Source organism: Alligator mississippiensis, chromosome 6 (genome assembly GCF_030867095.1).
Source record: "Alligator mississippiensis isolate rAllMis1 chromosome 6, rAllMis1, whole genome shotgun sequence".
Lineage (NCBI taxonomy): Eukaryota > Metazoa > Chordata > Crocodylia > Alligatoridae > Alligator > Alligator mississippiensis.
Window position 1 is genome coordinate 67069964 of NC_081829.1, and position 72089 is coordinate 67142052.

Consider the following 72089-nt stretch of genomic DNA (forward strand, 5'->3'; position numbering starts at 1 on the left):
TGCTGTCTCCCCGTCGGTGGTGCAGACTGTTGTGGTGCAGCTGTGGTAGAGCTCTCGCACCAGGTCGATGACGCTGTCCGGCAGGCCCAGCTCACGGAGGATGCTGAAGATGTGGCAGTGGGGCATGGAACCGAAGGCGTTGGAGATGTCCAGCCATGCCACCGCACACTGCTTCCTGGTCCTCTGGGCATTGTCCAGGGCCATCTGGAGGGTGAAGTTGTGCTCGTAGCAGCCCTCTGTCGACATGAACCCCTTCTGGCTCCGGCTGACGGCCCCGCCAGTCACCGCCCAGTCGGTGATGCGGCCCGCCAGGCAGCTGGCGTAGAGCTTGGCAACAGTGGAGCACAGGACGATGGGTCTCCAGGTGCCTGGGTCGGTCGGGTTTCCCTGCTTGTGGATGAGGAACGTCATAGCAAGGGCAAAAAACACAGGGAAGACTGCTGAGACAGATGTAAAAGATGGCTGGAGCAGTGGAGGGGCTTTGTTTGTGGAAGATCTGTCCAGAAGCCCCTCAGGCCTCCAGCCCATCACTCAGCAGTAGAACAGCAGGCAGGAAGACAAATCAGGATCAGATGCAGTGAGGTAGCTGTGGGGGAGGGTAGGAGCAGTCAGTCAATTAGGAAGTAATCCAGTGCAGGTGTGGTGTCAGGTGGTGCAGCAGGCAATCTCCCTCTCTACTGAGAGGGGTCAGCAGCAGAAACAACGGCAGCAGCAGAAACAACAGCATTGATGATAGGAGCCATCCAGTTCAGCCACTCAGGATGTGCTTCTGGTGAAAGTGGAGGTGAAGTTCGGACTGGCCTGCCAAGGCAGCTGGGGCAGGGAAGGTTCATTTAGGCTCTGGCAGTGATGGTGGAGGAGGGACCCACAGGCAGCACAGGCTCCCTCCCCAAGCTGTCCCCCGATAGCAGCTTGGCGGCGGGCTGGGCAGCAGGCTGGAACAGAGGTGCAGAAGTTGGAGCAGGGTGCAGCGCAGTGGGCACCTCCCGGAGGGGGGTCAGCAGTGTGCAGTAAAGGACCCCCCAACTTGGAAGGGGACGCAGCAGCAGCAGCAACCCAAGGAAGGAAGGGGTGCGGCCAACTTACTTCAAAAGTTATGAGACCAAACCAGCAGCTGATCATAGCCAGAGGCAGGAAAGGGCCTGGCCATCTTCTCCCCAGAAGCCGGTGAGACCAAGCTTGCAGCAGCAGCAGCCTTGGACAGGAAGGGGTGTGGCCAACTTTCTCCCAGAGGCTCCTCCCCCAGAAGGTCCTGAGGACAAGTAATCCTGAGCTGCTGGCCAGGGCAGGTTTTTATACTACTGGGACCAGGACAGGGCAGCTTTTTATACTGCTGGGTGCAGCACAGGTGCTGGCCCCAGGCTCTAGCTCCCCCTGGCTGCAGATTTGGGAGCAGCCAGGCAGGGTTATTTTGCCCCATCTAGCACAATTTGGTCCACAACAAAGTGCATGTCTGAGCACGTGCGCTGAGGCAAAAAGCCCAAGCTTAAATTTGTACCACTTCTATTTGAGCTACTACAAGCTCATGTGCTTGCATGTGTGGACGTGCCCATAGTAGGAAAATTAAAAATGGTTACAGAAAAGAGCTAAAAGAAATGATGTCTGAAAATAAGAAACTTTTATAAGAAGAAATTAAAAGAGTGTTATCTATTTACTGTATCCAAGAGGTAACTTAACGATAGCCTATTAAGTACCTATATGGAAAGATATAATAGTAAATGGCCTTTTAACCTAGTAGACAAAGGAATAACAGTGCCAGAACCTGAAGATAGACATATTTACACTAAAAACATTGTGATTTCTTTTTTTAATATCCTTAATCATTGACAATCCTTACATTAGGTTGTGGTATACTGCCTGTCATTTCAGCTTTAAAATCAAGATTGGAGAGCTTTCCAGAAGATAAGCTTTGAGCCAAGCAGAAATTACAAACTTGCAGGAATTGCAGGACAAAATTCTGTGCTGTTACACAGGAAGTACAATCAGGTAACCAGAATGATCCCTTCTGACTTTGTATTTATTAATTAGCTGTAGACAATGAATTATGGAATGTTCAGAAAAAATATTTCCTTTTCTACTTTAATCATTTCTGAATTGGAAAAATTATCAGTAACTCCTGGAATACAAATTAAATAGAAATCAAGCATGGTTGTTTGGGCTTGAAGAGGACTTAAGGGCCTTTTTACATAATTATTTCAAACTTTTAATTACTAGGGGAAACTGTGGATGTTTCCAAACTGAGTTTATGGCAGCTAGGTTGTCTTCAGAAGTCCTGTTGCAACCACCAGTCTGTGGACTCATATCTAGTCCTTTAGCAAACTATGCCATTAAGAAGCTGGATACCACCCCCTAGTGTGCAGTTTATGAGCAAAACAGGATATTTCTCACTTTAAAAAGAATTGGTGCACTTCTCAAGGACCATATATGTATTTGGTAGTGTGTGTGGAAAGGTTACATGATTCACTGAGCTGGTATGGCATATTAAAGGATTCAAGAGTCCATTATATAATGTTGATGTTGATAAGCTATCAGTTTTCAATTATAAAGGCTTAATTAATTGTCTGTATATTGATGGGTGAAGTTTCAAATTGCTGAAGCCTGATTTCTCTTTTGAATATGCAATGTATACTTTCAAATTTAGTACTTCTGGTTAATGTTGCCTGAATTATGCTCTTAAGCAGGAAATTACAGGGACAGGTATTTTGCATTCTGGGTACAAAAAGGTATGCTCACAAAAAGAGGAATGTGTTTTTTAACTGTGTCCCCTTTGTTATTTAAAGATTTGGAAAATCTTTTGAAAAAAGAAACGAAAAATTTGAAAAAAACGAAAATTTTCACATGCATACACATCAGGACATCTTGCAAAAATTAATCATTTGGCTACTATTCCTCGCACATCTCTGCAAAAATCTTATTTGTTAATTTTGGATCCTATCCCATTCCCATTGAAGTCAATGGGAGAAGGCTTGAAAATCTAAATTATCTTGCCGTTTCAGTATATTGTTATTAATAGAGTTGGTCAAATATAATGAAATCTTATAGTCAGTTTATTTTGTAATACTTACTGAAAATACTCTTGACCTCATAATTTTTGCTGCATTATTTGCCTTCCTATACAGCTAGTTCAATATCATTCATCAAATAATTTAGCTGGCAATATTGCTAGAAGAGATTGAATACATTATTTGATTAATAATTTTGTGTATTATCCAACCAGTTTAAATATAAAATTGCACTAATAGAGTGCCTTCCATCCAAGTACTTATACTGTTGGATAGCTGTATACCTTGTATTTTAGCCAAACCTTTACTATCTTGGTTTGAGCGACAGGGAAAAGTCTGCCATTTTACTGACTCCTCTCACTGTCAGCAACACAAACGAGCATGGACACCTGTTAGAATTGTAAAATATTGGGCTATGATCTGTGATAGTCAGAGATACTGTTTTGCTCATTCTTCTGCACTGTCCAATTAATGCATTCATCTCAATAAAATACCAGGTTCTGTGCAAAAATTCTTGAAGGCAAAATTAACATGGAATCAATCTTTCTTAATATCGAAAATAAGAAGTTATAAAGAAAATTAAATGAGGGGACACGGTCATAAAGACATGACAGTCTATAAATATACTTCTGTAGTTCAGAAACACCAGTAGCTTTTCATATTTATGTTCAGAGCCATCACTAGGGTATGGCAAATCAGGGCAAAGACAGGTGGAGCAGCTGTGGCCCCTCCTGCAGGGCCCGCCTGGAGCTGGCAGCTCAGCCCCGTGCCACGGAAAAGCATGGAGACCCCCCCCCCCCCCTTTTCGGGGGTACCACGGCTCGATGCAGTGTTAAAGGGGTCCTGCACAGGCTGATTTGCCCCAAGCCCCGCACCCCACCTAGGGTCAGCTCTGATTATGATATCCACTAAGGCTGTGTGAAGCTTCGGTCACTGATTCAATTCAGCAAAGATTTGGCCCGATTTGGTGGCTGAATCTCTGAATCGAATTAGGAGACCCTTTAATCTCTCCGAAATGAAGCAGAACCCTTCAAATTGATTCAGAAAGATTCGGAAAGATTCAGCAATTGGGACATAGACACAGCTTTAAATGTTTTTTTCTGCATACCTCAAGGTACCAGACGGCTCATGAATGCTGAGATGATGGGGTGGATGAAGCATCCCACAGGAGCGCAGGGCCCCCCCCCAGCATGCTCGGCAGAATACCTGGAAGTGGACCGGAAGCACTTCCAGTCCACTTCTGGGTCCACCAGACAGCACGTAGAGGGCCCCCCCATGTCTCCCCAGCTCGGAGATTGGTGCCTCCTGGGTTTGGGGGGAAGCACCTGGGGTCCCTCTGTGGCTGATTGCTGAGCCGGGTGGGGGGTGCAGGGCGGACCCTGAAGTGAACCAGAAGTGCTTCCGGTCCACTTCTGAGTTCGTCGCTGAGCATGCGGGGGGGCCCCCCCGTGGGACACTCCATCCAGCCCAGTATTGAAGCATTCACAAGCTGTGCCTGGTACCTCAAGGTATGTACAAAAAACATTTAAAGCTGTGTCTATAGCCGAATTGATGATTCTCCAAATCAGCACTGAATCTTCCAATTCGGATTTGGCCAACTCGAATCGGGACAGTTATCCGAATCAATGAATCAAATCAGTGTCCCCAAATCGGGCCGCATCTGAATCCAAATCAAATAGGGCCTGTTTCGTGCACCCCTAACATCCACAGCTGAAACGGTAGAATATCCTGGAAACAGTCATAAATAAATGGAGTATTAAAGTACCTGTTTAACAAAGGAAGTTGAATATATGTATGTCTTATGTATATATATTACTTAACTGCAATTATGTGCTGTAATGTACCAGTCATCAGCTTAATCCTGCATGTGTGTAAAAATATATATGTATATTTAGCTGCTCTTCATCTCCTTTTGTATCTGCACTCTGTTTTGACCCACGTTTCATGTGTGTGAATGATCCCAAAGTAATGTCCTGTGAGTAAACTTGCACAGGTAAATGTTTAAAACATTGGACCCTTACATTTTAATTAGCTATGTAGTAATGACTGATAAATAATGTAGCTCCATTTAAACATTTACAAGAGTATATTTATTTATTTATTAAATATACAATATTCCACCCTGTTCACCTCAGGGAAGTGTGCAATAAAACCTACAAGATATGAAACAAAAAGAGACACCCCAGCAACTCCCCATAAGGATGTCTGTCCCATACCCCAAAATGTTGGTGCTACTTTTTTAAGATCAGGACACTTCTAAAAATGTATCCACACTTTTTTTATAGACTGTCCAGAATCCCTCCTATAATAATGGTCAACTTTAGATGCATCTCTTAATCTACTATTAGCGTAGAAGACAGTGAATTTTCCAGACAATATATAGCTATTATCATGCACCATGATCTGGCCAAGCAGATCCTAAAAATGAAGCTTTAATTGGTTCCTGTTTGGGCATTCAAAAACTAGTGTACAGAAGCAGCACCCCTATTTGACACTAGTTTGCCTACTGGATGTTTTTGTCTATAAATTCCATAATTATGTGATAAATTTACTTCTTTCCATCATTTTTCAGGCTATGAAATCTGATGTAAGGTCAGTAAAGATAAAAGAGATAGCTTGATTATATTAACATGCTCAGGTAGTTACATAATATGCACCTCGGAAAATACCAGTTCTTCATTGTCAATCTCTTTTTTTTTTTACTACAGAAATGTAATAGCGCAAGTCTTTGCTGCAATGACCGCAGAAAGACCCCGGCGGATCGGAACATGGAGCAGCGGATGCCATGCTGCCGGCGCCCCCGCGGCGGGCCCTGCCACCTGGGAAGCATCTCAAGGCACCCGGCTGAAAATCACTGCTTTGGACAAACTCTTGCCTAACTGAATTAGCACAGGAGGACTGGGCAGGCACACAAGTACAGGGCCTCTTGCAGCAAGCCCTGCCTGCCCCCCACGGACCAGAGCTTTCCACCTTGTCCTGAAAACATTGCCGAGTGTGAAAAACTTTGCACAGGGGCTGTTAGCGTTTGCAACCGCTCTCACTTACGTGTGTTACACGTGGGGGGGGGGGAGCGTGTGTAGGTTCAGGGCCACAGTGATCCACAGCCAGGCGCCTCGGCCTGCGCCAGGTGGAGACGAGGTGTCAGGCAGGGCCCGGCGGCGGCCGCTCCGCTCCGGCTTCGCCGCGCACCAGCGCCCGGGGGTGCTGCAGGGCAGCGCTGCCACCCTGCTCGGCCGCGCGCGCGAGGGGTGGGAGCGCCGCTGCGGGGCCTGCGGGCAGGTGCCGGAGGCGGCGCCGGGCTCCCCCCGGGCGGGCGGGCCCAGCGCGCTGCGGGCGGAGCCGGCGGGAGGCAGCGAGGGGGCGGCCGCGCTCAGCTCAACCCAGCCCGGCCCTGTGCGGTAAGGAGCGGCTGCGCCTCCCTCCCTCGCCCGCCGCGATCCCGACGGTGAGCCGGCTCCGGCCCTGCGGCAGCGGCAGCGCCGAGCCGGGCGCGCGCGGAGCGGCGCCCGCAGGTACCGCGTTTGCGGGCGGGAGGCGGCGGGACCTGGGCTGGGGCAGCGGGAAGGTGCTGGCGGCACACGCGCCGGGCCGGGCCGGGTTGTGCAGCGGGGCCGGCGGGGCAGAGAGGCTTTCCCGGGGTGCACGCGGCGCTGCCCGGCCCGGCCCGGCCCGGCCCGGCCCGCTGTGACGCGCGCCATGAGTTTAGGGCGCCCCCGGCCCTGGCAGGTGGATGGCGCCGGAGGCCCGGAGCAGCGAAGTAGGGACGGGGTCATCCCGCTCCACCCCATCCTGTACAGTGGTACCCTGAGCTCTGCTGAAGACTAGCATCATTATAAAAACAACTGTGGAGCTATAAAAATGAAGCCCCCCTGTGCCAAAGCCAGCGCTTGACAATGCCAGACAGCCGGTTTCTTTCTGTCCAGCCCTAGTCTGTATGTGTGGCAGGGCCCTGTGTCAGGGAGGCAAGAAACTGGCCTGGCCTAGAAAGGGTGACGGTGGGTGTTGCCCCCATCATGGCTGCGGGAGTTCATCCTGCTCTCTTGGGTTGGCCCCTGAGAAAGTTGATGTCCACTGGGATGAGCTTTGTCCTTATGTCCGAGGAGCAGCCTTGGTGTTCGCCAGGCTCCTTAGATGCCCAGGCCAGTGAGGACTTTGAAGACAAAGATGAAGACCTTGAACGTGATTCAGTTGTCTGTGGGGAAAGCAGCATAGAGAACAAAAGGCAGATTTCATGCATGGATGGTAGTTAGGGTTGCTGAGGTGATGCACTGCATCTTTCTGTACCTGTCAGGAGTTTCTTACTTGCTGAAGTCTGTCTGCCAGCATCTTGCACTACAGAGGTCTAACTGAGGGGTAATGAATCCATGAGTATCTGAGGCCAGTTAACTGTCTGCCAGATGGAAATGGCATCTCCTAGCCAACTGAAGATGGTAGAAAGAATTGCTCACAAGTGGTATGTAATTGCATATGCACAGCTTGGTGCAAATGTGTATGCAGTTTTATGTCTAATATTTAGAAGAGATATAAACATGACTTTTATTTTAGAGTACTGTAATAATAAAAAATACAAGTCAGGTGAAATATAACTTTGCTCAGGAGAAGTGTGTAAACAGATTTCATAAATCAGTGAGCTTGCATCCATCCTAGTTGGGTAGGATCAGGTCTTCAGGCATTTTATGGAAGCTAATAATTGAGAAAGTTGATAGCCCAAGGTGAAAGGTGTTTTGAAATACTGGGAAGTTTAAGGAGTGGCAAGGTACATTCTGAATTAAAAACCCCCCATAAATGGCTGCCATTTTTTAGAGCATGAATATTCCCCGGTTTCTATGTACTTGTCTAGCACTAGGCAGTTTCCTATTTCTGTATCAGATACTATGTTGAACTTGTAACCAAGTTAATGTGCTCATTTATAATAAAAGTATTTGTCTTTCTTTTCAAGAAATAAAATAAATATCTAGATTTTAGTGACAGAACTTTTTTTCTAATGACCGTTTCCATTGTAAGTGAAACTATCATTTCATTTCTTCTAAACAGATGTGCTTTGGCAGGATAGGTTCTCAGTCACTGTACCTAATTTCCCAATTACAAATGTGGTGAAACAGATACAACCTTTATGGTAGGTAGTCCTAAATAATACTTTTATCAATAGGGTAATTGTGTCTTGATTGAAAATATTTTGCTTGGACAATCTGAAATAATCTTGTCAGTTATTTTAATATGTCTGATTGCTCATTGAATAATATCAACATGTTTACAAATAAAATGAATTTTGATCTGCTGACCAAATCTCTTAGCTTTGTATTCAACTTGTATACAACTCTGCTGTAATTAGACTAGCAAAATGCAGTTCTGAATATGTAGGTATGGGTTTTCAGTTGAAAATGCATTTTTTTCTTTACTTGGACACAGCTTTCTTAAATATCTTCACACTAATATTACAGTCAGAAAACAGTAAAGCCTTTCAACATTATATTCCTTTGCCACTGTGGAAAAAATAATTTTCTGATAAACAGTGGGTTGACACAGGTTTCAGTTGGTATAATAAAGCATGCCTCTGCATTTGTTTTACATCAAAATTTCCACTTTGATTAGCAGGTAGGCGGTTACAAAGCATGCTGAACCAATGGGATGTTGTGAATAGTTATTATTTGCATGGCTTCCATAGTGACATTGCTAAAAGCCCCAAGACACCAGACCCCATGGGAACAGTCAAGTTTCCTTTAAAGTAAATATAATGAGCAGGGATCCTAGTTTTCTAGAGAGAAAAGGGGGGAAATCTCAGGAAAAAAACACAAAAGCCTGTGTTTTTCTGTGGGTAAAATGAAATTCGTAGGGACTTACTGAAACTGTGGCAGAAATGTGAAGCATGAAAGGTGGCAGCTCCTTTATTCTTGCTTTTCTTGCTGCCCCCCCTCCCTCCACTGATTGGTAGCAGGGCCCCAATGGCCCCACACCTTGCTGCTCATCCATGAGAGACGAAACCGGGGCAAAAACATGGTTTTTGCCTCTTGCCCATCCAAGGCAAGGCATGGGGCCCCAGAGCCAATTAGCAGCGGGAGGGGGAAGGGGCACGATGGACAACACATGCAAAAAAGCAAATTTTGCTTTTTTTTCTGTGGTTTTGCTCAGGAAATGGATTTCAAGCATCCCTGATGAGTCAGTAATCTTTCTGTATTTTAGTGGCAGTTAGATTGGGTTCTAGAAGTGCTAAGGTGTCTCGTGAAGCTTATGAAAACTTTAAAAAATATATTAATTCTTCACCCATATGCTGGAGAATTAGGAAGGCACGTCCTTTAAACTCTAGCTCACCACTTGTAAATCTCCAGGCGTAGATGGTGAGGTAGAAGGAAGATCACTCCATCCCAACTGTGCTTATTTTTCTTTGTTGCTGGGCGAGAAGAATGAAGATGAGGACGATGTGTTGTATATGACTGCAGCATGGTACAGGCTAACAACTTGCCCTTTTGAGCAGTTAAATTATTATTTTTTTGAGCATAGATCCACACAGGAGACTATATTTTGGTGAGTGTCACTCCCACAATGCACTGCATAAAGCAGCTGACTTCAGGCTTGCACCACACTTATCACATAAGAGTGAATTTACCTCACATACAACAAATTTTTGGTATAAAAAGAGTCATCGCATAAGAGCAAATTTGCACATACAGAACCTACATAAAGTGAGGGAAACCTGTAGTTCAGGGGCCTGCCATCAACTGAAGGGACTATTTGTGTACGTAAAATTAAGCATGTATGAGTTTGCAGCATTAAGGTCACTTAGAACGGTGTTTCCCAACCCTTTTCGCGTCACAGCACACTTACCTAAATAAAAAAGTACCACAGCACAGTGGACGCATAGCGGGGGAGTGGCGTGCGGCCAGCTAGACACTGATCGGGGGGGTGGTGTGCAGCCAGCAGATGGCATTTTGGGTTGGAGCCATGCCCCCTGTCTGTCTGTGTCCGCAGCAGCAGTAGGCGGGGGGTACGGCTCCAGCCCAAAATGCTGCAGCACACCAACTGGGAAACGCTGACTTAGGAAATGTTTCACTGTATAAAGGAACATGTTTTTAAGTATCAGGATTTTGGAGGGTTGGTTATTTTTTTTAATAGGAAAATTGTACTGAAGCCTTAATTTTTTGTCTGCATTCTGACTCATGTAGGGTAAATGTAGTACGTTGTATATTGCAGCATCAGATCCTTGTTTGGAGCATATCCTGGGACTGGCCAGAAAATATGCCATTAATATCATTAGTTCCATGTGAAATCCAGGATATGCAGTGTCTTGGTGTTAAATGTGGCTGTCCTGCACTAATTCAAAGCACCACACCCTTCGGATTATCAGCATTCTGTGTACACTGCATTCACCCACCTTTGTCCTCATTTTATGCTGAAATTAATTCACTGAACAAGTTCTGAGGTGACCTTATTTTCTCCAGACTATAGACTGCAAGGCCAGAGTGACTGCCTCGTGGGGGAAATTATTATTGTTATTAGTTGCTAAACTGATATTTCTAAAATAAAAGTTAACAGTGTTCTTCCTTCTCCCTCCGTATGCTCATAAGCCTGTAATGGGTATGACAAGTTAGGAGATTCTTGCCCAGTAGAAGAATGAATATGGAAATATTGCAATTGCTCAGTCACCCTTTTATCAAGTGCAAACTAAATCCAGGTACCTGAAGGGGTTAAAAATAAAGTATAAAATAATATGGGGCAAATGATCCCATCTCCTAAGAAGAACAGTAGTCATCCTCAGAGGAGACCTGTAGTGTTCTCCCTAAAGAAGGAAGAAACCAGTCTTGAAACCATCTGGCAAGTAATAAGCAAGTAATATGTTTGCCAACCCTGTCTATCCCAGAGGATCTACATAATGCAGCTGTTTTCCCTCATTTTTCCTATAACAACACAGCTCCCTCTCACAGAGTGTAAAAAATATTGTGAGTGCAATCTAGACTACATCACCTATTTGGAAGGGTGTCCTGGTGCATGGCATTCACCGGTGATGTTGTCTAGATCACAGGAAGCAGAGAACAGATAGTGACTTGGACAGATGAAGGCGCATCCTGGAAGCACATCTGGAATGGTATGATCTGTGCATCAGCAGGAAAAACAGACTTACATGTCATACTCACTTTCAAGTGATGGTCAGGGAAACATACCTGTGGCATTAGATGACCAGCATGTACCATCTGTGCAAAAATCTGGAGCCCACTGTGCAAGAAAATAGAAGGCCAGATGAGGAAATAAAGAGCAGAATAAATAAGGCACATTCAAGATGAAGGGCGGTAAGTAGAATGGTTTGCATAAGAAAATGTCAGTTCACTTTAGGGGAAAATTCTACAAGACGGTGATAAGGTTGGTGCTGCTGTATGGTTGAACAATGAAGAAACAATAGGTGTGGAGGGTGACAAGGTAGATTTGTGGAGTCAACCAAATCACATAAGGAAGGAGGAGGTGTGGTAACAGACCAAAGAGATATCAATAGGGCAAAGGGTGAGTGAAAGCAGATGGATGGTTTGGGCATCTAACTAGAAGGCCTGAAGAATGTGTTACTCTGAGAGTCAAGGGCAGGATAGAAAGGGGAAGATTCAAGAGGATGCCATGCTTGAAGAAAGAAGAAGAAACAAAAGTTCAATCTCATTAGTGCTAGTGTTACTATTTCAGACATTTCAGTTGGGTAGTTGTATGCTTTGAGGCCTGCTTGTTTCTGAAGGGAAGGTAATGACTCTATTTCCCTGGCCAGTTCCCAGGAATTGGTGGTCTTGCCTGACTCATGCTTCTTTTCCTCCCTAAATTTTCTACTTCAAAAGAAATGAAAAAATAGGTGAGGTTTAGTCCTGGTTTACACTAGAGCTACACAGAATACTAGCGCATTCTAAATTCACTTTACAATGGCTGAGAGAGGTTTTTTTTTTCCCTTGGTGGTGGCAGTTTATTCCAAACTATTAAGCCAGTTCCCATAACAGCTATGCTGAATTGTAAACATATATCCAGAATTTTTCCATTTTAGCTGCTTGTCTTTGTTGAATTTAGTTGCTTAGTCTAGTGATCTTTCAGCTGAATGTGTAGGTACCACAATGCAGGGAAAAACTGAAACAAAATGGGCCTATGGCAAAGATGCTGAATTAGAACTAGAATGAGGAGTGGAATAAACCAGGGGATATAACTATAACTTTACTATGTTGTTGCTAATGCTCAGTATAGACAATTAATTTTAAGGCACACACATTTTATTTTGTGCAGGTACAGGTGAAAAATAAGGAGAGGCATATACATCTAATGATGATGATCTACTGTTTTTACCAGCAACACAAACTCGAACTAGATAAAATCATGTTGTTAACTCCTGAGTGCTCATAGGTTGATTTCTGTTCGCTGCAGTATTGAAGCTGATATCAAAGTCCCCAGATATACTGTAACAAACTTTTCTCATTTTATTGTACAAGTGTACTTAAAGCAGCAACTTAAGTAAGTAAACAGTACATTCTTGCAAAGCATTTCTACTTGGAACAAAAACTAGTAAATGAAATGAATGCACACTAAAAAAACCACATACTGAATTTATTAATTGTAACAGCACTCTTTTTCTGAAAAATTGCAGAATAGCTCTATGCTCCCTCTTTTTTTTTTAGAAAAAATATACTTCTGTATTCCCATTTTCTTACTGTAAAATAACAGAGTATGTGACTGTAAGGCAAAGCATAGAGGAGTTTGATGGCTCAGATTTACTGTGCACCCTAGAAGCGGACAACAGGTCATGTCTACTCTGTCAAAGGGCTTTGTAGAACCCAGAAGAGAAGCACAGCATCAGCAGTCTGTGCACGTTATATGCAAAAGGATGTAATGTATTTGGCGGGGTGGGAGTGGGTGCTCACTAGCATGGTCCTTGTTGATGCGGGCAGAACCAGAAGGTCCCCTAGGTGCAGGATTTCCTTCTTGTATGTAAGGGTGGGAAGTTTCAATTGCACAGCACTGATGCCTGGCTTTGCAGAGACCCCTCTCTTTACGTCTGCACAGGGGAGGTGGTGAAATGTAGGCAAATAGGAGTGGAGACTGGGATAGTGTCCTTTGTCTCCCTTCTGGCTGGTGGAGATTTACTGAAAAAAAATTTAGCTTTGACCAGTCTTCTGTTTTTTGTACAGCTCCTCCGATGGAAAGACCCTGCTACTGCAGTTCAGATGATGTTCTGCTGCATTGGATGTTGAGCAAGTGTAGAGGCACAGATTGTCTCCTGAGGGTGGGCCAGCATTGTGGACAGATACTACAGCACTTTCTACAGCTCCTTCAGCTGGAAGGTGTGGGGTCCTGTGGAAGAGGCTTCTGATAGAGATTCTCTCCCCACTTCCTCTCATCTGCAGAATTTTCCTTAAGGAGGGATGATCTAGACCTAGCGCTCTGTGCTTTATTCTGCTGAAAGAAGCTATTGTTTGGCAAATCTTTCGTTCTGATGGCAAAGAGTTAGCCTGACAGCCATGTTGATTTATAGACAGATGTCTTTTGTTCAGGGAGAGCTTATGGAAGGCAAAGTTACTGTTTTGATTAACTTCAAGTGACCCATAACAGAGACACAGTTTCTTTATTATGAATTAACTTTCTGAAAGAGCCTGAGTGAATACATGCTAAATCCTATTGAAATGCATTGGGAGATGGACACCTAACTTTTTCAGCTCTTTTAAGCATCTAGACTATATATTTTGTACAATATGCAAAATTATTAATATTCCTTCTGTTTTATATTTAGTGAATTGGAAAGGTGGAGGGCCATCTGATGCCAATGATTTAAAAAACCTCAGTTAAATCTATATAAGTTCTGTGTAAGCTTAGTGGGAGAACTTTACATCTGAGATTTGGAAGAATATTTTTGTTTTTGCTTTCTGACTAATTATTTGAATTCTTCTTGTGGTTTGAGAGAGATTTTTGCATGATTATTATACCACTTTCTAATGGCTAAAAGGCTTTCTACCCCATTCAGCCTTTCTTATTAAATTAAATCCTTTTGTCAGGGAATAAATCACAGAACAGTAATTACTAGCATTATTCTAAGATATGGAAGTATGCTATACTGTAATTTTTAATACCTAGACACCAAAATATATCTGTTATGGATTTTTTCATATACCACATACACTACTTCTTTGAATTTATTAGCAAAAATCCTGTTGGTTTAAAATAAAACAGCAGTTGGAGTCTGTGACTCACCAAAGTATCATACAGATATTTACAGGCAAGGGAGAGAAATTTCCAGAAGTGCGTAAATCACAGTGATTATTTTTTGAGACTTACATTACATAGGTACCTTGAAAAAATACTTTCTTTTTAAATGCAATTTTTTCATGAAAGTGTTATACAAAATAGTAACAAAAACATTAACGGTATTAAAGTTAAAGTTATAAAATATGTAATAAACTCATTATACAAAGTAGTCATTCATAATGTTATAAACATTTGCAATATTGTAATTGCATGTTGAAGTAGTAGTCATGGTATCTTCTGGTTAAAAAAAGCTATTATTTTGTATACTTTAATCCTTGGGTGTTAAAAATTATACAAGGAGTAAAGGTGGAAGCTACTGAAGTGATTAATACTATTTAAATAAGTTCAAGTTACTCCCTGGTTTTGAATGCTGAATTAATACCCCCTACCTTGGGACATTGACTTCATTTGGAGCACCTGCTTCACATTATTAATTTTGGGATAAAATCTAAACCTCTTTTTTTTCTTCACTTGGATAATTGTTTTACAATCCTGTGCTTTTAGTCTCTGCTGCTACCATAATTACTTTTAATGGTCTTGTCTGCCCTACAAAGTTCTGCAGGCATATTGCTCTTGACAGTTTTCTTGGCAGAGTACTGCCCTTGGTGGTGCAGTATCCTGACAGTATCATCTCATCTGCAAAGGACATGCAGCTTCATGCACTGGAATCCCACAATTCTATGTGGCATGCTGTGTTAGGGAGAAATTTTGCAATGTATTGTGGGACACCACCACTCTGCTTATGGAATTAAGGGTTTTCGCTCAAATTTGCCGCAAATCGCTCAGTTACATCTCATATCTTTGTCAATCTGTAAGGCAACGTCTGATCCTTTCTATGACGCTCTGATACCCCTGAACTTCCGTCTTCATCCCCTTGGTCTGCTTCTTGTACTGATACCCCTTTATCTTCCTTGAAGATAAGCATCTTCTCTTGAAGTTTAATTTCATAGCATCATAATAGTGTACGACAAGGTGAAAGAGGACAAAAGTTTAAGAAGGTCTGTGACTAGAATTTTGTTTATTTGTTTATGATGAATCCTTTGTGTAGTTACCAATGAAACTTGAAGAATTTACTTAATTGTTGTCTGAATATTAAGAAATAACCATGCAGTGATTATGTAAATCTCTATATTCTGTTTTGCTCAGGGTTGTTGTTAGGTAGTCATTACCAGGATTTTTATGCTGCTCGTTAATTAAGAAATAACCGTGCACTCATTATGGAAAAGATTTTTCTCAGCCTATTACAGGGCACAGTTTTGGAAAATTGAGAAATGTGTTTATCAGTTAGAATTTAAGGCCCTGCTGGCAGACAGCAGTGGAGTCAAGGAACCTACCAGTATGTACTCCAGGGGCAGGCAAAATATAGCCCACCAGGACATTCTATCCGGCACGTAGGACCCCCTAAAAATGTAGAAAATTAATATTTATTTGCTTCTGGCTGCCTGACAGAGATGACAGGAGCCCTGGGCAGTAGGACGCAGGGGAAGCCAGCAGCTGGACCCAGGGGAAGCCAGCAGCAGGACCCAGCAGCAAGGCCCACCCAGCCCTGCCCCCCCAACCAGAAGTCACTGCTTAGCAGAGGCTTCTGGCCTGGGACCATGGGAGTGTTCCTGCTTCTCTGCTCCAGAGAAGGAGACACGGCCCTCAACAGCTTGCCAAAATTCAGTAAGTGGCCCTCTGCCCAAAACAATTACCTGCCCCTATGTATGCTAATTTCTCGTAACTCCTGGCAGTTTCTGCAGGATCAGTGCAGGTCCGCTTCATCAGCTCTGCTGTCAGCACATGTACCCTTTGCAATACACAGCTACCAAAGAGACCGTGTCAGCTAGCAGAAGGGATAGGCAAGACCATGCATGTCTTCTGTCAGCTTTTGTGTGGCTGCAGCAGATTCCTTTTGCATAAAGGGGTCACATTAGTCGACCAGCAGAAAGAAGGGTTTCTTTCTTCACAGAACAGCTGTGTGTGTGGATACACTCAGAGCTTTGCTGGCAGTATTATATCATCATCAATACCATCCTGTCATCCCTATACTTCAATTGGTTGAGATAGTTTTAGATTTGTATAACGTGTTTGGGGGTGGATTACAGTTGAGCATATTAATATAAGTGTTTTCTGTATCTAAAAAATGAACAAAGCTGTATCCAGTTCCACTCAAAGCGACTTCCTATTTAAATATCTCTTTGCTATTGTAATTTGTTGCTTTTATTATTAACTCATATTTCAATATCATATGGAGGCAACAATCAGACTGGATTATCTTTTTTTGGTGTGTGGTGTACAAATTTAGGAGAAATACATCTGCAGCTCTTTAAGGTGTTGCTAATACCATTCTAACCAACATACCTAGGTGTAAGAGATGAAATATTATATTGATTTTATTGTGAAACCTGTGGCCTGTTTTGTAGCCACCTTTTTGTATTTCTTGCCATTTATGTTTTTGGTAGCATTAGAAAAATGTCAAGTTTGTCTTGGTACCACATTTTCACGTGTATATTAGAATTTGTTCTATGAGCTAAATGGCCTCCTACATTAAAATCCACTAGAGATTTTATTTATTTTTGGATATTTGGAATGGCTTTTCTGCTAACCTTCTTCATTGTGGCTTGACCTAGAGTGTACCTAGATGGAAGCTGCCTTTCCTAGGCTGTTATGCGCTGCTAGAAGTTCAAGGAAGTGTTGAGTTTCTGCTGCTTCCAGATATCGTCTGAATTTCTGATTGGCTTTCTTTTCTGTTAATACTACTTAAAGGTTGCAATTACCTCAGTAAATTTAATCTCCTTAATTTACACACTTTAGGTGCAGGGGACACTGGGAAAGGGGATGCTACACCAAAAGAAAGTTGCATGGAAGGTTCTTGCATCATCCTAGAAATGGATTTTTTGTGGAGCTACAGGCTGCCCAAATAGTGACCTTTCTGGGGTGATGCTGGGAAACAGGCCCACTGCTTGTGGCCTTTCTGCTCTGTAGTCCAACATGCTTTGTTTTGGGAGTGGATTGGACATGGGCCTAATATATGGTCTCCTAGAAGAGGCTGTGTTTTATTGGATGTGGGGAACTGAGCATCACAGATTGACTTTTTAGGTGTGGTTGGTATTCTTGTTGGCTGCCAGTTCAAGCAGTAGGAGTGGAAGAATAGGAAAACAGATACAGAAAGGGGGGAAGAGTTTGTGGAACCCATTTGTTTCAGCCTGGCTAGTAGTTAGTGCTGGGGGAAAAATAATAATGATTCAAACCAGTGATTTAGGTAGGAAGAGATTCTTGAACTGCCAGCCTCTCCTAAACTTTCTGCTTCTGCAGTGAACTTTTTTTTTCATAGTAGAAAAAGTTGTTTAAAAAGGAAGTTGTTTTTATTAATTTTCTCACTTGAAAAGTATTGCTTGGAATAGAGTTCAATAAAAACATGCTTGCTCATAGCTTAGTTTTGAACAAATTTGTTGTATGTCATTTTACTTGTTAGAAGTTGCTTGTGTGGTGGGTGAGTTTTGTGTAGGCTTTTGACAGCTCTTTTGTAGCAAAACTTTTTCTTACTTCCCCAGTTCCTTAAAGAGTGAACAATAGTGCTTTTTGAAAAATAAATCAGTAAATCACTTGAAATGAAAACTTAGTTTGTGCCAATTGGGCCATCTCCTGAAATCTTTATTTGGGCAGAAAGCATGTTTTCTTCAATAGCAACTGTTGAATTTTTGGATTTGGTCCTGTGTCAGAAATTCAATCTGTATTTATGTGGGGAGCAGCGGGAGAGGAAGAGAGAGGGGGAAAACACCTTGGTTTGAGACCTGAGAGGTAAGTGAAAGAGGGTGTGGCTTGCACACCTCTTATTCTAAAATGTGCAGATCTCATCCAGTTTTTGAGCTTGGAAAAATGTTTGCTTTATTTTAGATACAAAAACCCCAAAAGGCTCTGAAAGCTGGGTCTTCTGCTTAAGCCCAAATATGCTTTGTTATCTCTATCTTGGTATTTGTGAAGCTTCAAGGAACAGAAACCATATAAAATGAGCTCTTTGCCATCCACAGTTTAGTCCTTATTCTTGATAAAGTCTACAGTAATTACTGTGGTCCAGCTAAACTTGTGGTACAAATGTTGCACAGCAGAGGTTACTTTGCACTTTGGTGTTAGTTAAAGCAAGCCTCCAGCAACCCATACCTACTGTGATCCCAAATGAGCCATTCCACAAACTACAAATAGGTAGTGCTCTAATTGTCCTATACTGGATGCTGGATAACACGAAGGGACTTCATACATACAGAACTAAGCAGTTTCTTTGCAAAAGGGTATTGGCAGAGGTGCTTCTCTCTCCAAGTTTCATTCATGGCACTGCCTAGTATTTCTCTTTTTCCCATGATAAAGCTCCTGGCATCAGGTTGTGAGGAGCAGAAGCAAAGAGCAATTGTGTTAACCCAGCACATACAAAGACTCCCCTTACAGTGGGGAAATTTCCTCTGAGTCACTTAAGAAAGTGTTATGATTCCTTTATGTTGGAAACGCAATAATAAAGGATCATAATGAGCCTTATGCACTGGTACAGTTCCAAGAGCTATACCAGTGGTTTTCAAAATGTGTTGTGCAGAACCCTGGGGCTAGGGACAGACATTACACATATCTGGTTTAAGTGATCAGAAACTGGTTTAACCCTGTAATAGAACAGATGTTCAGTGCACATAAACCAGTTTGAAAATGGCTGAAACTGGTTTGAAATTAACCTGGTTGAATGTAGTACCAGACTTAACTGATTTGGCTCAAACCGGTTTATGCAATGTCTGTCCCAGACCCCTTGCTGGTTTAAGATAAACCAGACACCTCCAGCATCCCAACATGCTCTCTGCTGGGCTCGGCGGGGCTCTCTGCTCCACTGCAGGGCTGGCCCCTCCGCTCTGCTCCCCAGCCTGAGCAGAGACAGAGGTCTGGCCAGAGAGAAGTTTAATTCCCCACTCCCTGTGCCACCAGCAGAGACCTATCTAGATGCAAGCAGTTTGAGGGACCACCCTAACATATCAAGGTCTGCATCTGAATCCAGAGAGTTGGCAGCTGAGAGCACATTGCTGCTGCTTTTGATTTGCATGCTGCTCAAGACTAGCCTTTTTGGGTTTTATGATATTCATTTCCTATATCACATGATGACTTTTGACATTCACAGCCAGTCTTCTGTTATAAATTCTCAAGAGTTGGGAATTAGAACATCCACTACTAGCTTCAAGGCTTCTTATTCATATGTGGCTTAAACAAATCATTTCCTTGACAAAAACAGTTTTTGATGATGACCACAGCATGTCTAAATAGTTGCCTTTACTTGTTGAGAGCTGCACAGGGGACCTTTTTTTATCAGTTAGCTCATACTTCTGTTATATTTTGAGTGCAGTTTATAATCATTTCTTGAAAACAGCCAGTGGTGCAGGTGGAACAAGTGGTGCTTGAAATGTTTCCGCCGTACTCTGTTACTGATCATACTTTACGTTCGAGCTGAGAGAGTTATCTGGCCTATTTTTAATCATAGAATCAGCAGAGAATTGCTTAAATTTGCACTCCATGTACATATGTCTATCACAATATATACCAATATTTTTGTGTCTGACTTTTATTTTGCTATTAGTACTTAAAAGGTGCTAATTTTCAGTCCAGATAATGTTTAAAAAATATATTGCTGATATATTTGCTTAAAAACTTATTACTGTAATATGATTTACTGATTTCCAGATGAAGTCAGTGGAGCCGTGCAAATGCTTTGAAAGTAAAGTGTGCGTTTGATTTTTGATTTTTTTTCAGTAGTACGATACTCCAGGTGCTAATACCATAAACATGACCTAAGAGCCTAGATGGATGTTTGAATTTTCTTACAAACTGAATGATTTCTTTGTCATATTTCATGTTACCACATGACAACAATCAGTATATTTGTATTCAAGTTCCTCTTTGGATAACAAGCTGGGACAGAGGAGGCAGTTTGCTTTAGCTTGCTGAATTGATTTTTTCCCATTTTGTTCTTTGTGGGCAGATGGAAAGAATGGAAAGAAACAGAGATCTTAGTTTGCAGACACAGGGCAACATGGAGCAGTCATTCACTGTTACTTCATTGGTAGGTATTATAATATGATGCTCAAATAAATTATTACCTTCTATTTCAGAACAGCAGAGTAAATTATACCATTGAGTGTAGTTCAGGTGTATTGCCTGCCAGTTGAAATGTTTTTCCACTGTTTTGTATCCTGTCCATTTGTTCTTTACCCATTTGCTCCCTAGTCCGGGGCATTTTAAATTTACATGAAAATAAAAAGTATACTTGATTTGTTAGGTTGCTCTCTAACCTGTTTTAACTATTATCTCCCTCCATTTTTAAATCTACAAAGACTGAAGCCTTTAAATAAAAGAAGAAATTGTTTCTCAGCATAGTAATTCCTTTCAGAATAGCATGAGAGAAAATTAATTGCATTTTGAAATGTGGCTTCATTGTCTATTGCTTTGTTTATTAATATTTATGTTCATTGTTTAAATATATAAGATTAATACTGAAATGAGGTATTGATTTGATTTTGCAATCAAGCTGAGCCCAAGAGTAAGCACCACAATCATTAGGAAGAGTTTCTAGCATCAGGACCTAAATATAATATGTTCAGTTCCTATAGATAGGACCCCTTGTGGGGGATTCATATCTTAGGAAATCTAGGAGGCTGCCCTGGCAGGATTGTTCTTGCATTTCTTTGAATCCTTATCTTTATTTCTTTATTTGTTTTTTCACAATATTTAAATGTTGAGGGGTTTTTAAATACAGTTATTTTATCATTTATAAAGTAACCGAAGAAGTGTGTTAGAAGCTTTTCATTATTGCCAATACTTGGGGTACTGGAGTTTTTTTGTTGTTTTCTGTTGTTTTTAAAAGGTTAAAAGTTTTCCCCAGGTATCTTGAAAAAAGAAATTTGTGAATGAGGTGGCCCCAGCCAGACTGAAGTGTAATCTCTGATGTCTTGACTGTTTTGCAGAAGAAGCTAACTGCCATTCCTGACCACACAGATGTTTCTGTGACCCCAGAGGAGCGAGTTCGTGCCTTAACCAAGCTTGGCTGTAATATCACAATAAATGAGGATATTACTCCACGTCGCTACTTCAGATCTGGAGTAGAGATGGAACGAATGGCATCTGTATATCTTAAGGAAGGAAACCTGGAGAATGCTTTTGTATTTTATAATAAGTTTATAACGTAAGACAGTCTCTTATGTTTATAGTTAATGATTGTGATGGATAGATGGATATAATGAATTGCTACAATGAAAATGTGGCTCAGGAGTCCACCTATCTAAAATTTGGAAAAACTATTAATAGTTTTCTTACAGAATATCTTTGTCCTTCTGAGATCTTTATGCTAATCAGTTCCTCTGTCAGGCCTCTTGCTAATACCTAGTGTAGCTGTCCCATCTGCCTATTCACTACTAGTCCTGGTTTATATCTAAAGTGCTACATTTGTTTTTTATTCTACCAAGCTAAGATGTGAACTCTACTGGCTGTCTTATTTTCTGTTTATATGCACATGATGAAAAGAGACCACCAGAGGCTTCACAAGCTCACTTAGCTCAATTTGTAAGCTTTCCCTGATGAACACCCTTAGCATCAGTGCAGTCAAAAGACTGTTTTTTTTCTTGCACTCAGGCAAACCATACAAAGGGGCTTATTGCCTCTTTTCCTGCTGCTTTTCCACAAAAAGGTTAGATAGAATTTATCCCATAATTTTAAAAAACTGCAAAATGTACTGTACATGCCCAACATGTGATGTTTTTTCTTTTCTTTCTCCCAAAGATTTAAAAACAAATTACACTATAGCAATCGAGAGACTTCTTAATTGAGAGCTGTTTCCATAACAGATTAAAGCTTTCTAATCAGCCATTTTGTTTCTAGAGCTTTTCAAGTTAATATATTAGAAATCTGATGGGACTTTTTTCCCTTCATTCTGTTCATACTCTAAAAATATTATAGCTGAACCCTTTTTGTTTAAACCTTCTAAAAAATTTGGGGATGATAGAGGAACTAAAGATTTCTAGCCTGGAAGGTGAACTTTTCATAATACTATGGTTGAATGTAAACAGGGGTCGTGTAATGCATTCTACATATACAATAGTGTTTGGTGGTGTTGGTGTTTTAATAATTTAGATGTCTAGACAAGCTGCCCATTGTTATAACTCACAGCACAACTTACTCTGATCAGAAGGTTGCATTAATATGTCAGTGTAGAATGCCTGATCTCATGAAATTATGCCTTTTACTTAAGAAAAAGGAAGTGAAAATGAGGGTGGTCATCAGATTTTGTTACAGAGATGAGCTGTTGTACAGCCTGGAGACTTCTGGTGCCATGTATAGTCCTTTTCTTATATATCACTAATGAAAAACAACAAAAAGCCTTTGTCTATCAAAAATTATGTATCCATACAACTCCTTGCCAGCATGTCAGTGTAAGTGTAGAAATATAGAAAATATCTATGAATCAAAATGGAATACAGTGTTTGATATCTGTGATTTGTGAACCTTATTTTTCTTTCAACTTAAAAGCTACCATGGATCTTCATCTGGCTAATAAGGCAAAAACATGTGCATGCTTAATTTTCCAGCTTATTTGTAGAAAAGCTGCCCAATCACCGAGACTATCATCAATGTGCAGTACCAGAAAAACAAGATATTATTAAGGTATTACTTTTTCTTAAAATTTCAGAAATTTCTCTCCCAATACAACTGATGGATGTTTCCCAGCATGCTTTTTCCCTGACTGCAAAATGTTGCACTCAGTTGGTAAAACAGTGTTTGACCTACTAGTTCTTAACAGCATTGTGTATTGGCCATAAATTTCTCATTTAAATTTAATAGCTTGATCATGGCTGGAATTCTGAAGACAATTTGCTTTTATTAATTACAACCAGTGTATGCATTCTTTGAAGCTCAATTAAAATCTCTTAAGAGTTATGTATATTTTTAGATATGCTGATTTAATAATACTTAGGATCTGATTCCACTTCCATTTAAGTGATAGCTGCTGCCTGGCCCTCTTACTGATAAACATATAGGAATTTGTGGTATTATTATTATTATTAGATAGGCTCGTTAACCAAAGTATATTCTCCTTTAACAACAAAATATGTATTCTATTTTACATTTGCATTTTTACCAAAGTATGCTTTTGCCTACTACTGTACTGGTTTAATTATACTTCTGTTACTGCAGGAAAGGGCAATTATTTTGGGCGGAGGCTTGCTTACTGAGTTTTGGCAAGCCATCGAGGGCTGCATGACAGGCAAGCTAGGGGCAGATAAATATTAATTTTCTAAATTTTTTAGGGGCCCCATGGGCTGGATAGAATGGCCTGGTGGGCCACATCTGGCCTACAGGCTGCGTTTTACCCACCCCTGCATTAAAGGAAAAAAAAATTAAAGTATCTGTTTTTGAATTTAAAACGCATAGAATTATCCCCAAAATTTTCTGAAACATGGAAAACTGCCTCCCTATCAGAAGCCTGTGCATCCTGCTGCTCTGCAGTGATTCCTAAGTGATTCAGGAAAGGTACATGTTGTTGCCTACTTTATAGTCAATGACATCTCTATGCTGGACGGATTATACTTAAATCTGCTAAAATGCCACATTGATTGGGTTTGGGTGAGGTTCTCCAGTTTATTTTGGATTATTTTTACACTTTTTTTCTCCCTGACTGCAAATCTAGATAGTTTCTTGCATTCAGTAGGACTGCTTGCATGAGTAAAGTTAGCAGCCAGATGGCATTCAGACTTTTTCAGAAGTTCTTCAGAAACTTCAGTTTCAGGGAGATTGAAAGTGGTCGGGAATTTTGTCAAATTTGAATAACAGTTTTTGTCAAAAGAGAGAAGAATTACAAATACCAAATGCTCTGATTTTAAATTTTGAAAATACATTTTCATTTTGGAATTAGTCAACAACTTTAAAAAAAGGGGGGGAGGGATTAAAATCCCCAAGCAAAACTGCACATTTACTTTTAAGTTAATGTTTGTTTATTTCAGTTTTCTTTCTCAGGAAAACTGAAGAATCTTTTTTTGAGTTGACTTGGAATGAACTTTTCATTTTTGTTCGGCTTCCAATTCTTTCCATTAGTTCAAGTTTTTTTAATTACGAATCTTTTGATGACAAGAACCTTGCTTCAAATTTTTATTCTGCTGTGGACCTTAATTCAGGAAAACTTTTCTATTAAGAAAACAAAGTATGTACATGAGAACTGTTGGAAACCAGTGGGGTTTAAGTACATACTTCAGTGTTTTCCTTAGTAGGGGTCTTGAAATGATCCTGCAGGGGATTTTGTGGGAAGACCCAAACAGCTGTTTAGAGCCTGTTGACTTCAGTGGGGCTTGGCAAGGACCTTTTACAGGCCAAAACGGTGGTGAACACTAGGCACAAAAAAGCATGTCAACCCAACCCAGTGCCATGATGTGTGGAGACACTATTGCTAGCTCTGAATGAGCAAGCTTGGGTGCTGGAAGTGATCTTCTTGCCCTGCTGAGAATCAGGGTGTACTTGCCTTTCCTGTGCTCAAACTATTGATTGGTTCCTCAGTTGGCAACAGTTACCATTGCTTTATTGAAACCAGTGTACTGTGCCAGTGTATTCTAGTTGATAATCTGGCTTTATTTGGTTTATACACTTTGAAAAGAGGTTTATTATTCAATTTATTTAATTTCATTTTGAAATGATTGAAGTTTAATTTGTATTACAGCTGGTTTACCTGCCCAGCTGATTTTTTTTTTTGGAAAGTGAAAAAGCAAACTTACATTTTTTTCCTCCCACAAAAGAAACTAAAGGAGGTTGCATTTCCAAAGACAGATGAACTGAAGAGGGATCTTTTAAAAAAATATAACATGGAATACCAAGATTACATGCAAAGCAAAGTAAGTTTGATCCAAATTCAGTTTAATTTAAAGCATTATCTGTATGTTTGTTTGTTTATATTTAATATTTTTATAAACATCATCATTCAAATGAGAAAAGCAGTTGTGTGAGCAAAAATGTAAAAAAAATTATGGCAACGTAGTTGAGAAACTATTCAAACAGCCTCTCTCTCTCGAACCTTTAATAAATTGGCAGTTGTGTGGGTAGTTAGAAGTAAGTGATTGATAAAACACTTCTGTATTTTATACAGTTAGTCAATATCCAAATATGCCTTTTATCTGTTGTGATAAATATCTCATTGTAGTTTAGTACACTTGTCGTGTTATTTGAAAATCTAACGTGCTGCATAGGAACTAATATGAATGTGTGGAAATGGCTTTATTCTGAAAATAAAAATGAAGTTAGAGCATAATAGAATGGGGATACCCCTGACTCCTGGCATAAATCATGGTGTTGTGGAAGATATACACAGTTAAGCCAGGTTGGTTGATCCTGTGGGGATATACACCTAATTGCAAAGCATGTATAGATCTGCTCACACCTTGTGTAATAAAATTACTGGAAAAGTGTTTGTAGCTTAAAAATTTGTCTGTAGTGGAGTTTCTGGAATTTGCTAGAGGAATCCATGTTCCTGTTCATACGTTGAATCCATGTCCTATTCAATATATTTCTTAATTTAATACCATTAAGTATTTCATTCAAATTGTCATTGGATTGGGAAAATTTGGGTGATGGCTCTTAACAGAGGTGGAAAGGAACCTGGAGAGTCCCTGCAATTCGCAAAATAACTGTTGGTCCTTAGGAGTACAATAAGGACCTACATGGCAGAGACAGAACAACGCACAGTATAGAAAAATGCATCCAAAACAAAGTTAAGCCTCCTGGGCTGCGGACCAGTTCAAGGAAGTTAGTGAGTTATAGGAGGAAAAAGGCAAGAGCAAAGACAAAATAAAATAAAACAAGAAAACTAATCAGCCACAACAAACAGCAGAACCAGAGAGAAAGGACTAGAGAATGATTGGATTTCTCATGCTGTTCTAATAAGGGCCTCTTCTTTGTATCCCTCATCTCAACAAAATGCCTTTTTTTAGGCTCTTATTTTTTTCTGGTAAAGTATAAGTTGTTCAAGGCCAAATGCTTATTACTATTGAAATAAATATATACAATATCAGGGGCTGTACAGAATGGAAATCTTGTGGTTGTGCAGGCCGGGAGCAGTCCGAGGCCCTCGGGGGGGGTTTTTCTCGCGCGGCGGGCTGTGGCCAGCAGCCCGGACATGCCGGGTCGGGGAAGGCAGGTGGCACGCTAGAATTAGGCACGGATGCTTAGTGGTTGATTTAAGATTACTTTACTTGCACCGAAGATGGTCGCGGTGCAGGCAGGAAAACTTGCTTGAGTTGCGGTTACAAAACAAAAAACTCCAACCTGCAGAACATAAGGGTACGTCGCAATGGGGTTTCGGCGACGGGAGATGAACAAAAACCTCAAGAGTACGTCATAATGGGGGTTTCGGCGATGGGAAGAAAAAAAACTGCAGGACTCGAGCCCCGGGTAGAGCTCTGGATTCACTCACACGAAGTTTGCTAGGCTCCGTGGAACTTGCGTGCAGGGAAGGGTACGTCGAGGGATCAGGCGGCGACGGGGAGAGGCGAGAGGTTGATCAGACCCCTATAGCCTTCTAGATATACACGCTGGGTCCGATAGGCTCCTCAGCGCTTAGAGATCTTCACGAGACGTGAAGTTCTCCTCCTCCTGATAGTCGTGGAGTCCTCCAACTTGGGTGGAAACCGCTCAAGCCTCTTATACGGCTAGCAAGCCAATCGCTAGCCGCCACATGGGAATAATTTAGAACTGGCCAATAGTGGGACACAAATTTGCATGCGAATGGTGGGAACTCCTTTGCACCGTGCATTTCTCCTTTTGCAACTAAGAAATGCACACTGCAAAGAAAGCTAGTGGCGGGAAATAATTTAGCAGTGCCGAAGCACACACAAACAAAATCACACCCTTGGGTTGTGACAGTGGTAACAGTCCCTTATAATATATGCTGTACTATCTTAGAGCATTTCTAATGGTACAACTTTTTGCTATTTTGACTGTTGTATTCCAACAGAGTCATTATGGTTTAATAATAGCAGGGCTATGAGGAGTGATTTAACTGATCTGTTCACTAGCTTGCCCTTCACTGTTTTGTGGTTCTTTTTTACTACTGTGGAGAGAATTTGACCACTCCGTTTATCTGCTTTCCAGAACAAATGTAAAGCTGAATATCTAAAGAGACTGGAGCATGAGAAATTGATAGAAGCAGAAAAGAAGCGAATTGCACATATGCGACAACAGCAGCTTGAGTCAGAACAGTTTCAGTTCTTTGAAGACCAACTTAAGAAGCAAGAACTAGCCCGAGATCAGAAAGTTAAAGAGAATATGTTTATGTCTGAACAGATTGATGGGAGTATGCTGTCTTGCATTTCTACACGTCAGAACAACTCCTTATCTCCCTCATTATCAGAGAAAGTTAATCAGAGTGAGACATCTGTCTGTGCTGGACAGTCTCCTCCAGTAAACCGGGCCTTCAAGCCAGTAGCTACTTTAAGTGCTGTTCAAAGTAAGTGCCTCAGTCTTTTGCAGTGCTCCTCTGCCTCTCACAATTTATTTCAAAATACACACAGGAATATGTCTTTCATTGTAGAGTTTATCCTAACATGAAGAACAAATGTTTCTGGAGTACTTGTATATGAATCCACCATTGTTTTCTCCCTTGAAATGGATACTTACTGTACATTGACCCATATGGTATCTTAAGTGCCTAAAAACCAGATCTGCAGATATTAACCTAAATTAGTGTCATTGAATTCAATCAGACTATAGACTCAGTGGGAGCAAAACCAGGTCCATGGTGACTGCATTTTTTAGAGGTTTGGAGGTTTTTCGTTTTTGTACTAAATACAGTCTAGAAGCTAACAGTTCATTTTTTTTTACAGAATACAAGTTGGTTAACTTGTTCAGGATTCATATGTCTTCAACAGAAGAAAGATTATAGTGTTGTTATGCCTCCAGAATCTCTTATTCTTATCTAGAAATTGCATGACACACATTGCACTTTTCATTTAAAAGTTCACAACTATCGTCCCATTCAGTTGATTAACTATGTACATGTTTTCCATTAGAAAATTTTACACTGAAGGCTAAATTATATTTTTCTCCTCTTTTAGCACAAGTGGCTGAAGCACTTCGAGGTGTAGTTTTACCCAGAGACCTTTGTCCAAAATTTCTATCACTAGCCGAGGAAAATACAATAAGAGGAATAGAAACATGTGGAATTCTCTGTGGAAAACTGGTACAGTTAAACCTTCACATTTGTATGGGGAAGGCACTTTTGATAGTACTGCATTTTCATGTAAGGAACTGATAACAGAGCAAAAGCAGATCTAAAGCATAAGTGTGTAGTGTAATTAATATTATGACCTAACTTTATGGGCCTGTCTGTAATTCTTTTTGAACTGTAGTCTACTATTTGCCTTTTTGCAGAATTAATTGATCAATGTACCTTATAGTCATTGTGATGATGTATTGTTGATAATCTTGTATCTTGCTTACAATTGTGGGATTTTTCAAGCATTTTCCATGGTGTTCATCAAAAATAAATAAGAATTAGTTGCACGCAACAACTGGATATGTAAAAATGTTAGAGTGTATTGCTGTTGTCAAATTCTAAAAAAACACTTTGTCAGCATATAAAGCAAAATTGTTGCTGATCTTTTTTTTTTTTTTGCTTGTGTTGTGCTCACTTAGTTTTGCAGGAGTACTTAATTATCAAACTTCCCTCACAGGAAAGAAGATGCCACTACTTGTGCCTGCATACATGCAGGAGTATAGAAGAGTTTCAAAGTTGATATCAAATAGCAGTAGAAACACAAACGCCAATATTGATAAAAACTGAATTTATTTATATCCAGGTTTCAAAGAAAGTGATTATAATATTCATGTTACCTGCTTCCATATTTTGGAAAAAGTATTCCTTTTAACATTTTCCTATGCACACCCATGTCAAGTATATTAACATTCCTGTGTTATCTATTACAGTGAAAAAATCCATAGACATAGGCTAGCTGGTATAAATCAGCAATGCCTCATTCAAATTCATGGAGCCACATTACTTTATCAGCTAAGAATCTGACCTGTTGATTCCCTACTGAGCATTGTTCATTAATCCATTTGTTCATCTCTTAATTCAAGTCATCTTCCCATTATGTGTTTTACAGACGCACAATGAATTTACTATTACCCATGTAATAGTGCCAAAGCAATCTGCAGGACCAGACTACTGTGACATGGAGAACGTAGAAGAATTATTCAGTATTCAAGATCAGTATGATCTCCTCACTTTGGGTTGGATCCATGTATGTATGTCTCAAGGATTTTGGTTTTACCGTGTTGCGTGCATATGCTGTATTAAACCAACCCCAGAAATATCAGACGAAGCAAATAATTTTCATGATCTAAACCTGTTTTCTTGCCTAGTTTTCATGTTGACAGTGTAAGTTGACTGACAGCATCTGTGGATGACATCTATTATTTATTCATGAGTTATTTATTCAGTGAGTTATTGCATTAACTTACCGAGCTCAGTTCTGCCACTGATGCTTCTGTTTCGCTCAGGGGTGGGCAAAATTATGGCCTGATGACTGGATCTGGCCCACTGAGGGATTTTGTCCAGCTTTGGTTCTGCCCAGCCCAGCCCAGGCATGGGGCAGCCTGGGCTGTGGTGCATAAAACCAGTTCTGCCACCCCCAGGCACGCAGCAGGGCTGGGAAAGTGAGGTGGCTGGACTTGCTTCCTGCTGCTGCTGCCACTGGACCCAACTCTGCTGCCTGGGCACTCTGGCCCATCCACCCTGCACCCACCAGCAGGGCAGGACCCGCACAGGCAGGGCGTGTGGCTAGGCAGATGAGATGGGTCTGCAGTCAGGCAGGGAGCAGTGTTTAGGAGCAGGAAAGATGAGCAAGGGCAGGATCTTGGGGTAGTGACAACGTGGAGCCAGGGCTGGGACAACCATGATCCCCTACCCACACACCGTGTCACAGACACAGGTTATGTGAGCAGCGGCTTGCAGATTGTGGCTCTGCCCTGGGCCCCCACCCCATGCTGTCGCTGCCTCAAGATCCCTGGACACAGCTCCCTGCCCGCCAACTGCCCTATCCTGTCCGCCTGGCCACTTGCTGTGTCCATACAGGTCCTGTCCAGTCTCCCTAGAGGCCCTGGGATCACTTGGTAGTGACAACATGGGGGCAGGACATGAGGCAGAGCCATGATCCACTCCCCACATGCCCCTGCCTGCAGGACAGGTGCCTGTCACAGGGGTGTGCAGGCAGTGGCTCATGGCTTGGCATCAGCCCCAGTCCTGCACTGCTACCAGCCCTGCTCGCCCATCCCATTCCTGGATGCTGCTCTGCACCCATCTGTGGCCCTATCCCAACCAAGCACCCCAGGAGTTTTCATAAGCTGTTGTGGGGGTAGGGGGTGCTCACCCAGCTTGCAACAGCTCACCAAACTCCATTTGTGGCTTGCAGCCCAAATAATTGCCCATCCCTGGTTTAGCTCAACAAGAGCTGTATATATATATATATATATATATATATGGAGGCAGGATAGAGCAATGTCTGTTCTCAAGGGCAGTTTCTTTAAATTTGTTTCCTATTTGAGATGTATGTCAGCAGGGAGAAGGGCAAAAATTTTGCTATTGCTATTCATTTTTATACAGGACCCACAAATAGTACAATCATTTGTAGCAATATAAAATTCAAAATATGTAAGAGAAGACCATATTCCTCACTGAATTTATATGTATTTTCCTCCAGGTTTTCAAACAGTGGAATTAGGAAAAAATAGTATTAGGCATTATTAGTTTTCTTCAGAGAAGGTAAAATGATTTTTCAAAATCCATACTTAAAAAATAGAATTGTGCTTTAATTTAAAGATTCTTTTTTTAAATTGTGTCAATTAAAAAAATTAAGATGGCAAATCCACCAAGAAGCAAGCAGGCAAAAGAAGTTTGAGGCTTTCTTTTATTAGAGTATCTCTGGATTTTTTTTTTTTTTTCCAAATCAGTTAATATGACATTCCATTGACTTGTCAAATCAAGACCTAAACCTGTGGAAATAAGTAAAACACTTAACTGGTAACTGTCCAATCCCTAATGTGTTATAGTTTGGATTATTAATGGATAAGTAATATCTGACCTCTTTGGAGTGTGGGGGCCTGGTCTTTATTTTGCTTAAATTAGCATGAATTGGGAACAACTCCCCTGAAAGCCAGGGGAAGTGAAATCAAGATCAGACCGCCAATATAGAAAATACCCGTTTGCTGTTACCTATACATTTGCATTAGAACCAAATGGCAATGATATGAAAAGAAATTTTTGTACATAGTATCAATCTGTCTTATTAAGTTTGAATAGTCGTGCTTCAATTTTTCCATAGGTATTAATCTGTTACCCTCTAATAGCACTTGTAAGTGTTTACACTCTACCAATATTCATTATTTAATGTATGGCCTGGCTTTAACACATGGTGAAAATTGAAATGATGTCATTTTCACACTCTCTTCAGTATTTTCCCACACATGTTTTCATTCTAGGATCTTTCCCTTTAGTCAGAACATTAATCAGATGCAAAAGCAATGTAAAATTTCCACTGAGTTTGCTTTAATCAACCAGGCGTCACAGATGTACTCCTGAGACTGTTGTATCTGGGTTGTGTTTGATTTAGTCATTCATGATAATTATCCTCTAAAGTGTGTTGAGCTGGGAAAAGTTTAACATTTAATAGCAAATTAAAGGAATTGAAAGCCAATACTTTTTCCCTAGTAACTAATTCCTGTTTTTTCTTGAATGTATTGTGACCTTGATTTGTAAGAAATATTTTTACTGTGTAGAACTTTCCCTTTCTTTTTGTAGACTCATCCAACACAAACTGCATTCTTATCCAGTGTTGATCTTCACACTCATTGTTCCTATCAGCTAATGTTACCAGAGGCTATTGCAATTGTTTGTTCACCAAAGCATAATGAGTGAGTTCTGTTTTTCTAAGTAATATTTAGCTATCTCTTCCACCCCACTATCTCAGAACTAGATTACATATAAAACAGTCTCTGAAGGTCGAACAGGGTGAAGGGCAAGAACAGTTCTAATATATTTGGCTTCTTTTCCCTGTATTGTCAAGTTGATCTTGATATGTATTCCAGTAAGATCTATAGGCAGTATTCATTCTTGCTTCAGTTTTCCCCCTTTAATATTAAAATTCTGTAAATTCTTACAGAATTCTTATGACAGCAGTTGGCTGTGGCAGCTCCAGCCCTTTTGGCTCTTATTTGTCCGTGATTTAAGAGTCCCAACTCTACTGTTTGGTCAATCAGGTGGGAGTATGAAAATAGAAATACAGTGTAGAGTTATAATGTTTTATATACATTCTTTTTCCTAAATAGTTAATAAACAGTGCAGATAAATTAAAACAAATCATTTTAAGCTGATGTTAATATGGGCTCAGATTATTACAGATATTTAGGCATTGCTCTGAATGTAATCGTAGAGTACAGAGCTAAAATCCACAGTAACTAAGGCTCTAGTGAAGCTGGATACTAGGCAGTCAAATGTAAAAGTCAAAGGGAAGAAAAGAAGCAAGCAAGAGGGATTGAGGTAACCTAGGGTCTTTGTGTTAGGGACAAGTATTTTTTGCCATTAACGTATTGGGAAAAAGGTAATGGCAGTAACACTACATCATCTTCTAGTGAGCTACAGGTATGCTCTCCTTGTCACACAGTTACTTTCAGTACTCTGTCCCCTAAGAAATCAGGACTTTAGGTGCCTCCCTGCAATGATTTGGATCGTACCAGAGTATAGGTGGCAGTGAGGTACCAGGTGGCTAGCCTAGCTCATTTCTGAGCATGTGCAGTAGTCCAAGTTTTGGATTATTTTTTTTTAGTTGATCAGAAGTTGTCATTTTGTGGTCACTAAACAAAATTATTAAGGCTCATGCTTTGTGACTTAGATGCCTTTATTCTTAAGTTTTGTGCAGGCACCTGCAAGGTTGGTTATTATCTGGCCTCTATTACTCGAGTTTCTGCCAGTAGCTATGTATCCAAGCATGCAAATTCAGATAGAAATGAGCTACTGTCAGGAGACATTTTCAGAGGACTTGTATGGGACTGAGCCTTGTACAAAAGACAGAGTGGAGAGAAACAAGCCCTATTGCCCAATAGCCTTGTTGTTAGGACACTCTACAGGGATGTGGGAGAGCTGAGCTCAAGTTTGTGCTCACAAATTAGGAGAAACACTTTGTATTGGACGTTAGTAGCCTGTTTTAACTAAAACATTGTTTACTGAAGCATGTTGGATGAAGTGGATTTGTTTAAAATGTCCAAGCAAATTCTTTGCATTGCAATTCTTAAATGAGTTTTGTTCTTTGCTTTCCAGCACTGGCATCTTCAGACTTACAAATGCGGGTATGCTTGAAGTTTCTGTCTGTAAAAAAAAGGGCTTTCATCCACATACTAAGGAACCTAGACTATTTAATGTAAGTGTGTTGCATTTAATATAATGGAATGGATTAGGTGGTTTTTTTGCAAGTGCTTAGTACTCACTGTGGGAAGCAATTTCAAGATGGATTTTTTTATATTTCTCCCCTTGAAATATGCAGATTGTGTATAGCCCATTGTCTTTCCTGACTTATCAGTGCATTCGTAATATCTGCTTCCAAGAGCCATCCATTTCTGCTGTTTGCTTCTTGCCACTGTTTGGGAGGACGAGTCCAGTAAATATCATGGACCATTCAATAGAAACCTGTGGGATATGCTATCAGCTAGAAAAGGAACGTTTCCCACATTAGCTCTTTGGAAGCTATCTGAACAGGTGGCCCTCCCTCTTCTCCACCCCCACTTCCTTTCTCAAAGCTGGCCAGGTTGGCCCTCTCCAAAAAAAATCAAAGGCTGCACTGAAGTTTTCCATGACTAACAAAAATTCAAACTGGATTCTCCCACCTGGAACCTCTGAGAAATATGCACTGCTGCTGACTAACCTATGAAGGTTAAGTGTGTTTAGACTAGACACTTGCTTCTCCCTACTTTCCACCAGTCCCCTCAAAGTTAATTCTAGTAACCACAAAATAGTTTTTCTGTTTGGCAGTTTAAGGCTCTACCATGCTGTTTGCATGACTCAACTGTTAATAATGAGAATCTGCGAATAGTTATCAATCATTACCACAAACGATACTCATTTGGTTATTTGAAAGAAAGCCAACTTTCCTTATCTTAGCATAATTCACAAATATGGTAATAGGGCTCTTTTGTCTTTATTTGTAAGTAACCATTGAGAAATAAGAACCAATAAGGTTACTATACTTATGCCTAAAGATAAAATGCCAAGAGATGGGGAAAAGTCTCTCCCTTTTGGAGGGGTAATGGAATAAAGAGGCTAGACACCAGACCAAGTGTCCTTCAGGGTGGAGTTTTCAAAAGTTAGGCACTGGCCTAAGTTTGTTCTGATCAGAAATAATCATAGTTTTTCCATGGACTCCATTGAGACTAAAGGTAATTTAGTGATGAATATCTTAAGTAGCTTGAGTTCTGGTCTGTTATCCTGGCTGTTGTCCATAGGTTTTACAAGAGTGCTTATGTCTGATAAGAGCCACATAATCCATTCCATTCTCTATAGCAAGCATCAAGCAAACAGCTGGAATCACAGCATATCACAATACAAAAAAAGTAGTTAATTCTATCATCTTATAAATTGCCTTTCAGCATTGCCAATCTGTCATGTTCTCAAGAGAATCTGAATCCTTCAGAGTGGGTGTCTGTGCTCTGTAATATTTTGTTAGTCAAGAAAAAAGGGTATACCTAATATACGACATTTCAGAAGGGCCTGTTCAAAGTCTAGTTTATGAGTTTAAAAAAAAAAGTCTGGCTGTTTCCAAACATGCTTGGACCATTAAGGCTAGATTGTTTTTTTAAGGCACCAAGAACATTTTTACACATGCAAGCACTGCAGCGCTGGGTGCTTTGAAAAGCACCCAGTGCTGCATCGCTTATAGTTGTATAAGCGGCAAAATATTCTGTGTGTCAGTGTGCCCAAAATGGCGGCAGTCCACTTTTGAACTAAAACACATAAAAGTGTTTTAATTCAAAAGCACACTGCCTCCATTTTATCCACACTACAACTGCAAGCAATGCAGTGCTGTGTGCATTAGCTTGCGTGCAGAGCGGATTTGATTAATCGAGTCTGCTCCAATGCGCTGGATCTCTGGCACATCCAGCCATGAAAATGTATGTGTAAAATGCCCCAAGAAGCGAAGTGCTAACTGCACCTGTCCAACCATAGTCTTAGGAGATGTGTTGCCTCAGATATCACTATGAAAAATAGAAACTACCCTCTCTGCCTATATGCTCCCCACACAAGCTTGGTTGTGTCAGAGGTTACTTTGTTTGGGAGAGGTTAGAGTGTAGGTTTCTATCACTTCAAGCCTCCACCCTCCTGTTCCATGTGAGACAGTATGTTCACAGCTTCCACTGCAAAACATGGTCCCAGGCAGTGTATACTAGGGCATAAAGAACTATAGAATGTATCAAAATTTTACTCCTACGCACTAAGGTCTTCTTTTTTAATTTCACAGGTGTAGCTATTTTTCTGTTCAGCTTTCAGACTGAACTTGTGTATTAACAGGCAAATGACAGGCAAGATCACTTGTACATACAGGAATTATATAAAATAGTCTTGCATGTGTAATAAGAAATCATAAACCATACATCCTGTTTCACTCAAGTTGAATTTAGCAGTGAACAAAAGTTGTTGCCATTTCATAGGTGTATGGGGACATATGTAAAATGGTTTGGTTGTTTGTAGGCCTGCTGATACTAAACGAAGTATTCCCATCACAAAACCGTACTAACAGTGCTGTTTGGCATCCTTATTATTAGCAGCCCCAACAAGGATATCAAGGTATAATATCACCTACAAAAAACTTTTTCTCCCTAGAGGTGGTGTTTACCATGTCCAAATTGATGAATGTTGGCAGAGTAGTGTAAGGACTTGCATTGCTGCCAAGTATAGAATTTCTGCTGATGAACATAGGATTTTGACCTCCAAGGCTGTTGGTCAGCAGCTTTTAAAAATGACTGGAAGCATTATGCTGAATGAGCCCTGTTGGTCTTCATTGAGAAGAGGATCCAAAAGAAAATCATATAATGTATAGAATACTTCTTTCCTGTTTAGCTTTGGAAATGGAATTGATTATCATCAGTTAATCTCTTATGATATTCAGACGATAACTACTTTCCTGTATTGGTTGATTTCAATGAGTAATGGATTGATTTCTTCTACAGACCTGTGCCCATGTAGTTGGGAAAGATGTAAAAATAATCATGCTGGATCTAAGGTGATGTGGAAGGAAGATAAAACCTCCTACCTAACAGGTGCCCAAAATAGTAAAAATGGTTGTCATGTTTTCCTACAGTGTTTTCAGGAAGGACTGATGTTTTATATTTATATATTTTACATTTAATGATTTGATATTTATTGCTCTTGCCCATTTTGAAGCTATTTTGTTGCTCTGTCAAGATAGAGTTCAGAATGTCATTAAATTGGGATCTGCAAATGTATCTGAAATAATATGAGACCGCAATAAAGTGAACTTCAAATAACAAATGATGATGCTGATGAAACTGGTACAGTGCTTCTGAGGTCACTTTGCCTTGCATTAACTTTGCTCTGATCTACAGATTTTTAATAATGGCTTGTCATATCTTCCAGGTATGTGGATCTTTAGTGAGTATATATTAGGTTACAAATGTCAATAGGTCAATCTCAAACAGCTTAGGCCATAACTGTCTCCTCACAGCTGCAGAAGTCATAATTTCTATAATAATTTTTGGACCTTCCAAGACACCCAAGACACCCAAGATGAATTTTAGCATGGCTAAGAGATCTGTCTCAGGTTAAAGAGGGGAAGAAGTTTACTAAGTATAAACATCTTGTTCCTACACAGGAAGCTTCTATAAACATTTGTTAAGATCTCCTGCCCGCTCTCAATGGCTGCACCACCCACCCCAGCTCCCAGCTCTTTGGAGAAAGAAAAAAAAAAGCCCCAACTCACCGGGTGCTGCCAGACGGAGGGGCAATCCCTGCTGCCCCGCCACTGCTCCACACAATGTCAGGGGCTCTGCCATGAGCCCCCTGACCCTTGCCCGCTCCCCTTATGGCTGTTCTTCCCATCCCAGCTCCCAGCCCTTTAAAGAGACAAAAAAAAAAAGCCCCAACACACTGGCTTCTGCCTGGCAGGGGGTGATCCTCGCCGCCCCACACTGCGTGGGGGGCTCTGTCACGAGCCCCCAGAAGCCCCAAGGCCACTGCAGCAGCCAGTGAATCGTGGGAGGGAGAGGGTGGTGTTTTTTCTTAAAGGGCTGGTGCTGGGGTGGGTGGGGCAGCCATAGGGAGGCTGCGGGGAGCAGGCAGGGGTTGGGGGGGCTCATAGCAGAGCCCTCCATGCAGTGGGGGACAGCAGGGATCACCGCCCCCCCTGGTTGGATAGGGACTTTTTTTAAAGGGCCAGGAGCTGGGGCGGGTGGGGCAGCCATAGGGGGCTGGGGCTGGGAGAGTGGGCGGGGTCAGGGAGTGCTGGGAGGGGGGAGCAGGCAGGGGATGGGGCCTGGCAGGGGTCCTCCCATGGTCCCCTCCCTCCTTCTCCAGCCTCCCTTCCCCCATCCCCTACTTACCAGCTCGAAGTCCTTGTCCAGCTCATTGCTGCAGCCAGCAGGGACTGCCTGAATTCCCGAAGCTCTCCAAATCTTTTCCAAATCAATTTGGAGAGCTTCGAATTGATTCAGACCTTTTAATTTGACCCCTGACTCGATTTGGATTTGGAGATTCAGCCACTAAATCAGGCTGAATCTCCTCCGAATCAAATCAGCACCCAAAGTTTCGCACAGCTGTACTGCGATGTCATGGTTTCGCAATGAAAGTCCCAGTCCAGCCTAACTGGAAAAGTTGAAATCAGGAGTGGGCAAAATATGGCTTGTGAGCTGGATCCAGCCCACAGAGTGATTTTTGCCTGGCCTGCAGTGAGTCTCTTAGCCCCACCAGGCAGCACAGGGGCACCCCCGTGCCAAGCCAGCCTGCAGCTCACCCTGGGATGCCCGTGTGCTGGCAGCAGCCTTCATCCCCACCAGCTTGGGGTGGGGTGGTGCGGGGGCAGCAGCAGCCCCAGTGAAGTTGCATCTGGGGCCAGAGCCAGGGGCCAGTCTCCATGGAGATAATGTACAGCCAGGCAGAGAACAGCATCCAGGGCTGGGAGCCAGTCTCCAGGGAGACTGTGCACAACCAGGCAAGGAGCTGTGGAATCAGTGGTCAGGACCCAGCCGGGGCCAGGGGAAGCATGCAGCACTGGGACACCCCTGTTTTATGCCAATCCACAGCTTACCCCAGGATGCTCATACTGTGGTGGGAGCCCCCAGCCCCTCCAGGTCCTGGCCACTTTTCCAAGTGATGGAGTCGCTGCCAGGTCCACCTCCCTTCCTCCCTTTCCTGTAGGCTGCATACCCTGGGTTGCGGGAGGGGACAGGTGAGTAGGGAAAAGGAGGCTAAGTTTTCCCCCACTTGGTGGGCTTGGCCTTGACACGTGGCTGTCTCCTGCCCCCTCTTTGTCTGCCTGAGCCTCCTCCACGGGAGTCACAGCCCTCCTCCCTCTATGGGTGCTGCAGCCCCAGTAAAGCTTGGGGGTGGCTTCCAGCTCCACCTTGACTCCATGCTGTCACCACCCCAAGATAGCAGCCCTGTATGCAGCTCCTGGGAGCCATGCAGGCAGTGTGTATGGGTGAGGAACTGTGGTCAGGGCCAGGGCTGGGATCATGGGACAGTAATAGCGTAGGGCCAGGGTGGGGCAGAGCTGCCCTCTGCTCCCTGGATGGCCCTGCCTGCAGAACCCATGCCCACCTGTCCTGCTCCTGAGCACAGCTACCTGGAGCTACCACATTGGGAGCTTTTGTTAGTTGCTGGGGTCAGGGGAGGCGGGTGAGAAGGGAGTTGCTGACAGCCTATGACAGGTTACCAAGACAGCACATGTGGTGCTCGAGCCCAAATAATTGTCAGCTCCTGGTTTAAGCGCGCTGCTGAAGTAGCTCCTATAAAGGTGACATTTTGAGCTTTTATAAATGTGCGTGGGGCCACTTTTGAGCAACCATTCCTTCCAGCCCTTTGATGGGACCACAAGAGCCCAGTGGGTCAGCAGAGCACAAGAACTATAAATGAAGTACTAATTTGGTACCCACATTCCTCTGTTTTTGTGAAAACAGGCAGGACTGGCTTACTGTGACGATAAATTGATGCTTCCATTCCATTAGCATCTCTGAAAATCAAGACTATTCTGTGGGTGTCAGAATGTGGCATGAAAATTAAAATGCTGTACCTGGCAAGTAAAGAGTTTGGACACTAATATTGTACTGTTTGAGTGAATTGTGCTATTTCAAACAGTAGACTAGGGATTCCTAACCAGACTGCAGTGACACCCTGGGGTGCTTTGAGATCCTTTCAAGGGTGCCAGAGGGTGCCACGCAATGTTAGCACAAGTTTACAGCTGTGATTCAGAAAAATTTGCAAATACAAATCCATAGGTATGGTCTTTCTGAGTTCTTTGGCAACAGAAAAAAATGCTCTGCTATTCTTCTGTAGCCAAAAAAGAGTAAAAACTAAGAGCTTGCATTTTCCAAAGGATGCCTTGAGTCTAAAAGGGGTGTCTTGAATGTAAAAAAAGTTGAGATCCACTGCAGTAGGCCTTTTCCCTTTAGTATATTGTTGCTGTTATTATTGCAGTACTAAATTTGGGCCACAAGAGGGTGCATTAAAAGCAATAATAATGAGCCTATTTGAGAACACATGCTTTGTAAAAGAAAAGAAGTGGCAAGTAGTATATCGGAGATTTATTCAAAAAATACATAGTATCCAAGTAATCAGAGCTCTTATTATGAAAGATGTTGGAATGAAATTATAAAGACGTATTTATTCCTGAATATATTCACAGTAATGTGCTAAAGGGTATATGAAGATAAAGCAATTTAAAAGCATTTGCGGTGAACGATGGATGGGCCAGCTTCATCATATTCCTGTTTGCTAATCCACATCTGCTGGAAAGTAGACAGAGAGGCAAGGATAGAACCACCAATCCAGACAGAGTATTTACGCTCAGGAGGAGCAATGATCTGTTTAAGAAAGAAACAAAAATACAACCTTCTGTTATGGAAGAAACATATCTGGTGAACAAAGATACCAGATGACAGTTAAACCTTTTTGGACAATCTAAAACCTAATGGCATCTCCTGCATTTCATTTAGCCATAGAAGTATGCACCATATCAAATCAGTAAATCCACAAACATTTTCACAAAATTTTGACAAAACCATCTTGCTGTTCTTCATTAAAATTTAAACAGTTTGTCCAATTCTGATGAGCTCTAATAGGTTAAAAATAATGGCACTGCACTGTACCTTGATTTTCATAGTGCTGGGAGCCAGAGCAGTTATTTCTTTCTGCATCCGATCAGCAATGCCTGGATACATTGTTGTACCACCAGACAGGACGTTGTTTGCATAAAGGTCCTTTCTGATATCAATATCACACTTCATGATGCTGTTGTAAGTGGTTTCATGTATACCAGCAGACTCCATGCCTGAGAGGGTTATAGCAGAACACTGAGAATAAGCCATATGTAAATAGTCATAAAACTTTTAAGTAGACCTACAAAAACTAATTGGCACTTTTGCTTGGAAGACACCACTCCCCAGGGCTTGTACAAACCTATGGAATGTCATTTTGCAGCTGGCTAAGCTTTTAATTATTCAGAAGCTATTTGGGACCACAGACCTTTTCTTGAATAGCCATTCATTTTAAAAGAAAGCAAGAGGAGCTGGGACAGGAGTTATGTCTCCATTTTTCCATCCTATTTTAAATGGACTAAGAATTCCATTTATGGTCACACTGACTCTTGAAAAACTAACCCAGCTCACAGTTGGAATAGTCATAGTTCTGTCCTTGTAACCATAGCTATGTAACTACTTTAACTACTGCTGGTCCAGAAACTTCATTTGATGCCTAGCATCCTGTACTCTGGTCAGTAATTCTTGACAAGGGGGTTGTCATACCCTTGGGATGCCATACAATGTTAGAACTGTTAAGTGTACCAAAACGATTCACAAGATAAACCCAGAGATTATGAAATAAGAATCCATAGTGTTAAAAACATTCTAACCTACTGTGGTCTTGCTGAGCTCTTTGCAACAGAAGAATTGCTTATTATTTTTCTGTTGTCAAAAAATGAGTAAAAACAAAAAAAGCTGGCATTTTCTGAGCGGTGCTTTTAGTCTAAAAAGGTTGAAAAGCACTGCTCCAGCCAGTTCATCAGCATGACACGTGCCGTAACTTTTTTTTAAGGCACAAACAGCAAAGCCTATATCTTATTTGGTCTAAATTCTACTTATGCCTCTACATATAATTACATACCAGGCACATTGAAACAGAAGACTTTCCTTTCTGAGAAGGGTACCACTCTGGCAAGCCTAGTCTGCCTGCCAAGAAGATTCAGGCCTTCATTGCCAAGAGAAGTGATATGAGTCCTAGCAGGCTCTAAGCTAAACAGAACCAAGAGCACCTTCCACCTCTTCTGTTTTGTTTTTTTTTAATTTGACCTATTTATATATGGAGCCAGAAAGAGAATAGCAAGAAGTCTGGTTCTGTAACTCAATGAGCTGGGCACCAGACCTGAAACGAGGTAAGCCCTGGTTTCTAGGCCCTCCTCCCGCTCTTATCTGTACATTTTACTGGCTCATTATTGAATGCAAAATACAGGGACACTCCATCTTGGCTTGGGAAGGGAAAAAGGTCAGAACCTAGGTCCCATTCCCTTTTGGGTCAGTGCCCAGTTGGCTAAGCAACTGAGTCAGTCACCTACCTGCCTCACCTTCTAGTTCCATGAATCTTTCTCCTTTGGCTGCCCAGTGAATCAAGTTTAACATTAAGAGGAGTAAGAAGGTATACTGGGTAATGCCTAACCAAGGACCTTGAGCTGGGATGTGGAAGATGTGGGCGCAAACCTTGTCTGAGTGATGGGGGTCGTAAAATCTTGATCTCCCAGGCAGGTGCCCCAGTTATTGAAGCAGGACATATATGGTATTACATATACTATTTTTTGTGACGTATATAGTATTACAGAACTCCCCAACTACGTTAGTCACATAATACTTCACCCATCCAAAGGTGACTTGTAGGAGGTCTACCGACCCCAAACCTACCAGAATCCTTGTATAGAAGATACATAGTTAAAAAGCTGGTGAGTTAGATATAATTATCCTCTTTTATGCCTTGTTTTCTCTAAAGTGCTTTTGTTTTAAAGATATAATATTTTGTTCTCAGAAAATTGGTTACTGGGAGAATTATGATTCCAACCCCAGAGAAGTGGTAGCTGGAGACTTAGGACCTGAGCAAAGATGTGGTCAAAGTGCAATTAGCTTGGTAACTTTGGCAACTTCATTAGGAAAACAAGGAAAACTGAAATGGATTTTGACTCTCCAGTACTGCATAGCATCTTAAGGAATTCATGATCAATGAATGACGAACTTGACAAAACAGAAATATCATCTCTGGGCCAAGGTATGTTGTGCTGACACTAGGTGTATAGGTGGGTAATACTCTGAGAAAATTAAATCTTATTCCCTTCTGCCAAAGTTGACCTTGGGGCATTTTTAATTGTCTGTATAGAATCTTCAGTGTGCATCAACTTCTGATGTAAGGAACAACTTGTTAGCCCATATTTGTCAGAGCTATTAAGGCAGGGGTGGGCAAAATACAGCCCATGGGCCAGATGCGGCCCATCAGACCATTCTGTCCAGCCTGCAGAACCCCTAAAAAATTTAGAAAATCTTTATCTGCTCCTGGCTGTCGGCAGTAGGACCCAGGGGAAGCTGACAGGAGCCCAGCTCCACCCACTCCCAGCCATTTCCCTTTTTCTTGCCCCCACCCTGCTCCAGCATCACATGGTTCCCAGCTGCATGGCCACACTAGGGAACACGGGGCCCCACTGGTATGGAAGTGTGTGCGCACACAGGAAGGATCAGAGTGTGCATGCATGTGTGTGTGTTTAGGCAGGAGCAGTGTGTGGGGGTGTGTGTGTGTAGGTAGGGGCTGTGTGTGTCGGCAGTGTGTGTGTGTTCGTAGGACGAGTACCCCCCCACACACACACCATACACATGCACCTACACCCCCCTTGCACTGCCATACACACAGATCCCCACAACCACACCCCCTCACACACCCCAGCCACCCTCCCTTCATACACAACCCCCAACAAACCCCATACCCACCCACACCCAATTATATAAACACACACACACACCCCACATACCTATACCCACCCCCCACAATATATAAGTGTGAGACGTCATTTTGAGCTATTGTGCAATTACCTCTATGTACACTACACAAATACATGTGAACCAGGGCAAAAATATTTTTTAAATCAAATTAATGAATATTTTAGATGTTCACTTTTTACAATATAATTTGGTATTCTTCTGGTTCCAATATAGCAAAACCCCATACTGAAAGGAGTACTTCCGGGGGCAAGGGGAGGGACTTCTGGTGGCAAAAGCCAGGGATTAGGGGGGTGAGACTTCTGATCCCAAGATGGCGACCAGGGGGTGGGGCACCCATCAAGGGGCAGGGCTACCCGTGCAGCCCTCAACAGCTCACCAAAACTCAGTAAGCAGCCCCCTGCCTGAAATAATTGTCCTCTCCTGTATTACAGTGTAGTAGTAGCTAGCTGTATCGTGTGAAGCAGTATTCACCCATATGTGGGTGGGCAGGAACGAGTGCTTTTTGTTTTTTCTGGAAAGAGTCTATGAGCTGCTGAACCATGACTAGATGTTAGCTCCAGTTCATGAATGGTGTGCTATAACAATTTAGTTACTAGAACATATGCATCTGTGTATGCTGAAGTGAATGTGCTGCAGGGAACAGATGAGAGTTACAAGAGCCCAGGGATAACAAGATAGTTACTGCAACATAAATTACCAATGAAAGACATCAATTCACTTACCAATGAAGGAGGGTTGGAACAGGGTCTCGGGGCAGCGGAAGCGCTCATTACCTATGGTGATCACTTGACCATCAGGCAGCTCATAGCTCTTTTCAAGAGAGGAGGAAGTGGCAGCAGTGGCCATCTCATTTTCAAAGTCCAAGGCCACATAACACAGCTTCTCCTTGATGTCACGGACAATTTCACGCTCAGCTGTTTAAAAGGGTATGGGAATGAAAATCTTGTTTTTCAACAGATCACTGTATCTAAGCAGCCCTTACACACTATTTCCTTTTAAAAATAGTCATTTAGTAATGTCAAATGGGAATCTTACATTCTTCTCCATTTCTTTATGCTTCTATACAATACTAGAATAGCCAATGATCCTTGAAGGCTATCACAAATTTTACACATAAAGCAAATCTTGTCCATGGTTAGGACTGGTTCTTACCAGTAGTCACAAAGGAATAGCCACGTTCTGTCAAAATTTTCATGAGGTAGTCTGTTAAATCTCGGCCAGCTAAATCCAGACGCATGATGGCATGAGGCAAAGCATAGCCTTCATAAATTGGCACATTGTGGGTGACACCATCTCCGGAGTCGAGCACAATCCCTTTGAGAAAACAATACAGATGTAATTTGCCTTCAGATTGCGCCCCCCCCCAGCACACACTCTTCTTTTTTAAACTATTTAAACTTCCCACTCCCTCGTCTCAAAGACCTACCTGTTGTACGTCCAGAAGCATACAGGGACAATACAGCTTGAATGGCCACATACATGGCTGGTACATTGAATGTCTCAAACATAATCTGAAATGCAACAAAATACTGAATTAGTGGAGCTCTATGACTTTCTTCATTTGAAACAAAATATTAGAGAAAAAAGGAGGCTGAAATAGATTCCTGTAAGTTGTACTCTAACTTCTATACATTTCTCATATTTGTTCATATGTATGTTCTTGCTTTCACTCTCTCTCATATATGCACATTGACAGAGGGGCTGAGATTGTACCACCATATATTAATCAATATGTATTATTTGTTTTAAGCCCAACTCCGCAAAGACTGTAGGTGGGATTTAAGTGCCAAAATCCAAAATTATAATCCTCAGAACCTTGCTCAACTTCTACCTTACCCTGGACCTTCCAGAACTTTGTAGGTATCGAACATTGTATGTTAGAGGTTCCCAGATGCCTAAACTCTGCTTCTGGACATAACCAGAAGTACCTGCATCTTAGCAGGACTAAGCAGCTTGACATTTGTTTAATGCTGAAGCCTAATCAGTATCTGCAAAACAAATATTCTGCCTATATCACCTGAAGCATTCAAATAAAACATGTACTCCTGTGTAGGTCTCTTTTTGAGGTTCCCAACTTTCCTTATGTATTGTATATGGATCTAAAGGCTGTGAATTTCACCATGGGGGGCCTATATGCTTAACATTAAGATGCTGTAATGCTGAGCATAGCAGTGACTAAGTCCATTTGTGGCTGTGGTTCCCACAGGTTTCATCAAATAGTTGATAACAGTCCATGCTTATTTGCAGCACCTAGTAAGAGCAACAATCTATTACTAGCAATATTTCTCCCTAGTAACAATTTCCATGTGTGTATTCAAATAATACTACCTATAACAGCGACAGCTGCTTAGGAGCAACATGCACACTAGGTCACCAGCATGTCACTACAAACAGGTATAAACTGCACCAGAACGTTTACTGTTAAAAAAAACCCAAACAAAACCCAAACCACACATTTTCATATTCTACTTTTTAACTGATCATGTCCATATTCAGAGTTGAGTGAAAAGATCTGTGGACAAAAACATTAAACCAAGAAGTATGACTAGTGCACATTTTGTTTCTAAAACGGTCTAGGACCAAGCAATGTAAATGAAGCATTGCTCATTAAAGGGCAACAGTCTTTCACTTCAAGCCAGTTTGAAAAGCTGAACTTCAAAAACATATTAATTGGCTCCCCGTCTTTTGTAAAAAAAGTTTAAACTACAAAAATAAGCAAATTGGACAACTGGCCACCTTGCATCCCCTTGCTTCCATGACAGTTTCATTGCCAGGGATATCAATAACATGACAGTAAAACTGTTGCAAGTACTCCAAGTGATCCTGTTAAAACCATGCTTAAGCTACAAAGCTTGAAATTATTTCAGTGAACATTTCTCATTGCTGTGTTCAGTTTGATCTTATGATGTAAAATCCTTTCACCAAGTTATAGCTTTTAAATTATTTTAAGTTATATTTAGGAAATCCAATTAAAACAGGTTAAAGCATAGACACTTAGTTTAATGCAGCAGCCCAACCTCTAACTTACTGTGGAGTTGCGAGATGGGTGATTGCTCATGTGATTCCCTGTCCCCCAATGTGTATCATTTGTTTCTTGTCTCATGTTATCTGATACCTCCAATTGTACATTGCTCTGTGCGTAAGTGAAGCAACTTAGCCTTTGTAAGTATTCTGTAATGCCAATATAATGTTCCTTAAAGCAATGTAATTACCTGTGTCATTTTCTCTCGGTTGGCTTTGGGATTCAGTGGAGCCTCAGTAAGCAGAGTTGGATGCTCTTCAGGGGCGACTCGTAATTCATTGTAGAAAGAATGGTGCCAAATCTAAAAACACAGTGAAAAGAGGCAAAGTGAAGAAATATCATCAACCAACAATTTGTAACCAAAGTGTCACGACTTCAGACTATGCACAAAATAGTCAGAATCAAAGGTTTGGAAGAGACCTTCAGGATCAATGTTCCCATTGCCTCACAACTGCAAGTGCTTCTAGCAGTAGATGTTGGCTAACAATATTTAACAGGCCGCTGTCGTAAGTAGCTATGACTGAATGTCGAAGTGACTGTGAAAAATGACTTATGTTTGCTTTTACCACCGATACTTTATATATAGTAACTTATTTGGAAGACCTCCGTGTGTCTGTGTGTGTGTGTGTACACTGATTTCCAAAACCAATTCTGGGTTTTGCGAAAAATGCACAAAGAAGCCAGCCAGCTGAAAGAACCTGGACCAGTTGGTCAAGAAAAAAAACATATTTCAGATGGAAAAGGGAAAGATCCATGAGAAAATAAATGGTACTGGTGGACAAATTCAAATGTAACATTACTCTTTTTTGATGGAATGAATTATGAATGAAAGTGGCATCCCTCTGGGCAATGCTCAGTTCTTGATGTTCACAACTGGTCTTCACTACAATATTTTGTAATGCTTTCTAGTGAACATTAGAGACAATGATGTATGAATTCCCACCTCAGCCAGGAGACATTTAGATGTTTTATGCCAGGAGTAATTAGCAAGGTACACACATCACATAGAAAATGATGAGCTGTAAAGTGATGCACAAATGCTAGCAAGTACTAGTTCAGCTTCAATTGTTAGTAATTTTCTCATGTGAAATAAAATACTACTAGATATCATGACACTGTGATACAATTTATGTTCTAATCTTTTACTCCTGTACTGAAAAATTCTATCTACACCTGACACAAGCTTTCAAATGTTGAAATACCTTCTCCATGTCATCCCAGTTTGTGATGATCCCATGTTCTATGGGGTATTTCAAGGTCAGGATACCTCTCTTGCTTTGAGCTTCATCACCTACGTAGCTGTCTTTTTGACCCATACCAACCATCACTCCCTAAAAAATGACATAAATAATGTAACCCTTAGTTGTGAAATAAACCAATAACATCACTTTCCAGACTAATGACATTGCTTACAAAACATTTGTTTAATACTAATACCAGAACCATCATTTTTATTAATTGTAATGTGGAAAAAATGAAAAAAAAATTGCATTGCATCTTCAATTTATTTACAATAATACTTCATAAATCTCAGGACTTCAGATTCTTATTAAAGTCATTTTAAATTCATCACTATAATGCAAAATAAGTAGTTACATTTTTAATGATTATCTGGTACATACTTTTAGTAATCAGTAAAAAGCATATCAGTTGCATTGAAACATTGGAATGCAGTAACTAAAGCCATATAATGCCATCTAGTGGTAAGCAATGAGCAATATATTTTTTAAATTTCTCTTAGGCTTTTTCTATGTACATTTTTCCCTCCATATTAAAAATGTTACAACTTTGAATCAAGCAAGTATAACTGTTGCTGATTTAATTACTTGTCTTATCAAAATAAGATAATTATATACTACAGACCTCTGCTTCTTCACTGATCCTTCTCAGAAAGAGATGGCTTTGATCCAGTATTTTGCATTAGGTATCCAGTGGAGTGACAGCGCTGTGTCTCATGCAAAGCTAGCAATGAATTATACTAGAATGCTGTTTTCAGCTGCCTACTGAACTGAGAGCATCACTTTCATTACAGTTAAACTGCTGGTTTTTTGCACAATGAATTCCATCAATACACTGTTTGCAGAAAGTGATAATCTGAATTATAGTAATGCCCAAAAGTTCATAGTAGGATATGGACCCTGTTCTAGGTAATGCACAAACACAGAAGCAGAGACTGTTCAGTCCTAGCAAAATTTAACTAACATATAATCATGTGACTGCAGAACAGCTTTGATTTAAACCAAACAAAACAACCCCCTCCCCTCTGTAAACTGACACTAATCTGTGGGGGAACTTCTGCCAGTACAAGAATGTCACTAGATCATGTGAGTGACCCCACAGATAAATGCTTATGACCCTCCCGCTACAAGCACTTAGATTTGGGGTCACTCACACATTCTTTTGACAATATAAGGCACTTTCAACTTAACAGAAGCCCAGCAGTGTTGTGCAAAGACGTGTCTGGTAAATGAAGGGATTTCAAAATCAGCAGTTGCTTCAGTTTGGCTTACTCTCACTACTCTGTCAGAGACAGAACAGATGTATTTCAAAACTTTAACAAGTGACTTTTTTCAGAGTTGGAGACAAAACCAGGAAAAGTATATCTTCTTTGCAGGTGCAGCTGCTTTTGGTTGCAGCCTAATTAAATTACTGGTTTCCTCTCCATTGCCTCCAGTGTGCTCTGCAACCAGTTGCTAATGCAGCACTACCCTAAAGCTAGTCTACATGGCTACTAAGGATTCTCCCAGCACTAGATTCTTGGGTGATGAAGAGCCACTAAATAACCAAGCTACCTTGTCATATTACAAATAGGGAGACTAAAAAACTGGCTTATTGAATATTTCTGTCAAGGAGAACAAAGTGTAAAATATTTTAATGTTATTTCAGGGATAAAAGTGCAGAATTTTGGGAGGGTTTGGGGCTGTTTGGTACCAGGTTCTGTGGTGGTCAACATGTTTACAAACATTTCTGCATGATTTTTAACCAGTTCCACTTGCTAGGACAGCAAGGAAGCCAGCAGCCAAAATATTAGTTGAGCTAATGTCAAGGCAAAATATAGAAGAAAGTGATATTGAAAGCTTTTCTGAAAAAGACTCCTCCCATGAGAAGTTAGGTCATATCCTAATACAGGCATGCACACCTTGAGGGGATGCCTTGTTTCAGCTTGTCCTAGAGCATTAAATATCATAAAGTAGAACAGCTTGCAGCTATACCACACTGTCGGTCAATTTGCTAGTTTCAAACTAAAAAGGATTGGGGCAGGTATGTTCTTAGATCGGAGACTCCCAAGGCAGCACTGGGAGTTGTGGTTTATAATTCTCCTGCTTCTGCGTCACTTCTAACTCCTTTAATTCTATTACAGCCCATAAAATCCACCCTGCTGTACTTAAGTAATGGAACTGGTAATTTACCTGGTGCCTGGGACGACCCACAATGGAAGGGAAAACTGCTCTGGGAGCATCATCTCCAGCAAAGCCAGCCTTACAAAGTCCTGACCCATTGTCACAAACCAGTGCAGTGCTATCCTCTTCCTCACACATCTTCTATGTCAATGTCTTCGGGCCTTTCGGGCAAAAATGGTCCTATAAACAAAACAGAAAAATTCTGCAGACATTTGCACAAGCCTAGAAGACAGACAACCACCTGAATGGATTGGTATTTATCTGCACAGGCAGGGCAACCATTCTGAGCAAGAAAATCGTTAAAAGACAGCTTACAATAAAATGTCTCCTTTGAAACTTTAATTTGAAATATTGACCCTTATATAACACCAGTTCTGTAGGAAGGGGTGAGTGGTTGTTTCCTTGTAGCAGTGGCATGCAACAGTTCAGTGGTATGCAACGGATTTCATCCTCCAAAATTGGGAGCGCCCTGCAGAATAGGTAGAGTTTTAAAACTTTAGGAGAGTTCAAATTCACTGCTCAAATGGATAGCTATAGGAATGAAAAGGTCTATATCAGGTACAATGTTCACTCAACACTGAAGAGGAAAGTGTTTGCTAGCAGTTTATAATGCGGGGGAGAATCTTTTGAATAGAGTTGGATCAAGTGTCTGGCTCAGAGGTCTCTGTGAATACGTGTTTAAAGCTATAACTGAGATAGTAAAAGCTAAAGATACATTCACTAAGAACCTCAAGCAATGAGGTGTTGCAAATGGAGAATAAAGTGGGAGTCAGATTAGAGGGATCTTCAATTTATGGGAAAGGAAGTATAGAACACCTAGTCTCGAGTGAAAAGGGAACACTGTCCAGACACTCCTCTTTTGAGCTGGGCTGTCATTCTGCTGAAGAGTAGTCTAAAAGAGACACCACAGCAGTTTTCCTGTAAGCTGCATAGATGCTGGTTTCCAGGAGAAAAGACAATACAGAAATCCTAATCTAAGTGCTGCAGGTACTGGTCTTAATTGGAAAAAGTGAGGGGAGATGCAGTTGTCCTCAATTATGTATGTGTGAGGGAAAGGAGGCTATGTCTGTTTAAGCATTTACTCAATGGAGCAGATCTTAGCTACCATGAATGAACAGTCCGGTTTGGAACAAACCATTTCCTAATTAGGAAATAGACTTCCAAGTGTCTGTTTTCGGAATGGAGTTTGGAGGTCAAGGGGTTGCTCAAAGCAGTGCAGCCCGGGCTGTGCCAAAAATCACTTGTGGGAGGAGGGGAAGGGAATGCAATGTTTCAGAGCTTAGGAGATTCTAAATGAAAACCATATTTAGTAATAAAGCATAAAAGTTGAAGAAATTCAAGCTGACTGATTTCAGGCAGGCCTCTCTGCCACCAACCAGCTCTCAACTGCTCAGGACTGCTGCAGCATGCCATACTAACATCTTACAGTAGGAAATCTAGCACAATACCATGGGATAAAGTACCCTCTCCAGCTCAGGTGGGTAAAATAGAAGTTTACTTGTTAGCCATCCTGCTCCTGTGTGCATGTGTGTGTGTGTCAGAGAGAGAGAGAGAGAGAGAAGCGCTGGCAGCACCAGGCTCTGCAGCTGACTGTTAAATGCTTCCAGTCTCATGGGGAGCAGTCCACTTGTAACCTGTTCCTTTCAATGAAATGTTTGGTATTTTGCAACCCACGGTCATTTTCTGTATGCAGACCCAGAGGAGCAAACAGACATTATATCATTCCAGACAGTAGCAATAATGTTTTTCACATTCTCCCCCCCATTTAAAAGCATATTTTCAAAGCATTTTCCTGTCTAAAGTAATTCTACACCATTGAAACAAATCTATGGAAAAAAAACCTAACCTAGTCACTTCTTATAGTTAGACCTAGGAACTAGATTCAATCCAAAGCAGATATAAGTAAATTTAGCTTATTGTTCTCAAACAAAAACAATAATTGAAATATTATTCAATATTCCTTTAAGATTGGTTTCCTGTCAATGTTATACGTGAAATGACTAGGCTGAACTGTAAAATATCTTATAAATAAAGGTTAATATAAACACCATAGTCATTTTAACCAGTGCTGTTTTAAAATGAAATGTGAGCAAATAATACCAGAACACTGCATCCTACTGAACAGCATCTGTTATTAATAAACTTTTATTAATAAGTGCTGATGAAATCTGTAAGTCACACTGTTCATTCATTGCCACTTACCCTGAGAGTTCTTTGCTGGGGACGGCTCTTCTAGGATGGTGCACTCTGCATCTATAAGCCGTTAGGTTATATAGCTCCTTGCCTAGTTCCCCTCCCACTGACTTCCCAAACAAGGAACAGAGAAGAACTAAGAGATGGCGCTGAAGTCTAACAGAGCCATATAGGGACCTCAACACAAAAATCTCTCATCTGGGTGGCCGCGGACTTTGGGTCTCTTCCACTGCATTCCACTGTACTACTTACGAAACAGGAGGAGGCTTCAGCTGGGTAAGATAAACACGTTAAAACTTCAGGGCTAAAATGCACTGAGAGATACTGTAGCAGTGACAAACACCCACTGTTGGAGTGAGTGTTCCAACAAAAAAAAAGATGCACATGCCTGCGTAGTAGCACAGAAGCATAAGGAGTGAAGAGGAAGGCTTCTAAAACACACTCACTCCCCCTTGTGTGAATTCATTAAAGCTTAGTTGGCAAAAGCAGTGAAACCGATTGTGGTAAGCAAACAAATTGCTGTATCTTGCCACCAACATTCTTTAAAGTGTTCTCTTTTTTACTCTGGTACTCTGAGCATTGTTAGAGAATAGATATCTGGAAGATATCTTGTCCATCTCTCTGAGGTATGGAGTTATGTAGGGCACAGTACAAACACTTTGATTTTGCAGAAGTTGCAGAACTAAAGTAAGAAAATGATAATCCTTTGGGAACTAGTTTGGGGGTGGGTTTCCTTCTCTCCTACCAGCCTTCCCCTCCCTTCCCCATCAAGTTTGTTTCAAAATATTGTAAATGCCAAGCAAATTCTTTTAGTTCCACACATTTGGTGTGTTAAATTTATGTCAGGCACCAGTGCCGTAGTAAGGGGAAAGGGGCAGGGAGGTGAGTGGGTCGATGGTCCCAGGCACCAAAGCAAAGGGGTGTCAACAGGCGCTGCCCAGCTGGGGCAGGGCACAGGATGGAGCCATAAGCAGGTCGTTTCGGGGGCACGGGGATGGGGGAAGGGTGGCTTCCACCCATGTGTGCACTCCTGGCAAGCAGGGGACAGCATGTGCCCCCCCCCCGGGTTAGGTGCACGGAGCGAGGGCAGACTGCTGCTGCAGGCTTTGCCCCAGGCACCAAACTTTGTTGCTGCGGCACTGTCAGGCGCTCTCATGATAACATCCATTGCATCTGTGATCCCCTAACTAGTTCTGCAACCACTGAATTTTGGTGAATAGAGTAAGAATTTGTACTTACATACTGGAAGCTTATTTTCAGAAAATGATTAGATTTACAGCTGTGGCCAGCTGTTCTCTAGCCAGGCAGGCTTTCGTGCAAAACCTTTATGGTCAACACACCTTTGCTATCACGCTGGTACTGAAGAAAGACCAGAAACAAAATCGATAATTTAACCATGTACAATTTAACTGTTATAAAATTCAAAATGGTCCAAGCAAAAAGCTATCAAAGGTCTACTTTGATAACCCTAATGAGATTTCTGCTTTATGAGCTTTCTCCTGTAACTGGCTGTGTACCTGTTGTGTGTGTGAGTTTGCTGTTTAATCATGCCATCTTAATGCAGGGAAAGCTCCCATAAGGCCTCATTGGGAATTTTTCTCAAGTAAAGATTTAAGGATTTAGGTAAATAGTACAGATAGCAAATGGACAAACACTAAGGACTGAGAATGAAACAAACAGGTCTGAAAAGAATGTATCTTGTAATGGAAGGAAACATTTGAGGGTGAGACACTAACAAATTGTGGCATTTTGTAAGGCTTTTTTATTTCCTTTGCCTATCACCATGGTGTCTGGGCACATGATATAGAAGAAAAAAACCCAACCCTGACAATAAAAACAAGCCCTTTCTTGTCAACCCCAGGGAAAAAAACCAGTACTCAAACACTTGTTGGTACTGTCTAGTAGTCTGTACATCACAAAGTTCAGATGCAAAAGGGAGAACAGCTTTTGTATCACAGGACCTTTTTCTGATGACACCCCAAGCCTGATTCTGATGTATTTTGTGCTATTGATTTTACACCAGCATAATTCTACTAATGTACTGATTTACACTGGTGTAGATGAAAGGGTTGTAAAGGCCCTGGCCTCCAGCCATAAACTCTGCCCAACTAGGGACTTGCAGGTAAAGCTTGTCAATTGATCTTGTGTTGAAATGCTGAGTAGGGAAAAAGGATACCTTGATTATAACCAAGCCTCATATATACATGAAGAATGCTTACAGAAGTTACAGAAGGCCACCTCAACCACACCGTAACTTTTTGCGTTTTACACAACGCACTTAAAGTTACAGTGTCATCGAAACTATCTGACAATCAGTATTTGATGGTGGAGGCTGAGTGCCAGGCCAGGAGGCAGAGGGTGCTGTAGCCTGCCGTGGAAGCCAACCAGCCTGATCACTGCCCAGCTGCTCCCCAACCCTGCCTGCCAGCTGGCTGCAAAGAACCAACCATGATTCATTTCCTCTGCCCCCTGCCCACTGGTGACATGGGGCACCAGTGACCCTCTCCTGCTGGGCAGGGGTCTCACTTAGGGCACCCCCCACCCGATTGTTGCCCAGCTACTCCCCCTCACCCATTTGCCGACTGGCTGCATAGGGAAGGGACTCTTGCCTCCTCCTTGTAGCAGATCCAGGACATGACAAATAACCTTCATAGAGACCTGGATAGAAATTCCCTAAGGTGCTCTAATTTAAAACACTTTCATTTACTACCTGATTTAATGAGACCGTAAATGAGGGTTACTTTTTTGTGCGATTGGCCATTTAAAAAGTCCTTTTCAACTATGCGTATGTGTTATGACATGGCGCTTTTATGGGTCAGATGGCATGAAAAATGTCACTTGTCTGCCCAGAATTTTATGCATTGAATTAGATTTGTGTACTGTACCAAGAGAAGAAGCTCTATCACATACTTGCTAAATCCTTCTGTTTCTTTTATGGCCAATTACTGTAGTATCATCTCTGGTTCTTATCTAGATTGAGGCTAAGACAAGTCACGCACAGGTGAAGTCTAACAACCTGACAAAACCCCAAAGGCTTGGAGGTCTGAGTTCCCCAGCCCTGGAACCCAACGCCACAGGATATACATTATACCCTGAAGTTCACCGATTACATCAATCTGCTATTTGCAGAAGACACTCTCCACAGCATTAGCCATATAACTGGTTTGGGCCACATATCAATGTGGACATAGACAAAAACAGTTTTCTGCAAGAAAAGGAAAGAGAACCATGCAAACGTTAAAGTAAGCAGTACCATGATGGGTAGCTTCACACATCTATCTACAGGACAAGGGTTTCTCTAAGATTGTAAGAAGGATACAGCGGGAGCAGGCAGCCCTGGGTGATCTGAGGCTGACAGAAAGAGGCAAAGGAGCCTCCCTAGACACAAAAATCAGACTACTCAAAACATCTATATTTTCTACCAAACTTCAAAAAGATATGGACTTTCAAAAAGGTCAGCACACAAAAACTGATGGCCTCTGAAATACAGTGTTACAAGTGTTCTTTGCAGTGAGCTGGAGAAACCCCATCAGAAACCAGCAATATGGTCAGAAAAAGGATTGCTATGACAGAGTGTTTTGAGGTGGCAATGAAAAGGTTAGGCTTGCTATTGGATGCATGTTCTGGGTGAAGGAAAATGTACTTGCTAAGTACTGTGCCTGTCATGGTGCAAGTGGCAGATCAAGACACAGACTGGAAAAAAGTGGTTTAATGATGAAACACAATGATGCACCAAAAATATAAAGACACTATGTACCAAAGCACAATTCAGGACTGGTCCCTATAGACATCAGCTTGTGGGACAGAGGAAGGCAGGCAGACTAGAGAACAAGAAAACAACATCATTTTGAAGAAAAGGAGAGGCATTAAGCATTTTTCTCTTTATAGATCTCAATTTTTCTCTTTACCCTCAATTCTTGTCATAGGAATAGTAGGAGGGACATGGAAGGAAAACGCAGCCAAGTGACTTGTACATTTTCTTCACAATATAGGGATTTTTTTCCTTAATACCAGACAAAAGATGGAACCTAAACAGAATCTGAAATTGCACAGTTCCTTCATATGAAGTATGTATACATGTGTATTTCTTTGACCTTTGCCTTCTTGTCCTTACTAGCACATTTGTAAGCCCAGTAAGGGTGGCATTGAAAGAGAAAGGGCAAAACGATGGAGAACATAAGGAGCTCCACCCTCCCTCACCCCCCCCCCCCAGCTGTTCTCACAGATACCAAGCACCATTCTGGTGACTATGAGGTCTGGCACATAATTGTTTACTATTCTTCAAACTCCACACCAATGCATCTACTACTGATTCCTTTTGTTGTTAATGGTGTTAACTCAATATACAGTGTGAATTTTGGAGATGTGATAGTGACACAATATGAACTCATAAATTCGTGCTAGCAGTAACTCTATAGCTAATTTGCCTGGGAATCAGGCTACTGGTACTGGTACCGGTACCCTGAAGATTGCTGTCTCAGAATACTGTGGACTAGTTAAGAGATGACATACCGTTTTGGTAAAGGCCAGAAATTGCAGCCTTATCCTAGTTCCTGTAGAATACTGGAAATAAAGTAACCCCTCTACTCTGAGCAGACAAAGTTTGTACGTGCCTTTACTTTATAAGGGAAGGCAGCTATTTCATTTTGTGTAAAAAATGTCCTGCTTAGTTCTAATTGGACAGCTCAGGAATGAGGCTCTGCTAAAAATGTCTCTGGCACCCTTTCATTTAAGGAGCTCTTTCATCTTTCTAGCAATGCCAGACTCTCCAAATGTTTGGGTTTGTCCAGGCTCTCTCCTGTGCCTCATTGATAGGCTTCATGGATTTTTCTCTATAACTCAGAAAGGAGAGAGGAAATAATCTCTATGGATTAAAAAGATCTTCTAATAACCTGATTTACTGCAGCAGCCTTGCAGAATGATGCGTCTGTGAAGTGTCAAATGAAATATAAACTGTCAGGGATACCGATGAGTAAGAGTAGTGTTTCTGAGATGCTTACTAGCCTAAGTATTTCCAAAGTAGCTCGAGCAAGGCATCCACATGGAAGGGGGCAAAGACTGCCCTTTCTTTCTTGTTTATGGTTTTCCAGAAACTGTTATGGCATATTTAATGCTGAACACTAGCTACTTCTCATGTTGGGCCAGACACTCAGCCCCCGTTTGTGCTGCTGTGCTACAACAGAGGATTTAACAGCAGCAAAGGATTTTTCATTGCCTGGAAGCATCCTATCAGCCCTGTATCAGCATAGGGAGCATTGTGGGAAGGAAATGGTGACTCCAGTCACACTGGGCAAGTGTCTTTTGGAGACATTCAGTTCACACATCGGAGATTGCATGAGCAATTCACAAAGTTTTTTGGGTTTGTTGCAGGTGTAATGGAGAAAACAGACATTTTCAGAACTTGCTCGTGATTTTGGATGGCCTTGTTTTGAAAAACTCCAAATAAAGTCCTCATTTTCAGAGACTTAAAAGCTCACCATGTTCTGAAAAAAGCACACTCCTTTAAAATATCTCAGGTTGGGCACTCAGAGACTTAGGCCTCCCTCAACCATAAATACTTTAAAATATCTGTCCTCTGACACACAGGTGATACAGGGCACCCTTGTTATTAAAGGCTCCTTCCTTCCATCTTGCTGAGGTTGTTTATTTATTCCATTATCCCTCCAGCAAAGCATTTTGAGCCCCAACAAAGGAAGCATATTCAAAGGTCAACTGGGTCAATAATTGTTCCTGGTCCTGTTTACTGATATTTCCACTACATCAAAGGTACAACTGCACCTCATGTAGATGTGCCCAAACTAGCTTTAAACTAGCCATCTCAGGTACTGAAAGCAGTGTGTTCACAACAATATGGGGTTTGACCCTGCTTCTACTGCAGTACCCCTAGCTAGGAAATTTAAAGCCCAAGTTAGGTATATCTGTACACTGCAGTCATTTCTTTGACAGCGCTGTAGACAGTAAAGTGACCTTGGCATTATTCCATTAACTTCAGTGCAAGTTGTGCCCCCTCCCCACCACTTACACTAGTATGAGAACAGAATCCAAATTTGCTTAGATAAATTAAGTCTTTTTGGCCAATATTGCTTCAAAAAAATAGAAGCTGGCAAGAATGCATTCATTCTCTACCAATGTTTCCATTATATAGAGGTAACAGACCAAAAATGCAAGTATAGGTGTGCACCAGTATCTCAACTTATTTGTGCAGCTAGATAAAACTAGCACTTATTTCAAGCTGTTACAGGTACCTGTCGAGGTCAGGCAGCTGTGAGAACATATTCTTTTTTAAATCCTTTTAAAAATCACACACACACACACACACCCCACCAGGTACCTCCCAACCTCACTCTGACCAGGGTATAATGTATATCCTGTGACACTGGGTTCCAGGGCTGGGGAACTCACTCAGACCTCCACGCCTTTGGGGTTTTGTCCTCGAGTCAGCATTCAGCAGAGACCGGTGGGGTGGTAAACAGCTTTATCTTTATTAGGAACAGGATTCAGCAACTCACATGCTGACAGCTTGCAGGGGGGACTACAACTACCCACCACCACAAACCACACCCGCAGGGCATCAGGGGGAGACTGCCTCATCCTGCTGCTGGCCCCTTAAAGGTACATTCCATACACCACATCCCCCTTCTTTACTCTGGGAGCTCCCTCTTAAATAGTTGGATGTTCATCAGGTGCTACTTTAACTCAGAACATTTCAGGATTGTGGAGTCAGAGGTTGCTAGCACTTGGCTCACTGGTGCGGTCTAGCCTTTACTGCTATCCCATTATATAGTCCTTGTACTTCACAGGCAATCTCACCACATGTCCACTCTTAGTTTATGTGGTGTCACCAGGTTCCTCTGTGGGTGCTGGTGGATTCTCTGGACTGTGATGAAACTGTTGCTCGTGGTGGTCTGGTTCTACTGAAGTTTGTTCTGCTGCCGTCTCCTTAGGTACATCAACATGTTCTTTTGGTCCTGATGAGTAATCCTTTCTTAAATGTCTTCTGTTCCTCCTGTAGACATTACCGGTGGAGGTTGTTACTACATAGAAGCGCGGTTCATCCCTTTTTGCCATAACGGAAACTGGTGCTCAACCTGTACTTGTTTGCATCCTTACTTTCTCCTCCTCTCGTAGAGGTGCCAAGAATGCAGCCATGCAGTCGTAGCACTCCTTTTGGTGCCTTTGAAGGTCTCCATGGGAGACATTCAGTGGTAGTCTAGGAGTTAGCACTGCCGTTGTAGCAGGGAGGGGACTGCACAAAAGTCTCCCCTTCAGAAGCTGAGCTGGAGCACACTCAAGACCGGTAATGGATGTGTTCCTCAGATCAAGTAAAGCCAGAGATAGATCAGAGACATTCTGCAAAGTCTTCTTAAACATTGACTTGTTGGTCTGAACTGTGCGTTTAGCCTGACCACTGGATTGTGTGTAACCTGGGCTAGAATGGGTGATGGCTATGCCCCAGTCAGTCGCAAATTGTTTCATCGTGTGACTTGCAAATGGCACGTGATCACAGTCTCTTTAGCAAGCCAAACACAGACTTCATATTGGCTACTACCATGCCAGCTGTTTTGTCTGGCAGGTGCAAAACTTCAAGGTACTTGGAGTAATAGCCAACTATGATCAAATAAGACTGTCCCCGTAGGTCAAAAATGTCCACTGCCAGTTTTAACCAAGGCAGGTCTGGGATCTCATGTGAGATCATGAGCTCCTTCTCATTACTGGGTTGGAGCTCTTGACAAGGTGCACAATTTGCAATCCATTGCTTGATGTGGGCATTCATTTTAGGCCAATACATGATTTGTCGAGCTCACGCTTTCCACCTTTGTATGCCTTGATGGGGTAAGTGAAGCAAGGTCAACATGTTGGTCCTCGCACCACTTGGAATAATTATTTTTGGCCCAATCATAAGCAAATTATCTGGATTTGTTCTCTGAGAGGCTAGTATGGCTTTATTTCAGTTTTGTTTTTGCCTGCTCGGCCATCCATTAAGATGCTGCGCCCTAAGGGCGTGTAGTTCCTTGTCAGACTTCATGTGCTCCTGTAACTGCTGGAGTAACTGGTCACTGAGTGGCTCTGTTTCCATCAGACCATTAATCACCTTTTCTGAGTGGAAAAGGTCAGGTTCAGGAGGAGTAGTGAGCGTTGTGGCTTCAGAAAGCATGTCAGCCATGACATGTCTTTGCCTTTGGTACAGTGAATAGGAAATTGGCCCAAACCTTCAAAAAGATCTGGGTATAGTTTGAGAAGTTCTGCCTTGGTTGCAGGTGCTGTCAAAGCCATTCCATGGACTTGTCTGATAAGATCTAAGGTGGTGCATGCCACTCTACCAAGTATTCGTGGGTCACTGTTGTCTGTTATATGAAAAGTTAAATCAGATTCATTAGCACCAGGTTTGCAGTGTGCAATGATTGCGCCTTGTGGTTTGATGTGTGCACCGCCAAATGCAACCAATGTAACATGAGCTGGAGTCTTCTGATTTGCAAAGCCTTTGCTACATCTGCTGGGATAGTGTTTGCTTCTGCTCCAGTATCTAATTTAAAAGCAACTGGCATGGCAGCAATCATGACTGTGCTATAACAGGCCTTCTGGTTATCAAAGGTCTGCGAGTGCTGCTTTGCGGACATTGCACCCATATATGGGGTATTGACTCATTTTGCAGACTTCGGAGACTCTCCCTTTGATTTGCACATTTTTGCAAAGTGGTTCACTCCCAAACATTTGTAATACGTTTCTCCAAAAGCTGGGCAGGATGGAGGCTTGTGTGTGCTTCTTCCACACCTTTTTCAGGCTCTGCCTTCGTTAGCTTGATTGCTCTCCTGTGGAGCAAACTTCACTGATGGCTTGCTTTGTTTTTGCAAAGTGCTCTGGCAGCTTTGCTTTTGCTCAGCTGTATACAAGCTTGCTTTTGCAGACATAGCTCGGGCCTGAGCGCTTGTGAGTGCTCAGGCCCGAGTTTTGTGTAGATTTACACAGTCTGTGTTAGGGTGAGGGAGGCATTTTCCAGAAGCCTTTCTTTGAGTTTGCAGTTAGTTATGCTGAAGACAATTTTGTCCCTCAACATAAGATCCTCAGCAAGTCTAAGTTCACAATGCCCTGCTCTGCTTCTGAGGTCTGTGACAAAATCATCTAAGCCTATAGCCTCATTGTATCTAAGTTGCCAGAACTGATACCTTTCAAAAGCAGGGTTTTTTCTGGGTCACAGTAGTTTTTGAATGCTGCAAGCACCTCCATAAGGGTTTTGTTACTAAGGTCTGCCAACACCCCTTGCTCGTTGTTGTAAATTTCAAGGGCTTTATCCCTTAGCATGCAGTGAAGCATGCCTGCAATTTTATAATCCTCTGCCTCTTCCTCAGCCTTTGTGACTGAAAGGTATAATCGAAGCTTCTGTTCCCAGCTCCTCCTTTTCTCCCCAAGACTTCCAGTAAAGGATAATGGTGGTGGAGGTTTGAAATGCTCCATTTTTTTTCTTTGAATGAAAGCTGTAACCCCCTTAATCAGGCTGCTGGTGACTCCACTGAGAGACAGATCACTTCTGACACTATATAGTGTTTACTCTATGCCCTTGGGTTCAGCTATGGGGTACTCACTCAGACCTCCACGCCTTTGGGGTTCTGTCCTGGAGTCACCATTCAGCAGAGACCGGCGGGGTGGTAAACAGCTTTACTTTTATTAGGAACAGGATTCACCAACTCTCATGCCTACAGCTTGCAGTGAGAACTACAACTACCCACCACCACAAACCACACCCGCAGGGCATCAGGGGGAGAGAGGAGTCATCCCACCGCTGGCCCCTTAAAGGTACATTGCATCTACCACACAGGGTTATTCATCCTTCACTACTTGAAATGTATATACTTGCGACACCCTAAGGAGATTTCTATTTGACAAACCTAAGGCAAAAAATGAGGCAGGGAAATTTTCCAAAAGAAAATTGATTATTCAGAGTTATTTCTGTTTCAAAGAAAAGTGTGCTCATATATGAACAACTCTTAATTATTAAAATTCACAGAACCGCATTACTTAGCAACTGTCTGGAATCAAAATACACAAAGAAAGGCTTCTTGTTCCTCTTACAACTCCAGTGCTTGTGCCAGTGTCAGTGCCAGTTTGCTGTTTGCTTGCTACCAATACATGGATAGCTGCATGGTAGGTTCCTAACCTGTAATTAATGCTGATTTTTATCATTTTCATATCAGGAACTTTGGACATTCGTTCTTCACCAGTCCTTTGCATTTCAAAAACCCAAACTTCCGTTTCCTTTTTGTTGGCCGTGGTTACACATTCTCCTCCCTCACTGGGCTCCTTGTAAACCTGCGCAAGATGTTTCTTTCACTTCTGCATTTAATCAAGCTCTTCTATATGAACAGACACTTGACCTCCCTACTTCTGTCTCAGATTATTTGCATATGTGTTCTGGATGGTAAAAAGTGCAGCGTCAGACAGTTTCTTCTCAATAGACATCATCACAGACCGGTAGGAGTTCCATGTAGATGACACAGCTGTAGTTTCTTGTCTCTCTCTGCAGCTGTTTGGGCTGGAAGAATTCTATACTTAGTACAATTACCTCTATGCTCCTGGAGAAGATGAGGGAAATGATTGCACTTTTTACTTTCCTCTTTGGCTAAGTACAGACAGCCAAAAAGCCTGAGGCTAAATCAATTCAATCTTAGCAGGTTAGTCTAAACTATGTGGATTGAACAAATAAGCAAGTGAACAGACACTCACCTTTGATTCCAGAAATGCAGACACATGCCTGCAGTGGTCCAAGTCAGAAGCCAAGGACACTAGAGCATGCCTCTCCCCCCCTGCTCAGCTGGAGCAGACAGCTTGGGCCAAAGCTAGCCCACCCACTCTGCAATGGGTGGAGATATCATGGTGGAGGTGTAAAGCATCCTGGGATGCTGGGGGACTGTGAGTTAACTTGAATCTGGAGAAGATCTGAGACAGAATTTCAATAAACTGATTTAACCTAAATCAGTTAAGTCATCATAGAATCATAGAATCATCATAGAATCATAGAAGTAGGGTCGGAAGGGACCTTGTAGATCTTCAAGTCCGACCCCCTGCCTGGGCAGGAGGGAAACTGGGCTCAAGTGACCCCAGCCAGGTAGGCATCGAGCCTCTTCTTAAAGATAAAGACCCCCAGGGTAGGAGCCAGCACCACTTCCCTTGGAAGTTGGTTCCAGCTCCTAGCCGTCCTAACTGTGAAGTAGTTCTTACGGATGTCTAATCTGAACCTACTCTCCAACAACTTGTGGTTGTTATTTCTTGTTATCCCTGGGGGCGCCAGGGGAAGGTCTCCCCCAAGCAAGGTCTCCCCCAAGCCCTTCTGGTCCCCCCTAGTGAGTTTATAGACGGTTACCCAGGTCCCCCCTCAGCCTTCTCTTGTGAAGGCTGAACAGGTTCAGGTCCCGTAGCCTGTCATTGTAGGGTCTGCCCTGCTGTCCCCGGATCATATGAGTGGCCCTTCTCTGGACCTTCTCCATGTTGTCCACATCCCTCTTGAAGTGGGGTGCCCAGAACTGGACACAGTACTCCAGCTGTGGCCTGACCAGTGTTACGTAGAGGGGGAGGATCACCTCCTTGGCCTCTATAGTACATCCATCCAGATTTATCTTAAACTGGTGTCAGCCATATTGGAAGTGGTTTATGTGCACTGAACTTCTCTGTGTTACATATTTGAACTGGTTTCCAATCACTTATACAGGTTTATGTGTTATTTCTGCCCCTAGCCTTTCTGTCTGCCTCAGTGCTGCTACTGGACAAGCACAACTTCACTTCTGAACCACCAGCTTTTTAATGCATCTGAACCATTGCCCTGAAGGGAAGGGATTGTTTTGTTTTGCACAACAGTGGCCTAAGAAAAGCAGATGGGTGCAAAAAGAAATCCCCAGCCAACAAAAGTGAAAAAAGCAAGAAGTTTTTAAAAAAATATATTAGGAAGAAAAAGACCTTCAAGGACTTGATCCAAAGCCACAATATAATTCTCTCTATTTACATCAGTAGGATTTGGAACAGTAATGTAACAAGGATCAGAAAAAGTGATAGTACATACATTATTCTGCATACATGTAATTGATCTATATCATTTAGTGTATAAATAAAATATAATCTATTTAGACAAGTAGTGCAAGCTTGTTTCACAAATTCTCATGAGGACAGAATATTACATGATTTTACTGAAAAAGCCTCAGCATTTGGAGAATATAAAGAGAAACTATCTGTGAGAGTATGGAGAGAAAATTGTAAAGAACTAAAGAAAAGTTATTTTTGTTTCCTCTTACAAAATAGTAAATTAAAATACAAGATGCAGGACACCTCCTGTATACCTTGGGATTCTCGCTCTTGAAATCATAATAAGCGTAAGTGAATCTACGTCCCAGTTCACCCTTTCATACCACATACTTTTCTTTTAAAGATTTGTTGAATGGAGTTAACTAAATTCATTTTAGAAAAAGGTTACTTCAGCCACTTTTGTCACTGCCACAATACACTGTGGCCTAAACTTCTCAAGTTGACAGGGTAATTTCTTAAATTCCATTTCCACATTAGACACCAGAGCCTTGCCACTCTCTCTTTCCTACTCATATTAGTGCTCGTGGCTTATTGTCTGGAATCTGACTCTGGGAATTCATTTATGATGGCATGTGTTCAAGCCTCTCCACTATAATATAAACTTTTTCTGCTCACTCTTCAGTCTAAGTTACACATGTTGTTTAACAAATGAGAAAATTATGCAATTAACAGCTCTTAAATATAAACACCTTTCCCATAATGAATGGCGTGCAGTCAAAACAATTTAAGTATATTATTGCCACCATAAAGTAACTCAGTGCCACTGAGATCATAAATGGCATGGCATCTCATAAAGCACTGGAAAGAAAGCATGCTCAAAAGCTATGCTAATATTTGGTTTACTTTTTAGGCCTATAATATATACAATGTGAAATATTTTTTCACTGGAATGGTTTTCCTTCCTATTTTGGGATCCTAAGAATTTTAATAAGGGAGCCATTTCTGTGTGCAGAAGTTTCCACCACCTTGTCCCTGCAGAATAAAAACACTGGGGCAAACTGTGCTGAGCTTCTGAAGACCCAGAGATGGGGGCCAATACAGCTTCAAGATAGCTTTAAACCACCCAGAGTGAGATGTTCCAGAGGATGATATGGCCTCATCCTAATTCAGAACAGCACTGGAATCCCCCTGTAATTTCATAGATTTCATAGACATTTGGGCTGGAAGGGACCCCGGAGGATCATCAAGTCAAGCCCTGTGCCCTATGGGCAGGAAGTCAGTAGGGATCATAGGATCCCAACAAGATAAGCATCCAAATGTGTCTTGAAGGCATTCAAAGTGGGTGCTTGAACCGCCTCCAGTGGCAAGCTATTCCAAACCTTGGGGGCTCGGACAGTGAAGAAGTTCTTTCTTATGTCCAGCCTGAATTGGTCACGGCAGAGTTTGTGACCGTTCGATCTTGTCATCCCTTGGGACGCTCTGGTGAACAGACGTTCCCCCAGATCCTGATGGGCACCTCTGATAAACTTATAGGTGGCCATCAGATCACCCCTGAGCCTGTGCTTTTCCAGGCTGAAGAGTCCCATGTCTCTCAGCCTCTCATCATAAGGTCTGTTTTCTTGACCTCTGATTATGCACATGGCTCTCCTCTACACCCTCTCAAGCTTCTCCACCTTCTTTTTGAATTGTGGAGCCCAAAACTGGATGTAGTACTCCAGCTGTGGCCTCACCAAGGCTGAGTACAGTGGGAAAACGACGTCCCAGGATTTGTTTGAGAAGCATCTATGGATGCAAGCCAGCATTTTGCTCGCTTTACTAGCCGCAGCATCACACTGAAGGTTCATGTTCATCTTGTGGTCAATCATGACCCCCAAGTCCCTTTCATCTGTAGTGCTAACCAGCATAGCACTGCCGAGCCTATAAGCATGCTGCAGGTTTTTTCTCCCAAGGTGGAGAAACTTGCATTTTTCAGTGTTGAACACCATCAGGTTCTTGTCCGCCCATTTCATGAGCCTGTCAAGATTTGCCTGGATCACCCTCCTGTCCTCAGGTGTGGATGCTTTACCCCAGAGTTTGGTGTCATTGGCAAACTTGGCCAGTCCGCTTCTGACACCAATGTCCACATCATTGATGAAGATGTTAAATAGTATAGGCCCTAGGACAGAGCCTTGAGGGACCCCACTGGTGACTGCGCACCAAGATGATTGGCTCCTGTCAACCACCACCCTCTGGGTCCTACCACGGAGCCAGTTCCCCAGCCAGCAGATTGTGGTGAGGTCGAGGCTACAGTTAGCCAGTTTAGCCAAGAGGTGATCATGGGATACCAGATCAAAGGCTTTTTTAAAGTCAAGATATACAACGTCAATCTCTCCCCCCTTGTCCAGGTGATAGGTCACCTGGTCATAAAAGGAAATGAGATTGGTCAAGCAAGACCTACCTGCAACAAACCCATGCTGGGTATCCCTCAGGATATTGCCTTCAGCTAGTCTGTTAAGGATGGCCTCTTTAGTAATCTTTTCCAAGACCTTCCCCAGGATAGAGGTCAGGCTGATGGGCCTGTAGTTTGCCGGATCTACTTTCCTCCCTTTCTTGAAGATAGGCACAACATTGGCCAATGGGTGGGGCTTAGAGGTTTGGCAGCCTGCCCTGCACCTGAAAAGGATTCCTCTATAACAGGGGAATCCCCTATTTCTCTCTTGAGGCAACTTTACATCCTTTTATGCACCTGCAGCCAAATCTTAACCTCATTCAAGTCAATGCCAAAACCCCACGTGACTTCAATGGTACAGTCCTGATTTTACTGGGATGGTACCACAGGAGCTGATGAGATTAGAATCTAGCCTAGGAGCTCTATAACACAAGAGAATGTCACTGAATCCATCTATTATAGTGCAAGGATGTGAGCTGACCTCTTGACTTTCTCGCACATAAGTAAGGAATGAAATAATTTGCCTCTTGAGAGGCAACTGCACATTTGTAAGGCTTCTGATCTCCCTTGGGCAGATGAAGAATCCAGCACTTGCAAGGTTTTTAGAAAATATTTGGCAGTTAAGTATCTGCCATGAAGTACCCAGAACAATACAAGAAGGATCTGGTGCTGATAAAAATGGCGCAAAAATCATATTCTGCTCAACCTTTTCCAACTCTTCCATCCTTTCCTTTTGCATGCCTCACCTGCAACACCCTTGATGGAACACCATTAGCATTGACACATGTTCAGGGCCCCTCTCTAACTCATGGTGCTTTACATAAAATGTCATGAGTTAGAGTGCCTCCCACAAGCACACAGACATTGCCTGTTGTGTCGGGGGGTGGGGTGAAATAGAGCCTGCCTACACTTCTCCCCAGCTCTGGGACTGTCAGAGGAGAGGAAGTGAAGGGAGCAGCAGCAGCTGCAGGCTGCTATACCTGGCCTGAGCCGGAGAGGGTGTCAAAAGGAAACGCCTCTCACCTCGTGGCCCCCATCAGCTACCCCAGCTTAGGTATTAGGGGGAGCCAGGCTGGTCCCCTGAGGTGAAAAAGCTGTTCCATTCCCCTCCCCCCTACAGCTCAGGCCCAGATAGAGCTGGGGGGTGTGGCAGGGTGGAACAGAGCCCCCTCACCTCAGAGACCCAGCCCAGCTCCTCCCCTGTACCACAGCCAGGGTAGCTAGTGGGGGCTGCAAGGCAAGGGGGTCTCCCTTCCTGCACCTGCTTCAGCTCAAGCTAGGCATAGCAGCCTGCAGCTACTGCTGCTCCCTTCACTCCATTGCCTCTGACAGCCCGGGGTACAAGCACAATCATAGCACAGCCCTGCCCCCTTGTAAAAAATTAATCCTTGAGGTAACACAAGTTTCCTAAAGCAGTCTAAAGCAGAGCACCTTAATCTGTTACCTGATTAGACAAGAGTTAATTTTTCACACAACTGGCCATTTTAGAAGAGCTCTGCAGCCATGCTCCTATGTTAGGTCACAGCTGTAGGGCACTTTCAGGGGCCAAATCATATGAAAAAGTCACTTCTGTCTTTACCCAATCAGAATTTGCTGTGAAGAAGCAGAAGCAGCCACCCAGGCCATATTGCAAGTACCACAGAGAGGGAAGGAGGCCACTTCTGAAACACTTGGCTTCAAAGAGGTACTTGAGAAATTATTTGGCTGAAACTGAATATCATATTTTGCTTGGAATTGATTAGGCTATTTATTCAGGATCAAATATTAGTGCACCCCTGCTTATTATTACCAATCCTTAGAAACAAAGAGTCCTTCCCTTCCATCACTTAGATACTACAGTAATAGGAACCACAAATAGAGTGTGAACAATGACTTAGTATGTTTATCAACTGATTAGTTTATAGGCTATATTCATTTCACTTAATTCATGTCTACTTAGTAATTGACTACCCATGGGGCTGTGAAGCTGGGCAGAGAAGGAAGTGGGAACTAGGGCTGTGAAACATGCCAACATTTTGAGTCTTAGTATGGAGGAGAAAGAAGGCAGAGTACATGGGTGGGGAAGGTCAAAGCATGGCCAGAACTGCACCATACTTCTTCCTGCCTGAAACGACAGCCAGCACATGTGAGGTGGCATAAAATGGCTGAGGTTGGTCCTCAAACCCTACCAGCTCTAACTCCTGTGTTGGCAGCTGTTTGCCCAAGACCTTTATCGTAAGCTTAAAATGACAACCTTTATTGAAATGCATGCGACTGTCTGGGCAATGCACATTCAGAATGAGATCACCATGTTCTGTTCTCTTCTTGAAGAAGAGTGATGAGTCAGAGGAGGCTGACTGCTGTCTGATGAGAGGGCAAAAGAGCATGCCAAAAAGGTGACACTTTTAAATCTTTTTTTTTTTAAGTAAGGAGGCATCAAGAAGGGCAAAGGACCATAGGGAACACTGAGCTCCGAAACCTTTATCACTTTTATAAAAAATGACCTGGAGAGAGAAGATGACAAAGGGCAGATGGGATGTGGCTACCAACAATTGCAAAACCAGATCTCTAACTGCAAATCATTTGATGCAGTTTCAAGTCCTGACTAAGTAAATAGTTGCCAAAAATAGATCTAAAAGCCCCCTTTCCCCTTCCTTTTGCTACTGATTTCAATCTATTTTTAAGTTGCTAAGCTTAATAAAGTTCAAAAAAAAAAGTCCACAGCATGTTTTCCCTAAGGTCTCTAACTAAACAGTCAAAACCACAAGGGACAATGTTGGGTAGTGACTGTAAAGAAAGCCCTGTACTTTAAAAAGTTGAAAAATAGGACCTCGTTTAGGGAAAGCAAAATGTAAGATGTGACCTATTATAGCCATATTCAAAGTAAAGTTCACTCCTCTATGGAGAGGGTCTTTGCCCCTTAACTTTCACTATCAGATTTAGCCCCAGTTCTACACAACACATGCTACAGAGAATTAGTGAATTCTCAGAATGCCTCAGTCCTGCTTTCTTGTACAGCACTAGACAGGACACCTGTGAGAAAGGGTTAAACTCTTCTTCACCAACCAGCAAATGAATTCTTAGCACACTCTCACAGTTAACATACTCCATAATTTTGTTATTTTTATTCCAACCTTTTTATCTGTAAAGTATGAATTATCGCTGAGGCATGACTGCTACGAGCTAAACTATCAAAATGAGCCATAGGATTGTAGAAATCTGCTAAAAATTCTAAAGGCATGCAGAGAGCTCAGTACCAAAGCATGTCTTTATTGTAGTGGGTGTCAACCTATTTGGCAGTCATGCCACAGATTAGCCCCCCACCCTCCCACCCAGAGTGCCACTCCAGTCTCTTTCCTCTGCCCGATCTGCTGCTCTGCTTCCTGGCCTGTGCTCCCTGTCTGATCTTCTGCTCTACCTTCCGCTTTCTGCCCTATCTGGTGCCACATACAGAGGCTTCTCAAACCATTCATGGCACTCCTGGCCACCCCTATTTTACAGTATTTTTAACAAAGCAATCAAAGTAAAATTTGAAAAAAAATTACCCAGAGCCAAGAAATGACCACCTGATAATGCAATGACAACAGGAAGAGGCACAAAACTCAATGCTCATTACTGGAATGCATGTGGGATTATTGAAAAGCAGCCCCATGGCAAAAATGAAGAAATATGACAGTCAACCAGAGGATAGGAATACATCTACATTTATGGTAACATTACAGTGATTGGCTGTGAGAGTCACCAGGCACCCAGCCAGTTTGCTTTTCCAGTTTCAAGAAAAGCTCTGTTTGCTTGGGAAAAAAGTCTTCTGTGAAGAATTCATTGGTGTAGTCACTGGTGTTTCATTGGTTTAAACGAAAATATAGGATTCAGGACTGTAACAACAAGCTAGATTGTAATGGACACACGTCTGCTTTAGCTGATATCCAAAGTAACATTTATTATTCCAAATTGTCAATGTTTAAGGCCAATTCATCTGCTCCTATAGAAATACTGCAGGAGAGGAAGTAAGTGGGCAGTATAACGTAGAGCTTTTTTGTTTAATGCTGTTTGAACTCCCAGGTTCCAATTGGACTCATAGGCTAGGTACAGACATTACACATAATCCAGTTTAAGTGATCAGAAACTAGTTTAAACCTGTAACAGAACAGATGTTCAGTGCACATAAACCAGTTTGAAAATGGCTGAAACCAGTTTGAGATAAACCTGATTGAATGTAGTATCAGACTTAAATGATTTGGGTCAAACTAGTTTATGCAATGTCTGTCCCAGACCCTTTGCTCGTTTAAGCTAAATCAGATAACGCCATCATCCTGGCATGTTCTCTGAGCTGGGCGGGGCTCTCTGCTCCACAGCAGAGCTGGTCCCTCCCCTCTGCTCTTCCCTGTGCCCCCTTCATCCCCCTCACCACTCACTGCTTAAGCAGAAATCCGTTCCTCCTCTCTCCCACTGCATACACTGTAACCAGCATGTGGTATGCTAGCTAATGCTGTGTAAGGCAGATAGGACAGTGTCCACTTAAGGCTTTTTGGAAGTAATCAGCAGCTCAGATGGTAATGTCCCTGCATTCCTTCCTTTGCAAAAATCTGTTTAAGAAGAGCTTGTAATGAGTGAGACTTTGTTTTCTGATGGGGTGTTTGTGGTGGGCCAGTAGGCAGTGCTCCTGCATTGAGCCACCCACCTCACTGTGCCTGACCACCTTCCAGGTTCTGAGTGCCTCCCTGGGGGCACCTCACATCCAGCCAACCCTCTTCCTGGAGCACACCCGCTAGCCTGAGGGTAATGCTGCCACCACTCAAGTTCTGGACTGATCCTGGCCCTGTGCCCCCTAGGAAACACAGGCCTAGTAGTCCTTGAGAGTACTTGACCCACTGCAAGAAATTGAGGTGCTTCCCTCAGTCCCTCAGATGACCTGGTGAGAGGTCTGCGGGTGCTCGACCACCTGGGTGACAGCGATCATCACCTGCTGGAATTCACTATCCAGCGCACAGTGGCAGAGGGCTGCAGCAAGGCAGCAGCCCTGGACTTCAGGAAGATGGTTTTCAATGAGGTAAGGAGAATAGTCAGGGAGATGCTGAGATCCTGGAGGGGAGGGGAGTTGGGTGTCCAAGAAGATGGTTGTTCCTTAAGGAGGTGATACTCCAAGCCCAAAGGGAGGTAATTCCAACACAGATCAAAGGGGGCAAGAGGGCACAAAAGCCCCCATGGCTCACCAAAAGCATCCAGGAATGTCTCCTAGCTAAAAAGGAGGCGTACACCCAATGGAAGGGAGGGGCCATCACCTGGGAGGACTATACCTCTGTTGCTCGGGACTGTAGGGGGGCGGTCAGGAAGGCCAAGGCAAAGATGGAACTGGGACTAGCTACCAGAATCAAGGACAACAAGAAGTCCTTTTTTAAATACATAGGGGGTAAAAAGAAGGTACCAGGTAATGTGGGGCCTCTGCAGGACACACTAGGAAATCTGGTCATCACACCAGACAGTAAAGATAACCTATTAAACAATTTCTTTGCCTCCAATTT

The 72089-nt window shown here is 42.2% G+C and overlaps 2 protein-coding genes across 4 annotated transcripts; one reads left to right on the forward strand and one right to left on the reverse strand.

Annotated features, from left to right (window-relative positions):
• The first annotated feature begins 6326 nt into the window (after positions 1–6326).
• On the forward strand, positions 6327–36825 carry STAMBPL1 (STAM binding protein like 1). 3 transcript variants are annotated; one of them, XM_059729949.1, is made up of 12 exons: positions 6327–6514; positions 8037–8118; positions 20242–20322; positions 21224–21441; positions 22841–22916; positions 25037–25132; positions 27384–27738; positions 28346–28470; positions 29396–29533; positions 32089–32201; positions 33604–33703; positions 36504–36825. In XM_059729949.1, exons 2-12 carry the CDS (start codon positions 8116–8118, stop codon positions 36558–36560), a joined length of 1362 nt encoding a protein of 453 aa, XP_059585932.1. In that variant the 5' UTR covers positions 6327–6514; positions 8037–8115; the 3' UTR covers positions 36561–36825. The 3 variants fall into 3 exon arrangements, with proteins under 3 accessions (XP_059585932.1, XP_059585933.1, XP_006269203.1); XM_006269141.3 differs by lacking the exon at positions 6327–6514 and adding an exon at positions 6849–7455; XM_059729950.1 differs by lacking the exon at positions 8037–8118.
• Positions 36826–40076: 3251 nt separating this feature from the next.
• On the reverse strand, positions 40077–52394 carry ACTA2 (actin alpha 2, smooth muscle). The gene is made up of 9 exons (XM_006269140.4): positions 52161–52394; positions 49968–50138; positions 47760–47888; positions 46748–46858; positions 44962–45046; positions 44688–44849; positions 44258–44449; positions 40656–40837; positions 40077–40370 (listed from the first exon to the last, which is right to left on the reverse strand). The coding sequence occupies exons 2-9, from the start codon at positions 50094–50096 to the stop codon at positions 40227–40229; spliced, it is 1134 nt and encodes a 377-aa protein (XP_006269202.1). The 5' UTR covers positions 50097–50138; positions 52161–52394; the 3' UTR covers positions 40077–40226.
• Between the last annotated feature and the right edge of the window lie 19695 nt (positions 52395–72089).

Coding starts and splice junctions, on each gene's coding strand:
- STAMBPL1 (XM_059729949.1), top strand. Junction 25,133..27,383: donor AAGATTACATGCAAAGCAAA/GTAAGTTTGATC, acceptor TCTGCTTTCCAG/AACAAATGTAAAGCTGAATA. Junction 27,739..28,345: donor TACTTTAAGTGCTGTTCAAA/GTAAGTGCCTCA, acceptor CTCCTCTTTTAG/CACAAGTGGCTGAAGCACTT.
- ACTA2 (XM_006269140.4), bottom strand. CDS start 50,096: ATGTGTGAGGAAGAGGATAGCACTGCACTGGTTTGTGACAATGGGTCA. Junction 47,889..49,967: donor TGGGTCGTCCCAGGCACCAG/GTAAATTACCAG, acceptor GTCATTTTTTAG/GGAGTGATGGTTGGTATGGG. Junction 40,371..40,655: donor CCAGCACTATGAAAATCAAG/GTACAGTGCAGT, acceptor TTTCTTAAACAG/ATCATTGCTCCTCCTGAGCG.